This window comes from Anoplolepis gracilipes, chromosome 1 (genome assembly GCF_047496725.1).
Source record: "Anoplolepis gracilipes chromosome 1, ASM4749672v1, whole genome shotgun sequence".
Classification (NCBI taxonomy): domain Eukaryota; kingdom Metazoa; phylum Arthropoda; class Insecta; order Hymenoptera; family Formicidae; genus Anoplolepis; species Anoplolepis gracilipes.
Genome location: NC_132970.1, coordinates 15,408,078 through 15,469,025, shown reverse-complemented (window position 1 = coordinate 15,469,025; position 60,948 = coordinate 15,408,078). Strand labels below are relative to the sequence as shown.

Sequence of the window (60,948 nt, the reverse complement as noted above, 5' to 3'; positions counted from 1 at the left end):
TCAGAACATTTGTGTAAAATTTTCACATATGTTAAGTTGCCATAAATCAATTCAATTCTTAAGTATACAATTTTGGAATGCACTGCAGCTGAGTTCCCCTGCTGGGCGATCAACACAATATGGATGTACATAGATTGTATCATAGTTTGTAAAACTCTGACTAGAATAGACAATATGATATAGGTATAATATATATAAATTATTTAAAAAATTATTATTATACTTGAATATATAATAAAAACATGAAAAAATGTTGTATAGAATTAATTTACTGCAGTTTCACCAATAAGAAATATTTAAAAAAATTTTTAACTAAACAAAGAAGACTTTCTCTTTAAATTTTCTTTACAGTCAGTCATTCTCAAAAGATATTTTCTTTCAAAAGAAAAAGAAAAATGAGTTATTTAAATCATTAATTTAAAAATGTTTGATGTTTAAAAAAAACGCATTTACAGACTTGTTTAAACACTCAATTCCAAATTTTATGACTCTGTCAATCTTAAGAGTTCAATAAAACTTGGAAAACATTTTTCATCTTCCTTTCAAAAACCGTAAAAAATCGATTCTTTTGATTTCTAAAGAATAATTTAAGGCCTTCAAACAAACTTCATGAATATACATATTGTTAAGCTAGTATATTGAAAACACTGAAACAGTGATTACTTTTTCTCCTGTGCAAAATTCTTTGAAAATAATATTACAGTTACAAAAAAAAACGAGAAGATGAATTGGAGAATTGAATGATTATTTTCCCTTTTATAAATCTTTCCATTATTTCTTTCGCTACTAATTATCTTTTGCCGATTTACTTTCTCGAACTGGCGAGAAGAAACTCCTGTGGAAACTATCTCTTCCGGAAGAAATGGCACCGAGCAATTTCGGATCGCGGATAACCAATGCAACACCATCGATAATCGTCATCGAATCACACATGGCGAGTTCAAACGTACGATTTAATACGGTCTACGCCTGCGAAATCGATCGCACCGTTTGTCTGTTTTTTTTTTTTTTTTTTTTTTTTTATATCCGCGTAATCGTTATTAATCTCCCTTTCGCCACGATTCCTCTCTCGAATAATCGTCGGCGAATTTTTACCGCGGGAAATCAATAATCAACGAATCTCCATTGACAGCCGAACGAAATCGAGCTTAGTTCGCAACCAATTACAGACACGGCAAATAAGTTCCGCGCGTAGAGAGGGAAAGAAACTCTCGACCGATGGATCCGGATGATTTACGAGCCTGTACTCCCCGTTGCCCTTGAGACCTCTCGATATCCCGAGATATATGTTTCAACAAGAGGAGGCCCCGTTTCTCTCAAGAGCGACGTCACGCGTGTCACGGTTTCACGGATCGTCCGGGCCGCCTTGAATCCTCGACACACCCGCCACGTTTTGACGGACATGATAATTTCTATCGAATTTAAATGTTAATCGGCTGTCGGTGGTTACAAAGACAAAACGAAATTGTCAGACGGCGTGAAGAAATAAATGCGCTCCGTCGACGAGACCTCGGTTATCGCTTCTCTTCCACGGCAAAATTAAGATATAGCAGTAAGACACACGGCAGTGAAAAGAAATTAATCAAAATTGATTTCAAAGTCACCTCGGTCTGTCTTTTCTAAGTGACATTTGACCGCCAAAACAAAATTTATTATTGAGACTTGAAGCTAGATTGCTCGTTGAAATTGTTTTCGTTGAAGTACCCTATAAACTATAAACTGTCGACTACCATACCGTCATATATTTTCATGTGCGTTGCTCAATCCATGGAAGCAGACAGTAAATATATATATAATAAATATGTATATTTATATATTAGTATATTTATGTACAGAAGAGAATATTCATCACACATCTTAAAATGGTCTACTTTTCTTAAAATATAAAAAATTATATTTTGTGCTTCAAAATTAAAATTATTTCCTTGCTTGTTTATTACGTTATAAACTTCGTTTATAGTTATTGCAGCTAATAAAAAGATCTAAACTAATCAATGAAAATGTACAATTAGGGATTTTTTAAATAATCAATTTTAATAGTTAATTTTATAGAACAATCTTTTAGAATTATTTGCCATTTATTAAATTGAAAAATGTAACTTTAATAACTGAAAAATAAAAGAAGTATTATATGTATAATATAGTTAAATTTTTCCACATTTTTTACATTTTTTCTCCGCACTCTCTATAAAATAAAAGTCACTATTATAATATTCTATATTAACTATAAGTATGTTAAAGTTTTTTATTATTGCTTACTATTGACTCTTTTATAAATGATCTCATTAGTATAAATAGTACTTATAGAATATAAAAATCTCAAACATAATTTTTATGGGATTTAAAATTTACAGACAGCGATGTATTTAAATTGCTGAAATCTTTTATGATAAATATTGCAAATATAATATAATATTTAAATATATTAAGTAGTTTAAATGTCGGTTTAGACGTCATCAAATATTGAACAAGTTTTTATTGTTTAAAAAATTTAATCATATAAATTATTAAGAAAGGAAATATCTTGTTTGCCATATCTTGAAATTTTATGAAAGAACTGCTAAATTGCGATAAAAAAACATTTCTTAAAATTATTCGAAATGTTCTAATAAACAAACTTTTGACAGGTTTAGATATTTAATTTTTTCGTGATGTCATGTATGAATTATTAAAAGATAATTTATTTAGATTTTATATTTTATATTTTATATTTGTCGAGTAATTTGTGGTAAGTATCCATAGTATCCATATTTTCCGCGTTCAAAAATTAAGCTCTTGACCCTTCTTAAATTGTATCTTAAAAACAGATATTCATACGTTAAAATAACATACATAATTGCATATCGAAACCTCGTATTTTACGATTACATCGTACAATATTCATGCTTCATGTGTTCAGAATAATCTCGAGTAATCTCTATAGTGATGTTTCATCATGAAAGTCTGAGATTAAAGTATATCAACGCTTTCTCTGACTAATTGCATTTACCGATTACCGGAAAAAGTTAAATTATCGAACATTTTGCAGAGCTGTAATAAATTTGTTTTCATACGCCGCACGAGAGAGTAAAAGCGTACACATTATACCGCGAGAAGATCAGATCTGGTCGCGATCGGATTAAGGCAAAATTAATGAAGGGGAGCTTCGAATGAAGATTACAAAGGAGGTCAGCGGCATTTCATTCGTGTTCGTCGTTTTAACCGTCATCACAACATGACGTCCACTTTTCGAGAGCGCCTCCTTTAAACTGGTTAAGAGTAAAAACGAGAGAGCAACCGGAGAAGCGAGGAGTATGTTTTGGGAGAGATTTCGGCAACTGTATTCACACGCGCAACGTGTGTGCAACAACAATGACGTGGTCGCAATCATATCTGAACACCTCTGTGTATTCCAAAATATTTTCTTACAACGCCCATTTGCCGACGCAATGATAATTTTTACGCAAACACATGTCGAAGACGCGATACACAATGGCGTGTTACAAAACCCACGGGGACCCATGAGATTCGTGTTTGATTTGCAAACGTTTATCTTCTCGTTGTAGCTCTCTCCTTTAATGCACGCGAAATCGCTCGCAAAAGTTTTTTAAATGCTCGTACCGCGCATTTATTAAGTTTCACGAACCAAGCTGTCAGCGAGGGGCACGCTCCGAGTGATGATTAAGATCCTCGATAAACGATATTGACCCGTATCCGACAGGCATAATTAATAACTGGTCTTCTCCGGTATGATGAACCTCGAGTGATCTCGTAAACTATTCGCTCAAATTTCATTCGTCCGAGATGCATTTATCGTGTCCAGAATTCACGGTCTAGAATCGAGGAATTAATTCCAGAGCGGTCTTTGCCCTAACGATTTTTTTAAGACTAATAGTTATTTTTAGAGTTAAAAAACGAACAATTTTTCAACGAAAAATTGACTTCAAATTTAAAATCTTATATTTAGTAAAAATTAAAAATTTCTAAAAATTGGCTATGACAAAAATTAGATTTATTAATATATTTTAAGAATTTGATTAAGTTTTTGTTTTAGATAAACTATACGAAGATTTTGATAGTTACTACAAAACTATTATAGCAACGAATAAGTTTGATATCAATGTTTAAGCTAGCCCTATTTCTTAATATTTTTAATTAAAAATTTTATGTAACGCTCACTGATTTACGTGTAAGATACTGATTAAAATCCTGTTGGAATAAAGTTAATAATTTCTGCAAAAAAAATTCGTTAAAATTCGCATCTTTTTTACCCTTCTGGATGTATGTTCCCTTAATTTCAGCCGCTGCGAATATGTGCTATAGACGATAATTGACATGATGAAAAAAAGCTGCCGGAGAGAGAGAGAAAGAGAGAGAGAGAGAGAAAGAGAGAGAGAAAGAGAGAGAGAGAGAGAGAGAGAGAGAGAGAGAGAGAGGTCTTCAAGGATGTCCACTCTTCCAGGTGAAGGTGCTTGCAAGAACGCTCTACGAATCAATCGCAACTCTGACGTTTCGGATTCGTTCCGGTTCGCCGAATTGGTTTATAAACGTTACCAATCGGTTGCGTTTTCGTGTCACACAATTTCCTATCTTGCGTTAAAAGCGATTAAAGACAATTAGTTTAATGTGTGTGTCTACTATATTTTAAAATAACACAATTCACAATAAAAAACATATAAAGAAAAAGAATAACAATTTTCTATAGTTTTTTATACTGACTATGATTCTGGCTTTAAATTATTTTATCACAATTTTGAGAAATTTATAATTAAAGTTGCAAAAATAGATTATTTCAATGTATTTATTTATTTATATGTAATTTATTATATTGTATTGTAAGTATGATAAAATATAAGCTTTATTGCAATCAAATTTATTAAGATCTCTCTTTCATTTATTTTTGACATATTTGCATTAAAATTCAAACAAATTCAAAATACATACATACATTTTTCCATGTAGACATAAATTTGTGCAAAAATTTGAATTTCTTAATTTTGACATTCGTTATATCAATATCACTATTTTAAATTTGCCAATTTTGATATCATACAAATTCGTATTAATTCGTTTAACGATTTAAAAGATTTATAATTTTGAATAAATATAATTGAAAATTATTTGAAATATATTAAAACAGTCTTTTTTTGCGACTTTAATCGCATATTTTTCAAAATTGTCACGTGATAAAGCACCTTGTGAAAATCGACGTATTTATTCAGCGTGAAAAAGAAAATTAGAACAAGAAATAATTATTCTCCCTCATGTGTATTCGGAAAAAAAAAAATTACTTTTCCTCGAACTGTGTAATCAGTCATTCGTTCCATATTTCTGTTAAAATTCCCACGAATTCGCTAATCACAACACAAACAATATATACAGCTTCATACAGAAAACAGTTTTCGCGATCTTAATAATTCCTTATATTCAATCTTGTAACTAATTACCGTCACTGAATCGTAAACAACGAGATGGCAAGTAGCTTGTAGGTTTTTGCAAAAGGTCCGAGAATATAAATTGCAGCGTACGCGGTAATTTGCTAAGCGCAACGTCCTGCGAACATTGATTTTCCAGCGTTCTAATTCCTCTCCCCCTCCTCCCCCTCTCCCTCCCCCTCCCGCCCCACGCATGTGTTAATTGCCGACTCGGCGAAAATGGTTTCGTGCGCGCAGATTAAAAGTATATATGAATATGTAATATCGGATCGGGTTTTGTGTCAGGCGCGGGAGCAAAGTCCGCCACATATACATATACATATATACACATGCACGCTTACGCTCCCGACGACGATCTCGCGAATCGGGTATCACTCCGATACTACACATCCAGCATCCAGCATCCAGCGTTCCGCATGCTGGAATTAGCAACGCCTGGATGCGTTTCTCGCCGGGCAAAGCTCGCTAGATTATTCACAAGGCCCGTGTGTGTCCGTTCCACGCTCGCGCGCGGCGCAACCAATATCTCTCGAATTACCCCGCACGCCTATCCATTACTTATCTGAACAGGTATATACCTGTTAATAACTACATTGTATGTACATCGAGCAACGGAGTAATTAAACGTTAAAATACCTTGAGAGTTCATCGTTATCAACGGGAGATTCGACCATCTCTCGAGAATGCAGTGCGAAGATTCGAGACGAGTTCTCCATTCGATAACCGATGATTATTAATGGAAATTAACATTCGACGATTAAAAATTCCAAAGTTAATTATGCGATAAAAGAAAGTCTTGTCCTTAGAATTTTAATTCCATCAAATGGTTCAATTTTCCGCTATGGAACAGGTTTTATCGAATTTCCAAGTGTTTTCCATAAATTTTTTTCAAACAATGAGATAATTAAACGTTAATATACATATCATTGTTCTTCATTATCAAGAATTCAAACGTCTTTGAATACAATACGTTATCACGAATTCAAATGTCTCTGAATACAATATGAAAATTCTATATGAAATATTTATTCTATAATCGATATTTGCAGATAAAAATTAATATTCAATAATAAAATACTCTAAATTAATTATATGATAAAAAAAATTCTGCTTTTATTTTTAATTTGATTAAAGGGTTCAATTTTTTTATCATGAATCATATTTTATTGTTAAAATCAAAAATATTTAAAATAGAACAGAATTTTAATTTAGTTAAACGATTAAACTTTCCGTTGTTAAATCGGTCTTCATCGTTAAATTTATATTAAAAATATTTTCCATAAGTCTTGTTTGAAGAAACAATGTCTTTTTTGTGTTTAAAAAATGGAAGAGAAATTCCAAGATTCTCAAATACAAAGGTGAAAATTAGAAACAAATTTCTTATTTTCGTCAACATTTATAGATAAAAATTAACAATAACAGCGATAAAAATCTCCAAGTTTATGCAATTAATTAATACAATTAATTATGCAATAAAAAATCTCTGTTCTATTTGTTTAAAACTCGATAAAACTGCTTAAATTTTTATCAGATTTTATTGTCGAATTTATGCCAAAAATATATTTCCTATAAATTTTATTTAATTCGGATAATTAAACAATATCTCTTTAATTAATTATATAGTAGAAGAATCCCTTTTTTTATGTGTTTAGAATTTTAACTTGATTAAACGGTTCAAATTTCCGTCGCGAATCAGGCTTCGCGTTTGAATGCACGCTAGAGAGATTCTCTATAAATTACTCGGAGTCGGCATCACATTGATGGATGCCTCTTTCGCGGCTTAGCGTGTAATACAGCCGCGAGGAATCTTAAATTCGCGCAAGTGTCGGCGTTCAACGGCGGCTCCTCGGTCGCGAATTAGCAACGGTTCGCTGCCGGGTAGACCTACCGTGCGCTTCGCTTCACACTTTCCGCGATTAATCCGTCGGGATCGTGCCGCCTACTTAACACGGGGCTCCTCGCTCAAGTAGCGATCTCCTCGTCGTTTCTTCTTCGGCGACCCCTTCGTGTATCGTGAAACGCCAGCCGGGTCAGCGATGTCAAGTCGTGGGCTCGGCAGCCTCGACTTTGCCAACCCGATACAAAGTAATCTCCCTCGCGCTCTATTCGCGCACATCTCTTTTTTTTTCATTTTACCTCGTCGGAGACGTCGAACCGATGGCTTCTCGATGCCTTTCGAAAAGCATCGCGAGGTTGCGTCACACTTGTGAAAAAATTCTGCCGAGTATTACAAAAAGAGACTCAAGGCACGGATGTCTCGGGCTTTTAAAGGAAGGTTGAGATGCTTGTAAATGCTTATAAATTAAACTCGACGAGGTAGATTTATACGAAGTAAGATATCTCTCCCTTTCTTTCTCTCTCGTATGTTATGAGAGAAGATGAATAATATTTTCTTCTTAACGCAAAGATATACGAAACGCTAGTCGTTCTTGCCTGAAGATAAGCCTGATCGTCCGCCAAAATTGTCGCTTCAGACGTTTCAGACGTTTCGACCGACTCTTCGTGACGGCTTCAAGATAAGCGGTAGCAGCTGACGAGAGAAATTCACCACCGAAGAGAGAAACCCATCTTGATTTCTTTGCGTCTTCCTTTTTTTTCCACGCTTAAATATCGCGTGATTATCGTCGCTCTGTAACACACGAAACAGCAATTTCGCGTGAAGGATGAAAGGTCTATCCGAATCCGACATATTTTTGACGTGTTGTTAAAAATCGGTTAAGGTTAATCGCCAATAAAAGTTTCTTATTAGACGATGTATTAATCTAGAATTCTAACCGGAGTTACAAAATCCTAATATTTCTTCCTTGTTTGCTATGAAAATGTACTTGAATAAATAAATGTAAAAAATTCGTAAGTAGACAGAAATATAACAGATGCTTTTTTTCGCGCCATTATTTTTATCAATTAATTTTTAACATTATTTCAACAATTCTAATCAATATTGTTTTATCTCTCGTTCTTCTCGATAATCCCAGCAATCATAAAATCCTCGTAGGTTGATAAAATATATCGATACATTAAAGAAAAAAATAATCGAATTTTGTTTTTTCTTTATCTCCCCTTTCGAGCTATTCGGACGCGATAGACAAATCGCATCCATGAAGTGCATTATATAATAGTATCACTCCGGATGCATCGTGCACGTGAAACCATAAGCACGATTACGACAGTCAGTTGGCAAGATTGCAGTCGAGTGTTCGTCTATAGGCGTGGACTCGCGGGATATCGGGGCCGGCGTCTTCAAAAAACGGTGCTCGAGAAATCGAACTCACGAGAATGACGCGTAATATCGCCGACGATCGATCGATCCCTAGATCGATCGCTTCTTGCCTGCCGCCAAGAGTACGTGATCCATTCCAAAGTAAAGACCGCGACGGAGTGACTGCGCGCGATTTACTCAATCCGTCATTATTCGTCGGAACTTCTATTCAAAGCTGATTCATCTATTAACTATATATTGTTGTTTCTAGTAGCCTTTTATTTATATGATTTTTCTTTTCCAACATTGAAGAAAAATTTCATATAGCTTTGTTAAGATTTATTTTATTAATATTTATAATATTAAAAATATAAAGTGTACATGTATAAGGCTCCTATAAAATTTAACAAAAACAAATAGAGTGATTAGAGGACAAGAAAGAAAATGTCTTATAGGTAACAAAACCGCAAAAAAAATAAAAATAAAATTTTAATGAGGATAAATAATAAAAATACAAAAATTAACAGAAAACCGATAAATATAAAATGTAATAAACGCAAACGATTCAGTCCTGGACTCTCCTCAATGAAAAGTAAGAAGATTTTTAAACAGAACGATAACGAACAATGAAAAACATTAAAAGTGAACGTTGATTAACAATATAACAGTTATATACTGATCTATTTTTTATTAGAACTTTTTAATAGGCCGGAATGTAGGCATTTAAAAATTTGCATTAAAGAATTTTAACGTGCTATCTATAATTTTAAAAAAATTTGTTTATCTTTTCAATATTTACCTAATTGTAAGAAACAAATAAGAAAAAGTTAAGAGTGTCTAGTAATTTTGGTTGTACATAAATGAACGGAATGAATTTTACTTTATAATTTTAAAGAAACAATATTAATAAATGCAAAAGTTTGAAAAAAGAAATTTTCAGCGATTAATAAAGATGCGAAATATGCCGAAAGATTCTTCCTTTGGCGAAAGTTGCAGATGGATTGACACATGAACATTTTAGGCATCGTCGCAATGACGTCATCTCATTTATGTCCTCCCTGGCATCATTCACAGCGAGTATCCTAAATTTTTTTATAGGAAAACGTGAATTGGGTTCATAAGAAGATGAAATGACAAAGTTTAACTGAGGAAAGAGATGAAAGAACATAACATAAAATATGAAAGAGAGATAGATAGATAGGTAGGTAGATAGATAGATAGATAGATAGATAGATAGAGAGAGAGAGAGAGAGAGAGAGAGAGAGAGAGAGAGGTTTTATACAATACACGTACACATATACCCACACACACACATACATACATAAAATTAAGATATGCAGTTTTCAAGAAAAATCATAAAATTATATTTAATAATTATATATAAAAAGGTTTATTTGTTGTATTATTACATTATATTGTACCATTAGGTTATTGAAAAAATTGAAAAAATAAAACATATACCAATTCTCAAAAAATTAATATGTATATGACATGATATATACAATTTTTTAAATACAATTTATATAATTTTATATACAGTTTTTTGCGCAATTTCAATTTTTTTATTATATTATATATTACATATTACAATGTACGATTTTGATGACAGTTTAAGAAACATAGTTAATATACCAGCAAAGATGATTTTTAAGTGTATAAATATATTAATACTAGTTTTTAATATAAACTTCTTTTCTTTTACATTTTCTGTTTGCAACTTTAAAAGTAGCAATTAAATCATATCATAAATTTTATCTATTTGAATGTTACTGTAATTACAATTGAGCAAATTTTATATTACTACTCGAATTATAAATGATTATATTTATTGACAATCTTAATAGTCCTAAATTTTCTATAACATTAACTAGAAATAATTACATATGTTTTCGAGGAACGGAAAGTATATTTTTTTATTTATGTTAACAAAGTAGTATGCAAAAATGTTGATTTATATTATATTATATTTTATATTTTGAAATTCAATTTATTATCTCATAAAAATCCCTTTTTTTTTGCATACTATTTTCTTTCACTCTGGAAACGTTAAAATTATAAATTATAAAATTATATATAATATTTTTATTTTCGATTGTAAAAAGTCTATATATTAATTATTTACAAAATTCATGGATTCTGTGAATGCATGCCTTTTCTTTAAAAATCACTTTTGATCAGTCTACTTTATAGGTTCATTGATTTATTGGGTTACTTCTAAAAGCAGTGAATGTTTTTGAAGATGTTAGTGTTATCGTTTCATTTCAATCAATTGAAAATTTGTGACTAATTCAAGTATTTACACGCAAGTTTTACTTAATATTTCGTAAGCAATGTAATTTTTATCAAATAACAACCAAGATTATTATATGCTTATTAAAGATTGAGATAAATTGTTGTTATCATATCTAAAACATCATTAAAAGTTTAATACCGTGTATCATTTCAAAATCTATCAGCCACTCTTCATCCGCTCGTTTATGTTTATTCCATATTTTAGAATATTGCTTTTGTTTTTCTTGAGCCAACTCATAAGCTAAATATGACAATAATTCCATCCCACAAATTTGACAAACGCAAGATAAAGATTTTTTTCGCTGAGATAAACGCCTTAGTAACAATAACTCTTCGTCAAATGTGAAAATTCCTGTATTCACATTTATAGGTTTATCATATACATACGATTTTTTTCCAAGTTTCTTATATTGCTCAATTTCTTCGTTTAACATCTGAGGGTCAATCTTGCACTCCTTTGCAGCTTCGATAATAGTTTTTGTTCCATTCAAAACGTTTTGTACCGCCACATGGAATGCACTACCTAGTTTAAAATCGTCTATGAATCTTTTCATAATATCGACTTTTCGTTGAAGATGTGCATACGTAAGTTTATAACGCTCTGCCGCGACATGTATATCTATATTTTTAACGCAAACATATCGTGCTACTTTATTCAACTTATTTCTCGATTTAAGATACTGTGTAATGTTTTCGCTGATAGAGCACATGATGATAACCTACTTGAAAGAGCAAAAACGATAATGATATTGTATAATATATTTTTATATTATATGATCATAAAATATTATAAAATTTTCATTATTTTTGTTTAGTGTTTTCATATTCTTGTTCGTAACTGTCATATGTACAAATATACAAGAATATACTTAACAATCTTGGAAAAGATTTTATATAAATACGCTAAGTAATGTCAAAATTTTTTTGTATATTTAAATTTTTTAACAAAACTTCTCTTTAGAAGATTGACAAAAGATATATTTCGTAAAAAATACTTACAAGAGAGATGACGAATTCTTCTGAATACAAACTAAGAAACTGTGCGGAACGTACTTAATCAGCTTATAAACAAGTGAATGTAAATAAGAGAACGTTTGAAGGAATGTCATCGAGGAAACAAGTTCAAGATTCGCGTAAATATTAAATAAATTAAGAACGATACGTTGTTATATGTTTCATACGATACGTATTTCCAGACAGTAAAAATATTTTTCTGTATGTCAATTAATTTTCTATATATAACATACAATATGATTTTCTATTAATTGTCTATGTTTACAGCAAAGATTTTTTATTTAACTTTTAATAAAATATATATCATTTTCACTTTTCGTATTTTCTCGAAAGTTTATAGTTGATGCTTTATTCTATCATATACATATCTCTTCTCAATTTCGACAATTGTTTTTAAGAATTTACATCTATATAATACATCATGTAGCATACGATAGAATTGCTGTCTTGTTTTTGCCTGCTTAATTTAAAAAATCATGAAATAGTTTTAAAATAATTATTTAGAGGAATTATTTTATAAATTGAACTATAGTTATTGGATTATTGTTACGTAAATTGCCAATGGAATTTACTTAATATATATATAATTTTTTTATAGTATAGTAACTAATATATTAACTAATTCATTTTATTTCAAACATTTAAAAAGAAAGAACCCCTTATTACAAGATAAAAAATTCAAGTACAAGATTACAATCAAAGTAAAATCATATAAACATTACAAAAAATATTATAATCAATAATACATTTATAAGAAGTAAATGACAAATTACAAATGCCAAAATTATAACCAAGGTGAGAATTTATATAGACGGCTTTACAAAAAATATAAAAATGTTGATATTTTTAAATACTAATAAGTAAATGACAAATTGCAATCGAATTTCCTATTTCGCGAAATCTGCAAACAGAATATTGCCACAAGATGTACTCTGAAATTTTCGAACGTTCCGATCAAAAAAGACAGGTGTTTCCGGCGTTCTTTAAAGTGATTGACTATCACGATTCATGACATGACGTCAGTGCGCGATATCCGTTGGAATAAAAAGAAAAGATGTGTGGCAGTGAAAGGATTAATCGATGTCTCTTGTAAACGAGTCTGGCGAGGCTATCGCACGTTATTTTTTTTCACGGGCGCTTCCGGTGCGATCGATTCGCTGGGAATAATTTTCTCACCGTGGCACGAATAATTATTTCGTTTCGCTTATGCAAGGAGCGTGAATTCCTCGCGCGCGATCCCCGATAAAGTCTCGTCTAGATATATGTATTTGTATAAATGTATATATATATATATATATATATATATATATATGCATTAGTTTTTAGATGGAATCTCCGTTCCTCTCGACGCGTGAGAATTAGGGCGCCAAAAAAAGAAGACGCGACAGCGTTTATCAGTACCCGTTAAATGAAACGCGCGCGAATATCGCGTGAGTATAATTTATTTCGGGTTCAATCTCTCCATCCAATCGTGCGCGAAGGCAATATATACTTATTAATAGGCACGTAATGTAAATAAATCATTAAAAAAGAAAAAAATAACATATCTTCTTTTTCTAAGAAATATTTTTACAATTTATAAAAATATGTGCGATTTGTTGCCATATAAGATGTATCAGGAATTGTAATACAAACTTGGGAATGGATTTCTCATCTGCAAATGCAAGCTTTATTTTTGAGAAACTCAATTGCGAAGATTCGTTGAGCTTTTGATTTATTTCATATGAGAAATTATCTTCATTTTGTTTGTGCCACGATTTTCTATACATCTTATATATTACATATTTTTATTCAAACCATATTATTACTCTGAATAAGAAAGAGTATATAAAGTATACTAAAATTATATCAGATATTCTTTTAATAACAATCTCTAGTCAATCGTTTGAAAACAATTTTTTCTCAAACATGTCAAGGCATCAATAATTTTGGAGTTATAAATGATTAATTTCTCCCAAATTAAATTTTGTAAAGTTGAAAGGTTAATAAAATTACTGCTTCAGGATAATTTTAGAATTTAATAAAATTGGAGGTTTAGTTATATAAAAATATTATGTGTGGAAAAAATTGGAAATTTACAAAAATGTAAACTTTTCTCCACATTTTTATTAAAAAAACCGACTTTCAATTAAATCTGTTTTTATATTTAACTGTAAAAAAATACATAAATACATATACAAAACATAAAAAATTGATATTTATATTAACATTACATAAATTACACATATATAAGTTACATTTAAAAATCAAAAATAAAAATACAAAAATTGAATATAAAAATTAAAGCAAGTATAACTAGATTTTGGAACTACAACGCGAATAAAAGGCGCAAGTTAATGATTAATAAACTAATTAAATAATAATTAAAACAAATTAAAACATAAATGAGCACAAATACTTTTATATAGATTATCATTTAGAAAGATTATACAATAGAGAAACACTGTGTACGAATAAATTCAATCAAAAAGTTACGTTTTTATTTTAATAACTTTACAAAAATGTAAAAAAATTTTAACAAAACGTCTCATTTTTATAAAATACAGATTAATTTTTTTCCCAACAATATCAGAATCAGTCAGCATTTCAAGCTACCACATGACATAATTTTTATAAAAGCAATTACAACGGATAACGTCAAATATTCAAAGATTAAGAAAACACAATTGGAAAACCTGATAAAAAGAGATTCCCCGACTTTGGCTGATAAAAAATCGAAAGGATGTGCGAGTTTGTACGTGCGAATCATAGAAACATTCTCGATCGGGACATGCCAGGTCGCGAGGTTTGCTGCGCTGCAGCAGTGAATATACATATCAAAAGACACCAGTGCAGTGTATGTGTGCGCTCTTTTATCGTTTACGACAATCGCGATACCGCGAGGTCGACCGTGAAGACGAAGCGTCTCCGAGGATCGGTCATAGGAACGACCGCGGTAGAGAAAAGAGGGTGTGAGAGGAAGACAGACTTGCGTGGCGGGTCTCTCTTTCTCGGCGCGATATTGCCGCCGCTTTTTATTTTAGCGAAATACAGTTACAGAGAGATAGCGAGAGGATGGATGAACCGGGCGGAAAACAGGATTATCTGGAGGTCTGTTATATATCCTTCGTGTTTTTACGAAGACGCTCGTGTGTGACGAGCTCGCGGTGGGAAAATGCACACTTCTCGCGCGATTAAAAAAGCGAGTCTGTCAGATGAATCGATATGTAGACCGGTATTTAAAGGAGGACGGCGCATTTTTTCAAACTATTTTCACGATCAGTATAAATTTGTTGTAGATACAGTTAAATACGATAAAGGATGAACGGATATGTCAGATTTTCTAAAGGAGTTATAGATTCCGGTTGGCAAATCTATAAAAAGTTTCAAGTTACAGAAGTGTTTAATATGTTTAAAAAAACACGATCTTAATCCGAGCGAATCCCAACTGATTTCTCTGTTTTCTCAAAATTCTTTTCTTTTGCGAATTATTTTATATTTAAACAGAATATTTAAAGGATTAAATAGAAATTGGTTCAATTATCCTGAATTGATATTGAATTTTTGCAGAAGTTCTATTATGTATCTATAATAAATATATAAATAGTTTTATTATACATCTATAATAATAAATTAAACAAATAAAGTTAAGAAATTTATTAAATATTCCGTATCCCTTATGAGAGAAATAAAATCAAATTTTTTATATAAAATGATAAAAAGTGAATACTATAATACATTTATTTAAAATTAGTAGTTGTGTTTTGTAGATTTCATATCTAATTTATAACAGAATTTTTTAAGTATGATTAATGGTAAACAAACATATATGTTAATTTTTCATTATATGAAAACAAGTATAGAAATGAGATTGTTGTGTCCGATTTAAAATACGATTAAAATGCATATATATGTATACATACTGACATTATTTAATCTAATTTCTGTTTCAATTTCTGCTTGATAAGCTTCCTCATTTGGAATATAATTGAAATTTTTAATTAATATCATAGTATGACATATCTACTTCCTTAACAGCACACATGTTCAAAAGATGTTTATAAAAGATCCATTAAAACATGTTTTAATATTCTATGGATCTCTTATAAACATCTTTTGAATATGTGTGCTGTTAAGGTTGGAACTAATTCAAACTTATTGGCTAATTTACTCATTTTTTTATACGATATATGTATAAAAGTTTAGAATTGGAAGAAATAACGTTATTAATTTTTTAATAATTTTTTCTTGATATTTATTATTTATATTCCCTATTTTTTATATTCACAGATCAATCGAAATAAAAATACGACTTGTCTGACAATTTTTCCGAATTATTTAAAATCTTCAGTAAATTTTTGTTGTAACAATAAATTACAATATTATAATCCCGAAAGAATATTAAACTCCAAGACAACTTGTTCTAAGACTCGTGAGAAACAAAAATATTTGACCCACATATACACACATATATATATATATATATATATACATATATACCGTTTGCTATTTTCTTGTGACTGTTCTGCTAGAGGAAAAAACGATTTGATATTCCTTATTCTTTCCGTTAATGGATCAATTAAAATAAAAGTACGATTCATGTATAAACCTTTCTAAAATTATAAAGAATTTTTAAAATTCTTTAATAGATTTTTATTGTAACAATAAATTACAATATTATAATCTCAAATAAATATTAAAATTCGAGACGATTCACTTTAAGACTCCAAGAAATATTTGACACACACACACATATATATATATATGTATATGTTTGCTATTCTTTTGTGATTGTTCTGTTGGGAAAAAGACGAGCAATGGTGTCACGCGAAGCAAACGCGGCACAGCTGGTTGCCACTAATCCTGAAAGTGCTTCCGCGGTACCAGGATAGCACGAATGTTCTGTCCGCGATAAGGCCTGAGAGGTTCTCTCGCTACGCTATCACCGCCGACGTATCAGTATGCTTCCTTGGTGCGCAAAGTGCCACGCCTTGCAATGACACGGCATACAATGCAACACTTACACGATTGTAACAACGATGCCTGCCTGCTCTCCCGGCTATCTCTCAGCGAGTTCAATTAACTGATTCGTCTGTGTTGGCAACGTACATACATATACATACATCTTACGTCTATTTTTTTTGTTTTTCGCAAATATATTGTTGCACCGAGATGCTTTATTTTTCTGAGACACATGTCCCGAATCGCTTTTATCATTAAAATATGATAAATGGATTTTTATTAGATATCGTACGCAACCATGCTGATGTAACGCCTATGTAATTCGCAAAATTAAGTTTGTCAGATATAACAATATAATTTCTTGGATATTTTAATTATTGTTTAATTAAGGATCATTATTTATTCTATCTTGCAAAAACATCAAATCTAATTTTATAATTATGAATAAACATCAGATATCATTTTTTATAATGTATATTTTGCATTTTTTTATTATATTTAAAAAACGTTATATTACAATATATTTATATAATTAATAAAATATTTTATATCTTTTTATATTATAATATTTATAATAATTTTAATTATGATAATCGAATAATTATGTCATATGTTTTATAATTAATAATATTTATTTATACGTATATATTACATATTTTTAATAATTATTATTTTTTAATATTTTTTACATTTAAAATTACATATCTTTATCTCTTTCTCATTAATAATAATTAATATCACAATCTTGTTCAAAACAAAACTTGAATCTAAACCTTTTTCGAGAAACGAATATATCATCCCGCACTGCTTTCACGGCCACGATACTCGATTTCAAAGATACCTCAAGTAATATCAAGAAATATGCGGCATTTTTTCCCGGCGTACTCTGCGTCGGGCCGTGCAAGACATCGAATTACTATCTAAGCAGAGAGATGCGGATATATTATTTTCTCCTTTCGCTCGGACAACTTAATAAGTACCATAATGCGAAATGTGTACGCGCATAAATCAGCGGGAACGTTGCTCGTATCGCACAGACACGCGCAACGCCCGTACCTCGAATCTCTCTGGGGCTGAGACAACAATTTAGTAACCGGGCGGACACAAAGGCCGAGTCTCGCCGAATGGCGGCGCCGATTATTGATTTAACCGTCGGCGCGGTCCGTTTTGTTGAGAACAATGCGGAAAGTCGACCGGCCGTAAACTATATATGTGTATCCGCTGTGTATATCCTAAAATCGTAATCGAACGTTTGCGCTGTTTCTATAAGACAATACCCGGTTACTCCGCATAGAGTGCAGGAGTATGCACTATTAATGTCGCGCTCACACGTGATCGTGTATACGTCACGCATAATCGCGCAATGCATTCTATTTTTATGCGCATTATTTTCCTAATCTAATTTTATTTTATTCGCCGTAAATGTTTTGCATTTTTTTTTTCTCCTTAATTATCATACATATAACATGTGTTGACAGAAATATGTAGTTATGTATAAAATCTCGAGATTCTCAACAAAAATATATTTATAATAAAAATTATTATATTATATCAATTTTAGAAAATGAATGTTTCGAAGTCGAAAATCTGCTTTCTTTTTATAGGTTTTATGAAACATGTAAGTTATTTCAATCTTTTACATCTTTTTAAAGAAAATTTGAAAAAATATAAGAGATTAGAAAAAATTAATTAGAGAAGATAAATTTTTTGTTTCAGAATTTTTCTATGCTTTCTCAAAATAAAATATATAATATTTGCATACAATAAATAAAATACTTTTGCAGACTAGGTAGATCGGAACGGCATAACACATTGCATGAAGCTTAATAAAGTTTTTATAAAATATTTCTAATGCGTATAGCAGAATTTTTATATTTGATCTTTGGTTTTATTGATCATTTGCATATTAATCCTATGCAACACGAGATTAATCAATACAAACCGTGCCGTATGTGAATTATCTCAGTATGTAAAGCAATAATAACGCATACAAAAGCGTGCGGGAGTCATGGTGTGAAAACGATTTGCAGTATCACTCGGAGCCGTCTCTTGTGCGTGTGTGTGTGTACGCAAAAATGTTCGACGCGAATTATTAATTATCCATTTGCGTTTACCGCGAGCGCGTCTGACATTTTACGGCGACTCAATTGAGGGACTGAAACTCGAACGAGGTATGTATGTACTTCGTAAATCAACGGCGTGTATCATGCCTCTGTACAACGCACTATAAAACTATTTACTATCGATGTAACGTGAACCACGTGCGCGATCACGTGCTTCCCGCTTTGCGTCTGAGCTGAAGAAACCGTCGTTCGATTTTTAATCTTTTATCTTTTTGTTGCCCTACATGGTAACCGCATTTATTTACTTCGATAGGAATGTGCGGATCGCAAATATGCCGAGCCAAGGCATGAAGAAAATAAATCTAAGAACACACCCTGTGCGAATTAAATTCCGCAAAGATATCTTACAAATGTGTATTAGTAGCATGTATATATATATATATATATATGTATATATAAATGTCTTGATAATTAAGTTTTACAATATCTGATCTCTCTTATCGTACACGTGCGACTTTATCTATTATCTTTGCATTCGATATTCTCAAAAATCCGTATGTTCTTGACTATTTATACCCGAGTGAATTTTTTTTCTATTTTTGATTTCAATTTTTAATTTAACATTTATTTGGAACGATCAAATCACTCTCTTTAAAAACTATTTAACTTATAATTTAGTCAAAAGCATAATTATAAGTAAATAAAATTGTTCGTTTACTGGCTATTTCACAATACAAAGTAAAAACTCGATATTCGAATCGAAATTTTTCTCCTATTTTTAATCTCAATTTTCAAAATAAGACTCTTTGATACTCTAGGTAATCAGAATACTATCTTTTAAAACTATTTAATATAGATTTATGTATATTTAATATAAATTTCCAGAAAGTTCCGTTTATTAAATTAATTTCTAACAATAAGTAGAAAACAGTTTACTTTTTGCCTATTTAAGATACAAAATAAAAATTCAATTTTTATATACAATAAATTAAATATAGTCTAAATTTTAGAATTTATAAATATAAAAAAAATTGAAATTTTTAAAGCAAAAGCAAAATTTTGATTCGGATATCCTATATAAATTAAATCTATTGAAATCTCTAAGAATCCAAAGCGGGAAAAAATTGAGCTTAAAAATGAGAGCAAAATTTCGATGGATCTATCGAGATTGCTTCTGCACGAGATTCGATCAGATTATTGTGAATTACGACCACATAAGATTATTCAAAATGTTTTTCTCCCTAATTTGATATCCTTGTTTTTCTCCGCATTTGCCCATCATAAAACTAATGCATATCGTATGTAATGTATTTCTACACTTTGATAGAGTACCTTTTGCACAAGATCATATTTTTTAAATTTCTTACCTTTCCTAAGATTTCATCGTTGTAACTTCATCAATAATCACATACTTTTAGTAATGGTTATAGTAAGCCGTGGAAAAGATAGATTAAATATTGCATTTCATTATATTTTATATTTTGCGTTAATATATGTCATTTAAAATCTTTGCAAATATCCATTATTGTATCTTCCGTCTTTAAAATGTGATGATAATCAGCAACATAATGATGATTAATACTACTGAAACACTTCAGGAAGAGTTTTCGCGATTAATATTTGAAGATAGAATCAAAAATGAAAAATTCCAACAATTTTTTCAAGTTTCTATTTTTAGTTGAAAATTTATATTTTGAAAGTTCTAGACAGTGCCAGTGTCTCGAAAATTTCATCGATATTCAAATTGATGATATAATTGAAATAAGAAAATTATTATCAATTTTTATATTATATATCAAAAATAAAATCACTCGAATATATTTCAATATATTTATATTCACACATTTTTATAACTCTGCTTTTTACAGTTAATCGCTAAAATGTTGATAGAACCTATCAGGAACTTTCTTGGATGAACTGTGTCCATTATATCAATATTATTGTAAAATTGATGCGATTATTGATGAAGTTACAACGATGAAATCGTAGGAAAGGTAAGAAATTAAAAAAATATGATCTTGTGCAAAAGGTACTCTATCAAGGTGTAGAAATACATTACATATGATATACATTAGTTTTATGATGGGCAAATGCCGAGAAAAGCAAGGATATCAAATCGAAGTCAGGGAGAAAAACATTTTGAATAATCTTATGTGGTCGTAACTCACAATAATCCGATCGAATCTCGTGCAGGAGCAATCTCGATAGATCCATCGAACATAGAGGCTTTTCTGGTTCGATGGCTCGGAATAATTTAAAACATGTGGCAATAAAAGAGAGAAAGAGGGAGAATAAAGTATAGTTCGTATATTGAAAAATTAAACCGCATAAGACACGAGATAAAAAATGTTGATCGAAAAATAATTATTATATAAACAAAGATTACGAAAAATATGTTTACCAAAAATATTAAAGTGTAAATATAAGAGATAAGAAACTTGAATGATCGACGACGTGTTAATTATTTGAAGAAAATGATGCGTAATTATAAACGCGTTTGGGCACGGATTTTTGATTAAAAATCCGCAACGAACAAGTGCATTATGCCTCGATTAAGTTGAGAAATAATTGCATTTTACGAACCTTGCAAGCGCGACGTTTTAATACCGCCACGCATCGCATTAACTTAACCCACATATGGATCTGAAAGACATTTTCGAGGCGCGTTTTACGTGTTAATTGACGGCTTTCGTTGAGGAAATTATTCTTCCAAAATATACAAAATCACCGTGTTATACCCGGAACGAATAAATTTCTATTTTGCACTTGAATACTGTAATTAAAAGAAAATAAATTATTATTTTATACAAACGTTTATGGGATTATTCCGTTTCTTATCTCGACATTCGACTGTTTAAACTATGTTACAATAATTTATTAACAACTCATTGTCCAATCTCAAAGTTTATAAATCAAGCATGTTTTTTATTCGAAACAGAGTTTTAAAATCACCGCACGTTCTTTTAAATAACAGATTCTACGGCTAATTAGGAGATAATTTTTTGAAGCAAAAATATAGCAATGAGACATCCCAGAGTTAAAATTTTGCTCCTATTTTCAATTTCTCAAGTTCATGAATTCTAGAGGAATTCGATAGATTTACTTCACATGTAAGAATTGATTGCAATTTTATAGACAACATATAGATTAAATAGTTTTACATATAAAAAAGAGTAATATGACTCTGTACTTAAAATACAATATCAAAGTAGATGTTAAATTAAAAATTGAAATTCTCGAAAAATTTTTCGACTCGGAAAGTTTTTAATATAAAACTTTTCAAGACAGAGCGTACATAAGCTTTAAATCATTTTGTACAAATAATGTCAACATTTATAAAATCAAGCGAAAAGAGCACAATCTTGTCAAGCTACATGCAAATACAATTATTATCGACACAAAAAACAGTTATCGATATCTCGATATCTTAATTAATGGAAGATTGAGATTCGAAATTAGTGCAACAATCCGTGGACGAAATACGAAGACCCCGGGGCACTCAGTGTAAACCGAGACTTATAATGACGGGTTCGCGGATAATAACCCTCGGGTCGTTATATTTCTCGACGATGAAATACGAAACTCTTGGGTGGCGGGGAGATATATCCTCCTCTCGTGGTATTACTCTCGATAAAGTCGGCGAGTAACAGCCGGGCGTGTTCGTATGTACGTTGCTCATCTTGCGATGCTCTCTCTCTCTCTCTCTCTCTCTCTCTCTCTCTCTCTCTCTCTTTCTGTCTTAGAGGACCGCAATATCCGTATCCATTATCGTTATGAACCGCCGTTCTCGCCCACGTGCGTGCGTCAACTCTTGTCTCGCGCGTGCATCGCGCCCCTGAAAATTTATAGGGAAAACACGGCGAGATAGATCTCGCGTGTATTCAGAGCGATGACTTAACGCGCCTTCGGCCACGTGGGTGTCTCAAAAGTCCCGTCGTTCTTCGTCGGCATCCCGTCGACTTTTGAGACCGGAGAAATTAACCGTTCTCTCATTCTCATGTCTCTCACATTTAAGCGACGAAGGTACTTCTGCGATGGAGTTCTTACGAACTTTCTTTAAAGTAGTCTCGTTTGATAAAGATGAATTTGATGAAAGAAAAATATAGGTGTGTAATATTTGTTCACAAAATATAATGTGCGATGAAAGTGAGCGCGTCTTTGAATGATATATTCTAATTATTGTAATAAATTATTTATATTTATTTATTTACTTGTTTATATTTACATTTATATTTATATGTATATGTGTATAAAATTTGTTGCAAAAGATTACAGATAACAATTTTTTTTTAATTAATTTATACACGATCTCGTGATATTCTCGTCACAATTATATTGCATATATATAGAAATGCGATCATTGATTATGTATCATAGTACTCGACGTTTTAATATCTCGAACTTGTGCGCGATATTCCGACCGGGGCGTACGAGTCATCGTTATTAACGCACATTTTGCCGCGTTCCAGATCGTACAGGAAGAAAAAAAAAAAAAAAAAGAAAAGAAAGAAAAAACACACACATACACACACAATTCGCAACTCGAGGCAAACGCGCTCTCGGATCTGGGTCTCCTCGGTGCGCGTCTCGAAAAAGACGAGGATGGTACCCTTCCTCCCCCCCTTCTCTCTTTCCCTCCTCTCTCCCGCGAGGAAGATACGTGTCTCACGCTTTCGATCCGACAACGTGCGTGCACGTCCACGCCAATTAATGGCTTTCGACTTTTGATTGACGTCCCACCGATCGCCCGTGCGTACACTTGTTGCACGCCGTGTTTCACGGTAATCCGGGCCCGGGCACGTACGGACTCCTCACGGTAATTGCAGGGGATAATGCACGGGCGGCGTCTCCTCCTCGTGGTTGCCACGTTGGTTGCATCGCGATACGACGACGGACACGGTCCTTTTTTTCGCTTTGGCCGCCGCTTTCGTAATCGCGCCGCGCCGAACTTTACGAGCCCCCATCCCCCCCTCCTGAGATCTCGAACAATAACTTATCTCTCTTCTCTCTTCGGTTTTTCTCTCTCTCTCTCTCTCTCTCTCTCTCTGTGTCTTTTCTCTCCGCGTAAACAAAACCTCTCTCCGGTCGTGTAATTAAATCGACGATTACACTTTCGCTAAATCGAAGGCGTGTTATTTGGCCGCGACTTGCGAAATAAATCGATGATAAAAAGCGCAATTAAGTGCATTACATCGATGTGAAGATAAATGTTTTTCAGGGGTGAGGAGGAGCTCTCTAACGAGAATTTTCTTTAATAAAAAATATGTAGATATTGGAAAATATTGTCTTTGTTTCAATGAAATTTGTATGTTTTTACTTGACATGAGAATTTTTCTTTGAATTTATATCTCACATAAATTGTTTTGAATTGTATATTTTATCTTTTATGGATGACGCGTGTAATGTACTCCAGTATAAAACAGCCAGCAACGGCAATTTATTAAGAAAGTCGTATAACTTCTTCGTCGAGCGAGCAGACGCGTAAAAAGCCTGTCTCGAAATAAGGACGCAGAATCCGCCCGATTGTCGTCGTTAATGATTGATGTTTTGCTACCGTACGCGTCATCATCGCGTTCACTTGAAAGTAACTCGCGCGATGCAACAAAAATGCATCACCTTGAAAGACATTGTATACTTACAGTCTCAAGATTCTTTTTCTCCTCCCCATCGCATCGATTCGGCAAACGTCCTTCCCAGGCCCTTGTTGTAGATGAATCCTTGATGAACATGTTGGCAGAGCAATAGAGATCATTAATTGAGAAAGCGTAAGCTTCAATTTATTAGGAAAACAATATTATATAATTTCAATACTTTTATTCGTAAAACAGTGAAAATTTTGCTGGAAAAATATTTTACATTAGATTCTTGTATAAATTATATACAATAAATGTATATAATATTGTATATACAATTATTAAATTATTATTATTATATATAATATTATTATATTATTTATAAATGTAGGTTTCGAAATTTGATTTATATTATGTGTTTGATTTATATATACTATAAGAAATTATGATTATATCATAATTATTTAAAAATCCAGTTTACTTGAAAGTAAATTAAAATTAAATACGAAAAATTGATAATTTTAAGGATTTTTTAAAATAATATTAGAAATTTATGTTTTTCGCGGTTTATGTATATTTTTATTGATGTTTAAACAGTATTTTAAATTCGATAGCTTTTTTTTGCCTAATACAAATCTTTAGGCGTATAGCGTGTTCGAAAATGCATTCAAAGGTGTGACATGTGACTCCTTGTGTAATTATTTAAAATGAATAAAATTGATTTGGTTCTATTAATAGAATACAGAGCTTAATTTTATTAGAAAAAATTGAAAAATTACAAAGTAATATTATTTTAAATATAGATATTTTAATTTTCTGAAATTTATTTATTTCTTAAAGATTAGCAAATATTAATTAATTTTTTTGAATTCTATTTAAGTTTAGTATCTCCCAAAAATGTATTTTTTTTATCTAAAAAATATTGAAGATATTCAGTCCATTAGTTTAAGGTATTTATTACATCAATTTTGAAAAGTGTTTTGATAAAAACGCGTTTAAAATTTTACAGAGTCACTTGAAGACCCGCGCGCTATTTAAAGTCTTAAAATTTCATCAATTTTTCAATAAAATTGGAAAGACATTCTTTAAACATTATACTTTCAGAAAATGTAATAAAAAATCGCTCTTTTGCTCCTCTAAAATGGACTTTAAATTCGTAATTGATTGGTTGTGTACGTCTAAAGAAGCAAATTTCATGCATTTTTCGCTGCCGGCTATTACGCGCATTGATAGTCGATCTCGGTTACTGACAGTTGCAGTTCGAAAACGGACAGCGGAGATTAAGATAAAAGTCTGATGTATCAAAGAAGCTAATGCGGCATCGTGACCTTCCGATAAAGCAACAAAAGAGCCGTCCTGCCCAAGGGCGATGCAGATGCGCCAAACTCGGCTACCATCCGAGAAACAGCTCCGATCACGGTTCATCGAACGAACGAATTCACGGGCGCTTATTAAAGCCTGTCGGGCGATATAAAAGCGGTCGGACTGAAGTAGGCCTCGAGGTAATTATAACGAAATGCCCTCTTTTTTCTTCGGCGACGACTTTATAAATTTTTTTTTCTCTTCTTGTCAAACAATTCGCTTTACGGGAGCAACGCGGCTCGAGGGACGAACACATCGCCTTGAAGGGATTCTCTCCTTTTCGTTTCTCATCTCATTGCGCTCTGCAGTGTGGTCGGCCTTCCATCCGCGATGGAAAAGCCGACTTCAGCATGGCTGGGAAAAAAGACAATTACGTGTCCTTGAGACGTGATCGCTTATTAACTTGTCAACCACCAAAATCTTGGGACGAGCGTCAAGAATTAACCTTGGGGTATTAAGACGCGGAGAAAGCGTCGAACATTACCCTTTCTTCAGTATGTTGCCGCGAGGACGTACATTTTTTTTAAATAAATGTAAATAATACATATGCATATTTAAAAATATTTTAAAAAATGATATTGTATATAAATTATATACAATATAGAGGTGAATTCGCCCACAGATACTAATTGTAAGAAAAATGCACATGTCCATGCTCTCCTTTTATGCCTTTTATGTGTTCCGACCAACAATCTTTAAAAAAAAAGAAACAATAATTCTTTAAAAATACAAATTCTATTATTTTCAAAGTATATTGGACTCTAAGAGATAATAAAACTTTCTAGCTATTGTTTCAAATCGAAGAATGCATTCCAGGTTTTTGAAATAAATGAATGTATAGAATCTTTAATTTTTTCGGCAAAAAATATGCTACGACATACAGGTATTGTTTTCTTACACTGAAAAAAAGGGATTTGTAAAAATAGCGAAATATCTAAGATTAAAGAACCTTAATTTGAATTTATTATACAAAGTGTCCCTGAATTTGCGGACACGGAATGCACAGTGATTGTTCGTGCGAAAAAAGCAATTTTTTCCTCAGCAAAAAATGTCGAGACATCAATAATTTTCCAGTTATAAGCAATTGAAAAAGACAGGTTTTTCACAAACGAAACTTTATAGAATTAAAATATTAACACAATTATATTCTTCAGTTAATTTTAGGTGGAGTTTACTTTACTAAAATTTTTATTTAAGATTTAGTTACAAAGATATATAATTGCAAAATATGGAAACTAGCAAAAAGTGAAAATTTTTCTCGACATTTTCCCTGAGGAAAAAATTGCTTCTTTTGGCACGGACAATCACGCTGTGCATTCCGTGTCCGGCAATTCTGGAAAACTCTGTATAATACACTGGCGATCAAAATTATCGCATATGTAAATTTATGCATGAATTTTACATGATTTCAAATAAGCATAACTCCGTCAAAAATGGTCATATTTGAAAAATGTTTTTTTTTTTATTTTAAAGCTTAAAGTTTCTACTTTGAAAAGCATTTGTCAGATTTTGAATTTCTCCTTTCCCCTTTTCACCGCTCTTTCAAAAGTGAGGACGTGTTTCGTTTCCAAAAAATTACATGGTTTGACGCACTCCACGGGGTAGAATAAATTTTTTTCGCCATCATCATGACAACCATCGTAAAATTTAGACTTTCCTTTGCAAATTAAAAAAAATTGAGGTTGATACGATTTTTTTCGGAGTTATGGCGTTTTTTTAAAGTTACCCATGCATTTTTGGTCAATTACCGTCAGCATTAGCATTACCCGATGCACACCACGACGAAAAATTTGTTCCACCCCGTGGAGTGCGTCAAACTATGTAATTTTTTTGGAAACGAAACACGTCCTCACTTTTGAAAGAGCGGCGGAAAGGAGAGAGGAGAAATTCAAAATCTGACAAATGCTTTTCAAAGTAAAGACTTTAAGCTTTAAAATAAAAAAAAACATTTTTCAAATACGACCATTTTTGACGGAGTTATGCTTATTTGAAATCATACAAAATTTTGCATAAATTTACATATGCGATAATTTTGATCGTCAGTGTATTTAAATATGACATATGTATATATATGTATATATATATATATATATATATATATATATGTGTGTGTGTGTGTGTGTGTGTGTGTGTGTGTGTGTGTGTCCAGGATATCCGATAAAGATTGAATCAACGCCCGTGAGCAGGTAGAGCGCATTAACCTGAACATAAAAGTCCTTTATCATTTTGCGATTTTCGCAATAATTATTGAGAAATTAATTAAAAAATATCGATTAATTCGTGTGAGTATTAGTACATGTCGAGAAAGCTGTCACGCGGTTGCTAGTCGCACTCATAGTAACCGTGTAACAATGGAATAATTTATAATTCTTATCCCTTGTTGAGATTGTAATAATCACATGCACTTGTAGTGCAATCGCGAAATATTTATTATTCCTTAGGGCAAACATAAAACTATAAAGTCTTTATACTGAACATATATTGATAAAAGAAAAGAAAAATATCACGTATTAACGTACTGAATATTGTAATAAATAACGACCATGTAGCAAAAAAGACGAGCAAGGAAGACAGCGCGAAAGAACAACATAATTATGAAAATATTCATATTATACACAAGTAGTTTCCGAAGAATACATGTATTACTTTGCGTATACCATCAGTACCGTTCCTTTAATCAGTGACGTAAACATGATATAAAAATAAAGATCAATAATTATATAGAAGCTCGATAAATTCTTGTATCTCTGTTACTTTGATTTATATTTGCAATAATAACGATCCTTCAATAAATGTGAAATACGCATTTCGAGATCTATTGTTACGATATATATATATATATATATATATATATATATATATATATATAGCGTATTGTAAATATCGTGCATATTATATTTAGGGACATTAATTACTTATTAATCATATTAATATTGTCAAATTATAATGATTCCGATATACCAACAATACGATGTTCGACCTTGGCGGCGTCTAGCTCGTACTGTATTGTGAACGTCCTGTGTCCTCTGATCCCGTTGTCATTCGCACGACGACACTCGAGCAGGAATGTAGCGTTGTGAGACGCGCCGTCGAATTCTTTTGCTAAACGCGATCGCGACAGGTTTCCGATATCTGCGTTTAGCAAAAGAATTCGACGGCGCGTCTCACAACGCTACATTCCTGCTCGAGTGTCGTCGTGCGAATGACAACGGGATCAGAGGACACAGGACGTTCACAATACAGTACGAGCTAGACGCCGCCAAGGTCGAACATCGTATTATTGGTATTTCGCTGCCGAAATATTTTACGTATAATAACGTATATACAAGGTGCTTCGTAAAGGTTGAACTGGCTATACGTAATAGTCATGTTCTTCTTATCAAGATAAAAAGTTCGTATAAAGCATGTTCCCAAACGCTTCGTTAAAAAGTTAATATTAGTTTAAGATTAAAAGAATAAATTTTGATGTTAACATAATATATGATATTTATTTAAAGGAACTTAAAAAAAATTAAGTGGATTTAAGTAATAATCTATACATAGTAGGCACTGCTTTGATTGCAATTTAACACCATGATATATATGGTTTTAATCTTAATCTCTCTTAACCTTAAATTTACATTAATTTATCTTAATCTTAACATTAATTTTTTAAAGCAGCTTATTACGTTAGATTATGTCCACTTGATTTTTTTTTAAATTCGTTTAAATAAATATCAATACCATTCAGGCATGTCAAATTTGTATATTGAAGGCGGTTTACACAGCTTGCAAAATTTTCTTTTAAATTATACATTTCATAAAATTAGCTTTATGAGAACTAGGAAAGATCTAATTCAATTAGGTTCATTAATAGCAGATAATTAATTATTTATTATTAATGCATTGATTTTATATCTATTTTTAAGAAAGTTAATTTTTCCCACAATGTTTATACAATACAATTTTTTACTTATTAAACTTTTATTTATGTTGCATGTATATAGAGAAACTTGCATATCTTTTTACGTACTATATATGTTTTTTTATCTTTTTTTTTTTTAATGTAGAATACATTAGTAATTTGGATAAATGTATAACACGAAAAACGTATTAACTCTTGCATATTGCACATGAAAATACATTTAATCACAAAGAATTCGACATAAAAGTTTACAATATTATGCAAATTCATCACATATCATTTTACACACACTGCCGATAAATCGAGAGCTGTCTCTTTTCGATGTGCTCCTGATAGACATTTTATTTAATAAGCAGTATCTATTATGATCACTCATTTATTGAAACACACTTTTGATATATTGATTTGATAGTAACCACAAAATTCATATACTGCTGTCACATCACAATTATAAAATTTCAAATATTGCGGGTTTAAATGCGGGAAAGCGTGTAATTGTTTGTGCGTAAGATGTAAACCGTAAGAATTTCATTTTTACGAAATTTTTCATCGTTGCGGCTTACAGCTTGCGCTGAAAAATGTAGAAGAGAATAGTCGACTCTAATTGTGGATCATTATCACGGACCTCATCGTATCGACGATGGACCACCGACCGTCTACCGATAACAAACCGATCTCGAATTCACGTCATCTCGGCCATTCGTCATCCGCTCCGCAAAAAATGCCTTTCTTGACGACTCTCTTTCTCATCGATCCCCTTGGCTCTCGTCGATCGCGGGCTTAATCGTCCGATTGATTTATTTAACTGACGGTTTACGTGTTAGGTTACTTATTACGGAGATCCGTGTGAATGCCTTCACTGAAGATTGAAAGCAACACCAGACAAGAACAATTTAGAACGCTTTCGCAGGACGTTGAACGACCTTGGAGAATAAGAATGCAAATTTGGCTGTCGCTCATCAGCTCATCAGCCGTGATCGAGGTCGCAGGACGATCCGCCGCACAGAAGCGCACCCCTGCAGGGTGCCTCGGGGACCCTACAAACGGCGATGGTGGCGGATCGCATACAGCAGAGGATGTCTTCCGAGAAGGTCCCCCCGAGGAGGTCTCATCGCCAAGACTGGAGGCCCCGAGACAAAACGACGTGTCGTAATCGGGGGGCGCGCAAACACCCTTGAGTTCGCGGCTCGGTGGCGCGAGATGATTGGCCGCGTGAGGAGCACCCCGCGCGATCTTCATCGATCGGGTGATCGACCCGCGGCCAGAAATCTGTGTCAATGTAATTACGACAGCCGATCGATACAGCATCCCTGTTTTCGCGGCCTAAGGGCGAGAAAGAGAGAGGAATAGCGAGAGGTCGAGAGAGAGCGAAGGTCCGACCGCTGGCGACGGAGGACTGCAGACACGATGCATCTCCCTCATGGATTTCATTACCGATAAGATTACCCTCGTTCAGACAAGCTACGCTCAAACGACTGGAAGATGGCCAAAAGATTGGCCGAAACGTCCGCACTTACTTAGTTTACGTTCATGTGTTATCTATATGTTACCTATCGATTTTTTAAAAGTAATATTGTATATGCTCAAATGCACTGATTTTTTTAATAATGGCGGTAGAATTGATGACAACAACAATGTACTCTTCTGCTCAACTTAATTAAAGCGTTGTACTAAATAGATTTAGTTTATTAACAGAACCTGGCTCCTATTGCCTTTTCTCCTCTTTCTTTATTATATTAATTTTACTATCGCAGTAGACTCGTTCTGATTATCTACCACTATTATTTCTAATAACTTTTGTCTGCTTCATTTCTGATTTTTCACTTATGATCTTTTTGATTCCAATTGCCTATTAATCACGCCTTCTTACTATATATATAGTAGATAGAAATAATGTATGATATAATATAATATAAATTTTATGTATATTTTTTTATTTAAAAATATACATACATATATTTCTCGCCTACGTCTCTTTAGGGGGATAAAGAGGGGTTTAAAAAATTCTCAGAAATGAGAATTTAAATATGATTAAGTCTTGGTAAATACACCAAGAACAATATGTGCCCTGTACACTTATCAGTTTCGCAGAAAAATTATTTCTACGAAAATCAACGCACTACCATCCACGTTCGACTGTTAATCGCTCAGATTTTAAAGGTTTGTGTTTGTAAAAATTAAAGAGCTTTATTTCTGAAGTAATTTATTAATATATATTTTATATATATTTTTTTATAAAATATATTTATATGTACATATTTTATATATATTTTATTTAAAAAGTATCTAGAACGAGAATACTTACGCCCATAGAATGCGACACGTGGTTGCCGTCAAGTCAAGCTCATGATGATACCCTTAACTAGTAGGACATACACATACACACACACACACACACACACATATATATATATAATATGGAGTGCGAGCAAGGTTATTACTAAACTCACCCTTAACTAGTAGGACAAAGAACTCTTGTCCTAATGAACAGAGACAGGTTTCGAACAAGCATCGGCTTCCTTATTGACTGGTCATGTAGCCTTCAGGACTATTCAACCTATATCTAGCTGAGCAAAAAGAAAAGAAAGGTGACAAATTAAGGATATACTGGGTCTCACCCGCTAATTTTATTATTACTACTACTACCACTTATTTAAAAAATATGTATATATTTTCCAGCATTTCCATAAAAAATAATATTGTATTTGGACTATTGATTAATTAATTTATTATATATATATAGTAGTTTAATTTTGAAGCATCCTCTTTTTAAGAATATCTCACTTTTTGTATTAGCCACTATCTTTCTGAGCGTCGAAATTAAAGTAAAAAATAAAACTACGGAACAAAGAATGTAGCGGGATTCAATGTGCGCTTTCTCAACACAAACGTGTGTAACTGTACAACGGATGCGATCGGATTTAGCCGATTATCCGCAGGTAGCACGACTTCGCTTATGCAGCCGGTCCTACGCTGCTCGTTGGTTAAAGCGCGAGACTGTTAGTTCTCCAATGCACAGTGCAAACACAGGCCCGGCTTTACTCGCTGACAAACAAAGTTAATAAGTAATACATTGGTATGTTCTAAACCGGCCATTACAGATATACTGCTTGTGTAACATAATGGTACGCGTAACCTAACGATCGGTCGACGCTTTAATTGGCTGTACGTATGTCGGTGGCACGAAAGTTTACTAATGTAAGACTTTTGCAAAAATTAACAATAAAAATATAAAATTAAACTATTACGTTTTTTTACCTTATTAATTTAAGGTTCTTGTTACTTCACTGCAGACATATATTATACTACCTTCTGAAGTTAGAATTTAAAAATACAATAACTATATCTATAGAAAAAAAATCTCGAATTACAGAATATATAAATGAGTATGTAGCTAAATTTCGAAGCATTCCTGAAACAAAAATTTCAAATGTGCTAATAATACTCAGACTTACAAAAAACCTTTTATACAATATGTACATGTGTAACATAATTTTACAATAAAAATCTTTTAAACGACAGTGGCGGCAAATAAGAATCAAAACGCGGTTTTTGTTTAGTTAATTGTTAAAGTTGTTTAAATTTTACACAGAATTGAAATATTTTCTATGTATTAATTTTAGCTGTCCTATCTTGAACAAATATAATGAAGAGAAACGGAAGAAATTGTCTCAGAATTTAAATTTTAAAGAACAAGTGGAGAAAAGTATAGAAAGTGTTAGAACATTAAAGTATTTTGTGTTCCTCATGTCCTACAACGCCTTAACGGATTCTAATAAAGACAAATTGGATTCATTTCTCCGTTTTATAGCCAACAATTCCATGTTTTATTATTTTATTACGTTTTATCTACATAGAAACGTTTTTGTGGAATCATCAAGGTAAAATTTAAAAAATTAATATTAACATCACAAATTAATTATTTTACAGTTATTATTGTACAATTATTACGTAATTTTTTTTAGGAAATTCCATAATTTAACTAATATACATTATTTTGAAGAAATTTCGCGATATTTGAGACAATATCGATTAATATATAAGCTAAAAAAATTTAATAATCTCTCAGAAAAAAAACAATCTTTGGAACAACTCCTTACTCTGGTGCTCCAATATTTTCGACCACATGTATCTTACTATTTTATAAATACATGGTTAAATAATGTTGTGGAAAAAGTGCAATCTTCTCTATTAGAAGTATATCCTATTCATGCAATATTCTCAAAGAATTGTTTAAATTCTTCTGACGATGATTTTTCTCATTGGAGAGATGATATAAATACAGGCAAATTCTGGACCAAAAAGAATTTTTGGGATGAAATCGAAGCAAGACAAATTATGGATATATTAAAAGAATGTATATTTTCTAAATCCATCGATTATCTATTTTTTCAACTGTTGGAAGAATTGCGTATCCCATATATACCAACATCTGTAAGTTATTGCAGATTATGTTAAATTATGTTAATTATATTATATATATTTATATTTTGTTAAAACACTACCCGAATATATCTTTTTATGTTATGAAAATGTTTAATATTATTTTTTCTAATGTAATTTATATGTTACAGATTTTATTTCAACATTTACGGAAATATTTACTGATTGTTACATATTACGCTGTAATGAGAAAGTTTGGCATAGCCAGCAGGCTAATACCTTTAGTAGAATGTTCAAATATTATAATTTCTTGGAAATTAGATTGGTAATTATATAATTTTAGTTTCAGAATCACTCTCTAAATATAATTCTCTTATATCTCTTCAATGTTTCTGACTCTTTTATATATATATATATATATATATATATATACATATTATTTTTATTTTTTTATTTATGTATTTTCAGTGAATCACAAAATTTCAAAGAAGAGTGTCTTGAAGTGAGTATCAACGATATGCCATATCCATCGAAGTCGAGTCCGTCCGTTGAGTCTGCAGAAGGAGAAATAGATTTTATGCTGGTAATTTTTATTTATAGGTCTTATTAATTTTAGTAAATAGTTAATAAAGAAAACAATACGTTATTAACCTAATTAATGTATAGTGTATGTAAATTTTTTTAGACATCCTGATTGCAATTTGTCGAATAGATTTTAATTTTACAGAATTTTCCGATTTGAAACAATATCGTCTATGTATAACCAGAACATATATTTAAATTATTCTTACTCTTTGTTCTATTTTCTCTTTCTTCTTCCTTTATACTTTTCTTTCATCTAATAAAAATAATACTGAATAATTCGAATCTATGTTTTCTTCAATCTCTAATCTTTCTACCTCTTTTCTCTCACCTTTCCTAATTTCCTAATATATAATTAATTATTCCCTGTGTACTTTTTTATCTGCCTTTTTAAATGTTTTAATTTAAAATTTATTCTAATTTCTCCTCTCTCCACTCTCTATCTACCAAATGTTCTACTAATTTTTCTATCTTTTTATTAATCTTTCCATATATATATATATATATATATATATAAAGATTAAATTAATCTTTACATAATAATTCGCTTAAAAATAATATGTTATGTGCCATAAAATATATAAAGTATTAGTAGCATTTTTATAAATTATGTATTCTATAATTTTTCATTATCCATACAATATAAAATATACTTTTTCTTTATTTTAACTACTATATCGATATGTCCACCAAAATGAATACGTGACAAAAAATTATTAAGCGATATCAGCGTAATTCTTTCTAGTAGTTATATTTGAATTATATATACATATATATATATATATATATATTATATATATGTTAGTTATGAGACACTCTGTATATGTATATTACAAGCTTCAAAAATTTTAATTATTATTAATTATTATATAAACAAAATTTATATCGAAATTTTTTAGAATCACAAACATGAGAAAATTGAGTTTGAAAATGGAAGAAAAATTTCGATTTAAAATGGCTTTTATTTATTTAAAAATCTTGATTTCTTTTTTAACACATTTAATGTATATATAATGTATATACAATTAAAACATTGCACAAGAAAAACTTGTTGCCTTTCAGATTCTTCACGAAATCCAATTCGCGAGAATAAACATGATCTTCGCGATGTATCAGTAATTTCGATAAAGTGCAAGTCAGCTTCATAATAATAAATCTGTGCCGAGAGGGAGGGGAGAGAGGAATTTACTTGTAATAACATTTGTAAATACGCGGCGCCGTTTGTTCGCGATAATACCGCATGCATAACTGTGAGATCGGCATGTCGATCGTGCCTGATCGGCCCGACCAAGGTCGATCTCGTCGATCTGCACCCGTGAAATATATATTATCCTATTGTGCGGATTATTTTTTCTTTTCCGAGCATCTCCTCTGACCTCCCCGCGTATATGTATACGTGACTTTAAACGCGCGCGCACATAACAGAATATACATATGTATATCGGACTGTAAGAGGCGAAAAGCAAGTATCGTTAAATCGCAAATCGATTGTGCAAAAGCGCGATTACAAAAAACGATACGATTCAGCACCAACGCTTTCAGCAAGTTGCATCGATTCTAAGGCGTGAGATGACTATGCAACAAATAACAGAACAATCTAAGACAGCTTAATGAGATACGCGGTTCAGTTATACTTGATTTTTTTATTACGTCATTATTCTTTATCAGTATGGAAAATATTCTAATACTAAAATTAAAGAAATACTTTACAATTTATATTTAATTAATATATAATATTTATATTTTAATAATTAAATATTATAATAAAATATTATAATAAATATATTTTTATTTGAATAATAATTTATTCGATTAATAATTATTTAAATAATTATTTAAATAATTTTTTATCAAGAATAATTATTTGAATAGTATTTCTATGATATTATTATCTGTTATTTATATTCAAATAATACTTATTTATAAATAAGGATGAGATATAAGTAAAAGTTCTTCTATCATTTCTTTTCTATTGATTAGATAAATTTTTGGTTTATAAAAGAAATATATTACACAAGTATAGGGCAAATAAAACTAAACTAACCAAACAGAATTAGAAGAAAAGTTGAATCGCACATTAATGTTTATTTTTATTATAATATTTTCATATTTAATAAAATCTCCAGTACATTAATATCATATAATAACGAATAATATGATTAATAAATAATCAATAAATAATGCAAATAATTTGAATAGCAAATAACATAAATAATGAGTATAAATAATGAGTGCAAATAACAGATAAAATTTTAATTAAATAAACTAAATGAAGATTTATTTGATTATTACTCAAAGTTGAGTGTCGTCATTTGCGTTTCCTCTCGAACGTCAGTAAGCGTCGTAGTCACGTAAAATGCGATTATAACGTCCACTACGAGCGGTCATTCGCCGTCAATTCGCACCAACACCGAGATGTACCGGTGGTTAGGTCGAGAAAAGGAGAGAGATAGAACCTAGTTTTTACTTCCTGCATGCACATAGATCGACTCTGGTTGCGAGAGGCCACGACCAAACGCGAGTTGTGCACGCGAGTTGTCAACCCGCAGACAGACACGCATGCATGTGCGATGCCGTCGCTCGGCGTGAGCAGGGGTGTGCGATACATGCGCCGGTGGTTTGACATCCGCTATACATTCACTATTGCACAAGCGGTAGATAGGCCTGCTGGTCCCGTGCAGAGCGAATTCTTCGTTGCCGCGGACTCCGCACACGCCTTGGTACACACCCTCGCGAGTAGGTGAACACACCGGCTCTCCTGGTCTCCTTCCATCGTTGTCTTTCTCTCGCTTCCAATCCAAAACTCACTGGGCAAGGGAAAGAGAGAGAAAGAGAAAGAGAGAGAGGAGGGGAGAGAAAGGCCCATTTTTATCCTCGTCCTCGTGCTCGGAGAGGTTCAACTCCGGAGGTGCCAGGATTTGTGTAAGACAGGATTTATTCACGCTATGAAATTCTGCTTTGCTATTATATTAATATTAGCATTTCTACGTTATCACATGCGCAGAAAAAAATGTAAAAATGCGATTTTTGTATTTAAAAAAATATATAAGGTTTTATTTATTTTGCACGTACAAGTAATATTTTTATATTTGCTAGGAAAATACCAATTACAGAATAATTTACACAATGGAAAAGTGAAATGAAAGTATATATATCTAATATTATTTTTATAATATTAATAATATTATTAAAAATTAATAATATATAATAATATTAAACTTAATTTTTAAAAAATAATTAAATTAAACTAAAATAAAAAAAATTAATATTAATAATATATTTATATTATAATATATTACAATATTACAATATTATTTATATTAATAATATCATTTATATTAATAATATTATTTATTATTAATATTAATACTATTAATTATTGTCCGATGGTACAAAAAAAAGAAAAGAAATTCGATTTGTTTTCTCATTCGAAACATATAATGATAAAAAATAATACATAGAGTTTGCGATACTTCTTTCTGTTGAGCTCTGAGATATTTAAGACTTTTGTAACACAAGGATGATCAATGGGATGATATATCGATGCAGCGTGAGGTTTATTAACATATCTCGATTCACATCAATTTCTTCAGCATGTCAAGCTTGCGTTCACCGTACGGTAATTTTCTAATCATCGAAGTCTATTAAAAGAAAAAATAAGAATAAAAGGTGCCATAAAGAACGGAATGAGGACACGCGACGGTACGATAAGTCCATTTAGTCGTCACGCGTCCATCAAATTAAACGCGGCTAATTAATGGTTTCTTTAACACGCTCTTTAAGATCGTTTGTCGCCTGGTGCGACCAGCTGATCGAAATTCATCATCTGTCAATCTAGCTTTGCGGGAAGAAAATAAAGTTGATTTGTAAGACGATGTACGAGATATTTAGCAGTAACGGTCTTATTGTCGGCTAGAATTATTTCATATAGAAAAGAAATAATTAAGCATGTAATGTACGTGTGGTCAAAATAATGTTGCAGGAGTGACAGGTAATACAATAGGCTACTGAAATAAGCTACTGATTTGTTATTAAAATTATTTATTCTACATAATTGATTTTTTGAAAGGGGATTATACTTTTTATATACTTCTAGTCTCTGTGTCTCTCTTTCTTTTAAGATTATTTATTTATTAATATTTTTTTAGATTATTTATTAATATCCTTTTAACGATACAAATTATGTATGAATATAAACATGTAATTTGTATGTATCTTTTAGTTTGCATATACTATAACTCTTTTCTTGTGTATCACAAATGAATTTGAATAACATTGAAGACGCTTACATGCATCATATTCGCATGATTTATAATTCATAATTTTCGCAACGTTTGATCGAATTTTGATATATGAAACAGTTTAAAATAAGAGATAATTTTCTGTGTTTTATTACAAATGAGACAGAATATACCCTGAGGCTTTATTTTGATCAAACGCATAAACCAGTTCCAAAATCAATTTATTTCTAAAATTAATTGGAGGAAAAATCTTAAAAAAAAAAAGAATTCTGACTTCTTAAAAACATATTAAACAGTGATAAATCTATTGTGTATTCAGTCAAATATATTTGTAATTAATATTGGCAGATTTCTCGGGTAAAACGTTGTAATAATCGAGATAAGCGCACGTGTTAAGGTGTGTGTGAGAGAAAAACGAATACGGGTTGAAGATAGCACGCGTCATATGACGATGAGATCGGGAAAGATAATTTGTAATTAGCGATCATGGCACGAAGATCTTCTATAATTGAGATACCGCAAGGCAAATGAATTTATAATTACTAGTTCTTTTCTACGAGCTTCTTAAACGCATTTAAATGAAAACTTTCTTAGAAACGTTTGAACGCACGTCAAAAAGGTGCAATAAAGCGAGCGAAATATGATAACAGAATAAATAATTAATGTTCTTAGCAAGCATTTTTAACTTGTATCTTTGTAGAATTAATTATTTTTATATTATTTCTATATCTTTAATCGCGCACTCTCTTTCTTCTGTCTCTCTCTGTCTCTCTCTCTCTCTCTCTCTCTCTCTCTTTCTTTTTTTCTCTTCTCTTGTATATACATATATTACATACAATGAATTAACATTCTACAGATTTGTTTTTTAGAAAGCAAGGATGTTATCTCTTTAATTATGAAAATTAAATTATTATACAAATTAATTTATAGTTATTTTATATATTATACTTCAGATATATATATATATATATATATATATATATATATATATATATATATAGATGTACAGGATGACCCATTTTAACTTAGCCACTGTAATATTTCAGCAGGAAAGCATTTTCTGAGAAAATGTTTCGAACAAAAGTTTTAGGATTTCGAGGGGGCCATAAGAAGGTACCATTGGTTTGACCTTGAAGAGTTATTTTATTAATTTCATCTATGATTTAAAGAGACTAATAACTATGTTTATCCAATATTAATACATTTTTACAATCCGATGAAAAAATTGAGAATGTAAGCGGAATGTAACTAAGCACAAACAATCTCTTATACTTGAAAGAAATGGAAGGTAGGTATATGTATAAATAGAGAACCGATCTCGACTTCTTGCAGTCGCCAGAAGTGAAAATCTCTTCTGCGATCGAACGAGAGCGATCCTCCCGCTTGTAAAATGTACATATTTTGCCGGCGTATTTTTTTTTTTTTTCTTTTTTTTGCGACGCAGTTTTACTTTGATACAACGTTGCAATTACACGGAACGTGAATCGGAATTTTATTTTCTTCGTCGATGGCTAATTGCATGCGAGAACGACGATCATTTTCCGCGCTCCTCGGGGAGAATGAAGGGGGAGAGGGGAATCTCCTCCGCGTCGCGTTTTACGGCACTTTCTTTTCCTGCACGGAAAGATTTCATGGACTCGGTCGCGATAAACTCAACACCGTATTTTTTTTCTCTTATTGATGATCACTTACTACTAATTAAAAAAGTTGAAAGTGCATGTTTATTATCACGCGAAACAAAATATAAATACATAGTATAAGAAAACTAGATAGATTAAATATCACCAATAAATCAACTCCCGTTTTTAATGCTTAGCGATTGCTATCTAATAAAATGACATATACATTATTTATATTGACAATCAATCAAATATAAGATGTAAATTAGAATAAATTTATTTAGAAACAAATTCACTAAAAATGTAATATGACGATTATAGTCTTACGAAATTTATCGTATAACATAATATTCAATGTGACAAAAAAATAATTTTATGTTAATTATAAATCTTTTACAAACACATTTGGTTTTCTTGCGTAAAAATGTATCAAAAAATCCTTCTATTTTAATTTAATTTTTTTTCCTTATTAATTAATTAATATAATTATTATTATTATTATGTTTATGTATAATATTAATAAATAAAACATTATTAACTTTATATATCCAATTTCGACACTTATTATTATTTGTATTATTTGTTTTTATAAATATTTTCTCATTATCTGCGTCAATTATAATATTTTTAACGAATTGAATGCGACAAACATTAATAAGAATTAAATGGTTGGAAATACTTGATCAAGATGATAACGTCGACCAAGTTTCAATGCCTACAATTTCTCTTGAAAGTTGAAAGAGCCTTTAATTCTTCAGACGAATAATTGTACCGAGTCAATTTTCTCGCGCGTTATATTCGTTTAGCGCTTCGTAGGTACGGCAACAAAATAGCATGTCTTTACGGGAGAGATACGCGAGAGATTACGTTAGACTTTGTGGTCGAGTGAAGTCATTAAGGGACGCCGTATAATTTCCAATGTCGGGGCGAGATGCATGATATTGCACGAAGAAGTCATTTGGCGCGCGCCGGGACGTAAACCGAGTGAATAAATACACCTCGATGAACGCAACACTGTTGTAACGCGATATCCATCGTACATTATACGAGGGAAATCAGATCTCGGACATGAGGAAGGAAAGGATAAGCAGTAGATTTGACATCACGTCTCATTATGCAAAAATTCAAGACATTGCTGGAAGGATGCTGCATCTTTCGTAGAGATCATTTTGATTCGCGTCACTGATTGATTTAAATACGTCTCGTAAAGATTATTTTCTACTAAAAAAGACGTTTTAATTTTTTTTTTTAAGTAAAGAAGGGTGGATAAAATGTGCTGATTTTTGCCCAGAAAGTGTAACGTAAATTACATATATTTTCTTATAGTTTTCGAGTTGCTGAATACGAAAATACCTGTTGTTCTATTGGTCTAAGCCCGTGGAAAAGTGGTCAAAATTCGTCTTAAATGGTCCAAATAAGTCATTTTTAATATTAACTTGGTTAGTGTCAATTTTGTTGCAATTATTTAATTATTTATATTATAATTTAGTTTTTATAATTTCTTTTACTGAAAAATAAAGAAAGACTTTAAAATGAAACACTTTAGAAATGCTAAATCTAACATAGCAAAATCAATATAATGTAAAATTTAAAAAATAAATAGTTAATTTAGTCAAAGAACCTTAAGCCTCATCAGATGTAACTGTATACATCGTATAGTTTTAAATACCTTAAAATGGACTTCCACTACCATAGAGGTTCCACCTAGAGGCGCGTTAAATATAGTAGACCTTTGCCTGGAGCCCTAGTATATTACTTTTCGTATTATACTGTATAGCGTCTTGTTTTATTCGTCATCAGAATCTTAATTTTATCAGTTTCTTGGTTAATCAGGTCCTAATGTTATATAAAGTCAAAATATATTCTATTTCTATATCTCTTTTTGTGTTTTTGAAATTCTTTCCTCAACATTTAATTATTTTTATAAGCTACACATGTGATGAGACTTACGATTCTTGAATAAATTGACTATTTCTAAAGTGTTTCTTTAATTTTCAGTAAAAAAATTATAAATCTAAACTATAATATAAATAATTAAATAATTGCAAATTTGACACTAATTGAATTACTATTAAAAGGGACTTATTCCGCTTTAAGGTGAATTTTAGTTGAACGTTTCGTTTTCAATAATTTATTATTCAAAATTTAAAAACAAAATATATATAATTTAATATCTTGTATTTAACTTTCTCAAGTGTGTTAGATGAAAATATACATAAAATTCTGTTTTGAATTTTATCATTAATTAAGCATGTTTATCGTGCGCAATTAAACGGGTTGATCAACTACTGCAGAAATCTGTTATTAACCAGAAAAATATTAATTTTTATATGCTTGATCTTACATGCTTATGAATTTGTAAATTGTATCGTTTATTAATAAAAATCACGAATATATGATCGATTGTGTTATAATTGAATTTCCAAACGACAGTTTTTTTATTCATCATTAATCTATTTGCGATGTCTATGGCTAAAATCGTGCAAGAGCGTAATGTAATAGAATTTTCTGAAGGTTGCTGTGTAATTCTCTTTTTATTTTATTTTTCTACGGTCCATTATATTGTAGTTATCTCGAGAACCCCATCTCTTCATTACCGATCGTGATTCTGCCATATGTAGTGCCGAACTCGTGATCGTCGTTCTGGATTATTGCCCAATTATCTGTTTATCTTGGCTTGTCTAATGATCCGATACTAATCATTTCTGTTCTTATTTCTCGCCGTGTATTGTGTCGAACTCGCTCGCTCGTGCGAGCTCGATTAAAAATCTCAGGGATGGCACATTTTCTTCGTATTCTGCGGTATCGATGCCCAACCGTAACTTTATTCTTCCGCTTTCTAGTGCTTTCACTGAAGAAATTGCACGCAGTTGGAGGTAATCATTAAAAAACGACATTCGTTAAATATACATGTATTGATATGCGTATATCAAGAAGCTTTAAGTTTGAGAAAATAATGCAGAATAATTTTTTACTCATTTATCCTTGCAGTTAAAGTTGTGTTTCATTTATTCTTTGAAATTTATTCTAATAAATAAACTGACATATGAACAGGGATAACGCGTTAGATAATAAAGGTATTCGATAAACAGAGTAATGTTTTCATTGAAATATTTTTTTGATAAAAGTAAATTTAATAAATCTCTTGAAAAAAAAATACTTTTTCATTATAATGTATTGACATAAGATCTTAATGCATTGTGAAAGAATTGGGAAAATATATATATATATATATATATTGGAGTTGAACTATATATTTATTTAATAATAATAATAAATAATTAATTTTATTAATAATTGTAATTGCTTTAATTATTAAAAGAGACCAAATTTCTTGTTCTATTTGACAGCTGTAGCAGCTCCAACATCCATTTCTATTCTTATCCATTCATCTACATTAGTAACAGCAGAGATTCATTCAACAATTCGATTAAATAAATTTAATATCCATAATATAATAGATGAATTATGATTTCAATTTTTCATCATAAGACTAAATTAATTAATTTAATTAATAATTTAAAACAATTATTACTTTATTATTGAGTCAATTAGGCTTAATAGCAATAATTTTTCCAAATTTTTTAAGGTTTAGTATATTTATTCGAGAAAAAAAGGGAGAGATTCCTTTCTTTTTACATCCTCTTTTTATCTTCTCTCACAACATCGTCACAAAAGATCCCGAAGAACGATGAGAAGAGATTCGCAACTTGCGGACTTGCGTGTCGATGTATAAAGGCGTGTCGGCGATGTATCGCTCGGCGAGGTGAGGCGAACTCTCTCGAGGTCCGAGATCTCGAGGCAAGAACCGCAATGCAAGGGAGTGTAACGGCTCCAAGGACGCGCGCGCGCCGGCTCTCCCAGGAAACTGCTAACCGACATCCCGCGAGGACACGCACACGCGCGTTTGTTGCATCTGGTCGACGGTCGGCGGCAACTCGCCAACAAAAACCAGTCGCCGGCTTCGATCTGAATCGAAGATGCCGCGAAGGGGGTGAGAGAGAGCGGACGGGACGAAAGGTTGAGGGCCTTCGGATTCCGCATCCGGGCACGGGAAAGGGTAAAAATGTTCCTGACCTGAAAAACAAGCGCTCTTCCTCCCATTTCTTCGTCCCCTCTCCCTCCCTCCTTCCTTTACGCGCTCGCGGCGACGCGATTATTGCTCGCGATCCGCAAATAATAATACGATATTATGCATTTACGGGTGATTTATGGGGCGCGCTCATGATACGTTATACGCTATTTTTTCTACTCGCGGTTGCGCGCGATGCTATAATAGAGATATTTCGTTGCGTAAATCTCTCCTTGCGCAATACGTCGTTTCGACGATGTGTATCACTCCTCGGACAGCACACGATATTTATAAAATATATATGCGGATTATTTATAATAATTTTATTTAAATATCTCATAAAAATATTTATTAAAATATTTCATAAAAATTTTTGGAATCTGAGATTCAACGGGTCATGTATAAATTTATCACAAGTATCCCAATAATTTGAGAAATATTTACAAAATATGTATTTTTTTACTTTCCGTATAAAAATATTATTACAAATATTACAAATATAAAATATTTAATTTATATTTTTATAATAATATCTCGAATGAAGTTTTTATGATTTTTTTTTTCTTAATGTATACATATATAAAAAATGTATAAAATATTTGTATTATATTTAAAAAAGTAAATAATAATAATATTTATGAATCTTTAGCATAAATATCGTATGCTATATTGGAGAATCAAAATTCTTAATATTGATAGCAGTCGATGCAAATAATAATTCCGTTATCGCACCATTAACGGTAATTAAATAGAATCATATTAACCGTTATTGCGAGCAATAAAGATGCTTTTTATTCATGTATGTACAATTACGATACACGTAGTTTTTCAAGATGCAAAGGATTCTAAACTTGTCTATGTAACTTTTGTAATTTAAAATAATTTTTTTTAATTTATAATAAGTTGTAATTTATTGAAAGCGGAAGAAGTTACTAACGCGAAATCATTCCCGTAACTTTTTTTTTCGTGCTTTTTATCACTCTAGCTGTGAGCAATAAAGCTGGTCTAATAAAGATGGTCTTTAATATAATTTCGTTTCGCATCAATGATGCGAACGTCCCCGATAATTCCAAAAAATTTTAAAAGTCTCGATAATTGAATAATGTCAAACTTGATGATCATCGAATAAGTTAAATAATGCCATATGCTCCTGTTCGTTGTAGTAACAATATAATTAACAACTAAATGAAGCTTTTAATAGAAATAATCGACGCGGCAACGTCGAAATCAATATATTATTTATTGCATTCATTATTATTCTTCGCGTAAGAACTACATATTATATTTGATAATCGCGTCTTACTATGTTGAAAAACAATTTATTGATGCAACGAGGTCGGCGGCGTTTCATATTCTTCTTCCGCTGAGGCATATTTAAACCAATGGCGTAGCTGCATATTTTCTTTACAAGAAAAATCCGATTTTCTTCGAAAAAGTCATTAAAAAATGCGTTTCAAGATGTTTAATGTACATGTTTAAAATGTGTCTACTAAAAGCAAGAAAGATGAAATAAAAAGTGTGAATAATCGAATAATATTTTTAAAAATAATTACATAATAATTTAATTTAATAAATATTAATTTAAAAATTGCGACTAATGTGATAAAATAATAGTAATACCTGATATTAGTGTAATATCGGCAAAGAATTTCAAATCGCGTAAAAATCTCATATTGTCATTTTCCAGCTCGATCTATTCGACTGATGAAAATTCTGTGTACCAGCGCCATTGCACTTAATAATACGCAACAAAGTCGATGACTGCAGGTAATTTCGTCTTTACGAGCGATCGATTTCACGATCCTTGAATATGCTCGATAGCGACGTAAAAAGGAGAAACGACGTAGGAGGTATTCCTTCTCTCTAAAGAGATCGGAATCATTGAACGATCTTTGGTAACAGCTCTTGTCAACGTCGTGTTTTTACTCTCCTGATATAAACTACATAGTAAATTTAATTAACAATAAACCATACATTTATTGGAATACTTTTAATAAGTTGCCGAAAAGAGAGTCTCGATATGTTTTTTCTCATAAACAGTCAACAATTTATCAGCGAAAAAACTTTTACAGTACATTCGACAATATTGTATAGAAGGAAAGATATAAATTATAATTATAATAATATTATATTATTATTGCTATTATTATTATTATTATTAAATTGTTATTATCTATTATTTATTATTATTATTTTATTATTATGATTATTACTTAGTGTTTATAGTACAAAGTCAGTTTGAATTTTAATTAAACAATTTTATTTCAGAGAAAAAATATTTTTCTTTTTAATAAATATGTTTTTATATAAAATTATTTAACATTAAAAATTTTAGAAATATACAATGTATACAATGTATTAGTATAAAATATTATTGTTGCTGTTATATACAACTGTTTTTCTTCCTACTATGTGCCAACAGTTACACCATCTTAAACAATGATATCGAACATGAAACCTTTTTGCGATTTTAGAAATCGAGCTTAAGGACACTCAATCGAGAATAAAACCTATCTGTATTTATAGAGCGCAGATATGTATTTTCACTATTAAATTAGCGTAGTCTCTCGTTGTGAAAAATACCACAGCGGGATATTTGATAAAAAAAAGTCGGCTATCTTGAATACAAAGTTAAAATATAAAAAATCGATCGTAATAAGATTTACATAAAAGAGTATTTTTCGGTATATTAATTCTGTTCTTTGAGATCTTATGTTATATGCAAAGTACATAATTAAAATTATGATATTGGAATATTTTCTAAAGTAAGAACCAAAATATCTCTCTTTGTTTGCTTTATGAGTCGTAAACATTCATTAATTTCTCGACATTGTGTTTGCATAAAACAATAATCATAAAACAGTATCTTTGTATACTCATAATCAAATATTATTAAATCGAATGCAGAAAGCAACTGTGTGATTTTACCGATTATTGTACTTTATATTAAATATAATGCTGTTTAATATTGACACAGGACATATATCTCTTCCGCGCGATTGCGATTTTATCGCGGAATTATGAATATTTTACAGCAGTCGACCAATATATTGGCCAATTATTAAGCTCGGCAAGTCAGATTGGATTTCATTGCTAATGATAATTGAGCTCATTTTCGCAAACATTCTCATTACTCCCTTTTGCCATTATCAATATTATCGAAATATCTCGGGAACAAGTCTCTTAATATTAATAATAACATAAATCATATAATATGTATAAAATATATTATAAATATATTGTATCGCAGCGATCGACACGAGTCACAATTTCGTTCCCTTAATTTTCTCGTGAATAAATTATCTACGAAATTTTTTCAATATTCCAATATTACAATTTTAATTATGTACTTTGCATATAACATAAGATCTCAAAGAACAGAATTAGTATACCGACAAATATTCTTTTATGTAAATTTTATTACGGTCCATTTTTTATTTTTTAATTTCATATTAATAATAACGTAAATCATATAATATGTATAAAATATATTATAAATATATTATATCGCAGCGATCGACACGAGTCACAATTTCGTTCCCTTAATTTTCTCGTGAATAAATTATCTAGAAAATTTTTTCACAAATTAAATGAATTATTTAAATAAATTATTATTATTATTTAGAAATTGTAAATTTCTATTTTGTGCCTTACAAGTTAAATAGATAGTAAACGAATACTTTCGAGATTAATCGCAACGAATTGAAAGGAAGTCTTTTTACGAAGCATCGAACAAAATACTTCGCAGGATGAAGGACATTGGAAATTTTATGGCGAAGGCATCGCTTCATTATCGTGATTTATCGCGATATTGCGACACGGCGAGGCAGCAAAATCTACGTCGTCTTTTTCTTCAAATGCGTCGATCACGTCGACCCCGTTTTACTTGGCTGAATAAACCAAGTGGAGATATACCGCAAGTTATATATACAACAATCGCGAGAACGATTCACGAGAGTTCGGTGCATAAAAATGCAGTCACGCAGAGGGAACGTTGACAATGGCGTTGGTTCGCGTTGGTCACGGTGATCGACGAACTAGGAAGCGAAGGATACCTTTTTATATCTCCTTCGTCGTCATCGAGAAACGATTTTCGCGCAATTTTTCCGTACAACATGTATATTTTGCAATAAACGCGTGAGAATGTCCTTCGCACCACGGCCGTTGTACCGAAGATCAGGGAAAAATATAAAAATTCTACTTCATTTGTGTACCCATAGAATGTGTTTGATTTAAATAACGTACACTTAGTTTATTTTTTAAAATAATAACATTAAAATTTTCACTTTATTGCATATGATTGAATTTGTCATAAAATTTAACTTTACAAAATTGCAGCAAGATAGCCATATTATTCCATTAAAAAAATTGAATTGTCTTGGACAACATTAAAAAAAAAAAAAAAAAAAAAACTTTTCTTTAAAACATTTTTTATAACTCTATTATTTAAAACAATAAAACAAGTTAATTAAATAATTTCGAAATATCACAGTAGACATTAAACATTGAGATGGAAAGTAGAAGAAAAATTTCGACTCGGGTATACCGAGTGTCCCATAATGTACACCGAAGAATCGATCGTCAATCAAGCGATCCGCCCGCGTATAATGCAGCCTGTTATCGCAGCCGGATTATCGCGTCGTGTACCACAGGGCCGACGAAAGAAAGGGCCTTCCTGGACGATGAATTCGCGCCGACGTGATAAGCGTTGGCGTGTCAACGCCTTAGATAGAGACGGGAAGAGAACGGAAAGGACTCTCGATGTTGAGAACTGCGAGGCGAGTAATATATATCGACGCCAATAAAGGATCGATAACGATATAAATCGAGACGTACGGATGGGCTACACGGACGGTGCTTGTTCGCTGGTGGATTCGACATGAGCGGCCGCTTATTATGCGCCTTGAAGAACGGACAGGGTCGTATCATGGGTGGTCCGTCTGTATGCTAATCCGCATCCTCGGCGCACGCCAGGGAAATCACGCTTTACCAAAAGTTCAACTTTGTTTTAAGCCGACTCTCTTCTCTCTCTCTCTCTCTCTCTCTCTCTCTCTCTCTCTCTCTCTCTCTCTCTCTCTCTCTCTCTCTCTCTCTCTCTCTCTCTCTCTCTCTCTTTCTTCTCTCTTCTGCTTTGCTCGGGGCTGGTTGGTGAGTGAGAGTTGGATTGCTTGTAATTCATATTGAACGTCAACACGTAGCGCATCGCATCGTGACGGATTAGATTGTATCTGCATCTCGCGTATATTATTTTATTCCGAGATGGACACTCCCGCTCTTTCCATTGCGCGATGTGGGAGAAGCTTGTTATTTCTTAATTTCTTGAAACTTGTTGAATCGAAAATTAGCTTACATTTTAAATTAAACTAAAATTTAATTAATTTTAAACTTAATTAAATTAAAAATTAAGTTAGTATAATTATTCGATTATATTGTAAATTGAGTATTATATTTTAAATTAAATTAACAAAACGAAAGTATTTAATAAGAACACAAGTTAATTGTATTTAAATTAAATTTCGAGAGATATTGTGAGTATTTGACGCGATTAAGGCTCTTATTTGGATCAAGCGTCTATTAAACTAATTAGCATTAATCAATAAAAAGTATTTGAAAATTTTTTCAACCGACTGAAACATACTTTTCACTGAAACAATCGATATTCTTACGCCTTATTTTCACAAATGCCGTCGCAATATATCGCTTCTCTTTATATAAACTCGCATCGTGTCGAAGTATCGTCTGATCAATTTCGATGTGACGATAATTTAAGACAGTGTTAGAGCACGCCGTGTCTTTCAGAACAACTTCTAAGAGCGGCGAATCGGCTCTCTCGGCGTTTCCTGAACGCGTTTGCCTCGCACTCTTACGTAAGGTAGGCGTTTAAATGCAAATTCTCCGGCAGGGAATGTGTTTCCAGCTAGAGAAGCGGCGTTCGATCGTTTTACTTTAGAAGCAATGGAAAAGAATGTCGCCCCGCAGCTCGAACGCGCTTTTGAAAGGCGCTCCGTGGACTCACAAAAGGGGGATCGCGAACGCGATCGTTATCTGGCAAGAAAAAAATCCAAATGTCCAGCTTGAGGATATTTCACTACTACTATTAAATAGATCATTTCATTCGTGCTATGAAAGTGTATCATTTAGATTAGACTACAACACTCCGATGAATCGAGAAAAATGTACAAGATGAAATGTAAGAATAATATTATGATAAGAATATAATAACATAAAAGCGACATGCAATGCGATGGAATAAGTGATGTTTTAGCAAGCGCGATGAATGAATAATGAATGTTGTCGTGAAATACTGTATAAAGTACGATATATTTATTTTATACTATACGTATTATATTCTCAATATATTTTATTTCTTATATTATTGCCATTTTATGCAACTTTAATTTTTCAAAGTTTCAATAACTTTAAAAAATTACAACAATATCTGCGCACAATTTTAATCAATTTATTTACAAACTATATATTTTATATATTACTAACTAAAAAGTAAATAAAAATGTAAATGGATCTAATATTTTATTACATACATTATCATACATAATATGTTAATATATTTTAATTCTAATTTTAAAGTCTTAATAATAAAATCTTGTAATTACTAAAATATTGCAATACCTTAAAAAAGTTAAAAAAAAAATTATATATATATTATTTTTTTTAACTATTTTAACAAAACGAAAAAAAAGATGTTTGTGAGTCAAAATATAAAGATTTTCACCTCTCTCACAAGAAACAAATATAAAAAAAAGAAAGAATAAAAAGAAGAATACAAAGAAAGAATATAAGTAAAGAAGTAAGATATTTCTAGGATTCTTACAAAAATAAACAAAAAATAAATTGTAATTATTTTATAATCTCTTGCAGATTTGATATGCGATCAAAGTTAATGCTGCAAAAAAAATATTAGTAATTTACATTTGATTAAATTATTTTAAATATACTTTATTTTATATATAATTTTTGGATTCTTTTACGAATCTACTAATGTTACAAAAATTCTCTTTGTCTAGCAATGGCCAAATCTACACATGTTTTTTAATAGATAAAGAAAAAGAGTCTTAGTTTGTGTTTTGTCCTTTTAGAATTTTCAAAAAACAATTTTTTTATAATTATTAAGGATATCAAAAATAACCATTTGATGAGAAAAAACTCGATTCATAAAGCTAAAAATAATTAGTCTAGGTATACCACTATACTAATCTAACGCTATACGTATATAGTATACATATGTAGTCTAAGATGATATTAATATGATAAAGCAGTATAATTTTTTCTCACTTAATGGTTATTTTGACACCTCTAATAATCTTACAATATAAAAGACATTATTTTTTAAAAATTTTAAGGAAAAAAAGAACACGCTATGACAAAATGCCCTACACATGTGCAATTTTATTTGTAGGGAGATTAGAAGAGAATAAATCAGGTGTTCTCCATATGATATCCAATCTGCAGCGGACTGCTTGTCTGCTTTGCGAATACGTATCAGTAGGGCTCCTACACTTTCCAATACAAAAAATTAGAATTATATTGAGTTTACTGCCACAAAACGAAATGCTGATGTAGAAATGAAAACAAGCATTGGATTAAACAGTGGTTATTACAAAGAAAAAATTTAGTTATGTTAATATTCGTAAAAAATTAGATTGTAAAAACTTCCTACACATAGACTGCGACAATTTCAATGAATTACTCTGTATATAATAAAAAAATATTTTTGCTTGTAATTAAACTAGAAAGTTTTATAACGTCATTATATGTATATACCACATATTAACCTTTTGTAATTATTAAATTTAAAGGCACAGTCAAAATTTAAATCTGAAATTTTGATATGAAAACAGGGCGAAATTTAATTTCACCTTGACATTTGATTTAAAAAGTATTGAATGTAATAGACATTTTGTAAAAAATAGTTGAATTTTATCTGAGTTTTTGAAAGCTTAGAACAAAAGACGTAAAATAACACTTAAAAAAAGTAATAAATCTCAATAAACATATGCTGGTCAGTTTTCTTACAAAAAACAAGGATGGAAGAATCATTGGGAATGCGATTGGGGATGAAGCATATTCTATATACTTGTTCGGACGAGAAAGAGGTAGCCACTGAGGGAGGAGCGGCAAGCAACGACGAATGGCGAATTTACTCGCCCTTCCTTCAATAGCTTTCCTCACAATGATACCCTTCATCTCTATTTTCCTACATTTTTGAAGGTGGGTGGTTTTTGTCCTTTTTGTGTCCTGATTGGTCAATCAAACAACTTACTTGTAGAAAAAATGGATGGGGGAATATTTGTTCTTTTTTGGGTCCTGATAGGTCAGTCAAATCATAAAGCATTTGTACACTCTAAGAAGACTGCACACTTTTAGACAATTTCTTGCGAAACAGTTAGTGTCGATGTTAGCCGTGTGTTAGCTACAAGTATTATCAATAAAAGTGTTAGCTTTCGCGCTTACATTCGTATATAAGATACATACAAATTATTTTGTACTTTTATACACATATATACATATAATATAACAAATTAGTGAAAAACTAGTGAAAAACATTTGCTGTAAGCTGTTTTGTACATTGACTAATTTGTTACAATGGCTTCAATAACAGACTTGCCGGAGGAAGTAATTGCTCATATTTTGAAAATTAAGATCCTCAGCATTGAAGATATAATGAATTTTAGTTCTACGTGTACCAAATTCGACCAATTGATAGAACAAAACAACAAGTTGTGTGAGAAGAAATTTTATGACAGGTATTTTATTTTTAAAAAATTTTTATATTATTTTGTTTATTGATTCTTCTCCCTCAATGGAATATTTGATCGGAAATTAATAGTCAAAAAATTGATGTTATTGTGTTATCATTTTATTAATTTAAATTGCGTCTGTTGCTTTATTATATATTAAACCTGCTCTTGATGTTACAATTTAATACGACTTTACCAAAAGATTTACACCTAAAAATTGTATTCTCAAAATGTATATTTTATAAGGACTTTTAATTGATATTCTTAATTAAATTACGAACATTTCCTTTTTTATACGGTGATTCTTGCAATACTTTATTTATAAATTAAGTAAAAAATAGTATATTTAATTTGTCCAAGTTTTAATAAATAGCAATAAGTGTTTTTTGTAAAATTGTGTTTTATTTATTGGGATTAATAATTCCAAATATTAAACACATATAATGATCACAAAATATTTCAGTCAGTATATATTTTTACATATTTAGAATATCTGACTATAAGTACTCTACTTTTTAGAGAATGTCATTTAAACTAAGAGAATGCTTTTGGTGCTTTTAGAAAAAAATATTATAGAGATAAGTGATATATTCTTAAGGTAAGAATATAATTTTTTTGGTGTAATGAAGTCGAAATCTTAATACGTCTAAAGATTCCACAAGTTGAAATAACGTCGATCAAATAATTGTTGTTGTATAGATGATATTTATTACTTTTGTATATTATAATTTCAAACTTTCTATACCTAGGTTTTATTATTAAATTATAATTATTATTTAATTAAAATAATTTAAATTATATTATTATTAAATTATAATAAAAGTTATCCTGTTTTTTATTATTGTCTCAGGTTATTACGTATTTATTACGAATGTGCCGTTTTTTCTATATAAATTGTTTTAAATGTTTACAATTAAATGATTAAAACTATAGATTTTAAAAACCATCTTTTTAGCTGTATTAATAGTATTTTTTCTTGTAAAATTATTTCAATTTTGTAATTAAAAAAAAGTTTATTTCATAGTGTTAAACATGAAAAATATATTAAAGTCTTTTTTAACAATTTTTTATATTTTAATTTTCAAATTTGCTATTATATGATTATGTATAATGTATAAACTATGTTTATCTACATAATAATATTTAAACATAAGAACACTTTTATTATATTTATTTGCTTCAAAATTTACTTATACATGTATAATATTCTTTTTATCTGTCATAAATAATTATATCTTTTAGGTCTTATAATGTAATTGTATTTTGATAACCAATGTAACCTGTTTTTTTAGTCTTCTGTTTAAACTTTATGGTTTTTCAAATTTTATAAAAAGGGTTATATACAGTCAGTTTTATTTACTTGGAAATTGTAAACTTAAACATTATTTTTATTTTAATAGTATGTACAGAATCAAAATCTACACATTTTTACACATATTGTTTTTACTTGATTTATTATTTTATTGTTTTTCTTACATATTTAGTTAGATATCTCAATTTCTATTCCCAACATCCTAACAACCAAAAAAGAGGCACTGTAATAGGCTTAGTTGACAGAGTATTCTTATTATCACATCCCACGTTCCATGAAAAGAATATCCAATTTATAATAAAGATTTTACTGGACAACTCCTATCCAACCGATTTTATATTCAGAACAATTAACAACCGCATAAAGTTTTTAATTAACAATAGACCATCCAACAGAAAATTACAAACACACAATAACAACTTATATTTCACAATTCCATATTTGCATACAGTAACTGACAAAATAAAAAGTGCTCTAAAAGATGTCGACATCAGATTAGCCTACTATAGTATAAACAAAAACAACAAATTTATTAAGACACACAAAGATCCTATCCCTAGTCCCATGAAAACCAACGTGGTATATAAAATTAATTGTTTAAATTGCGACGCTTCATATGTTGGTCAAACGGGAAGAAAGCTGAATACTAGGATAAAAGAACATAAGACCAACATAATGAAGCCCAATAACAACAAATTAGTGATCACTGACCACCGCCTAACATACAATCATGACTTTGATTGGGACAATACACAAATACTAGACAACGAGCCCTATTACACAAAAAGACTGATATCTGAAATGTTATACATTAAACGACAAAAAAATAGTATAAATCTACAAACAGATATAGAATGTTTGCCAGCTATTTACGATAATATAATAAACAAACTGCCTAAGATCTAATGTCACCTATCTAACTCTTTCCATCTTAAATGTATTTTTCGCCCTTGAGCTCATTACTTTGTCTGTACCATCGGCATAACCACACGTTAAACATCAGTTGTCGCGACATATATACTATAGATTCAACAACACACAAACGGAGTGCATATCCTGTAAGCATTTTCTGAGTCACCACCATTATACATAAACTAACGGTAAAATTACTTTATTACAAACAGGTATTTATTATACTCATTTTATTAACACAGACTTAACCCCTCAATCTAACTGCATATCTCCTTCGGTCTGGAAACCTCGGAGAATTGCCTCGCGGGATTATTATGCAAGCCGTACAAAAAAAAAAAAAAAAAAAAAAAAAAAAAAAGAGCCGGAATAAGTTGGATCGTTTTATATATATGTAATTTTATACAACTAACATGCGATAAATATGTACAGCGGTTCTGAGGCAGTGACCCTTTTAATCATGCGAATACGATCACTGATTTTATGTTCACACATGTCTTACGCCTTTATTACACGATGTTTTATCATTAATTTAGTTTTTTATTTATAATTCATTTATTTAATTCATATATTATGCTGAAGAGGATTCAAAACATGAATCGAAACGTTCAAATTTTTATTGTAATTTCCGTCATTCTATAAAATGTTACTAATGTACTTATTGTCAATACAAGTGCGACATATCATCTATATATAACAAACTTACAATTTTATATTCACATCTCCTCGCTCCTATTGCCTCTTTATTATTTACTTATTTATTAATCGGAGCTCTTTATATAATTTTATTATATTTAGTTTTATTTGATTTTTTATTTAAATATAATTTAAAGTAACAAACTTTAATAATATAGAATAATCGTAACAGATGCAGCACGATAACATTGTTTTTATGTGTACATACATGGACATGCGTTAGTGTGATAGTTACAATTTGATTAAAGAAATTATATATTTTTTTATTAAATAGAGAAATTTATATTATTATGATTTCTTCAATATAATATGATTTCTTTAATTTGTTTTGAATATTTATTATTAATGTATATATGTACATAACAAAATTTATTGCTGATATTGCAGTGTTGTTTAATATAATTCTTGAGATTTTTGTATATTATCTTCAGGTGCCCCACTGCGGACAAGAAATATGACAAACAAAAAAAGAAAAGAATTTTTGACCGATTGAATTTTAAAGAACAAATGAAAAAAGGATTACAGTATATTAACAAACTACATTATTATGTGTCACTAATGACAGAGAATGAATTAACGGATACGACCAAAAAGGAATTAGAAAGTCTTATGGTTTTTATTGCTAAAAATTCTCTAAATTATTATTTTGTTTATGACGAGTTGAATGGAATAATTGTTAAAGAATTATCATGGTAAACTTCATAAACTAAATTGCTATTAACATTAATTAATAATTATATATAATTATTGTGTAATTAATATCTAATTTTTTTTTAGTTCATCCAATGCAAATTTAACATTTACATATAACATCGATCTAATTTTTGATTGTCTTAAGCAATATCGATTCATATACAAGCAAACTGCATTTCTGAACATGCCAAAAAAGAATAAACTGTTTGAACGGCAACTTATTATTGTGGCTCAATATTTTCTACCAAATTTATCTTATTCAATCATAAAAACATGGTTGGATAATATTGCGGAAGAAGTAAAATCGCGCCTAAAAGATAAATATCCTACGCATGAAATATTCTCGACATCTCCTGAGCAATTTTTTATTTGGAAAGAGACCAATATTGACGACCATATTTGGACCGATAAAACAGATGTAACGTCAATTATGAGTATACTGGAAGAATACATATTTTCGGACCTAAATATCAATGACTTTTATAAATTATTATCGCCAGATTTCATCGCATATACCAATTCTGTACGTTATTTTAGATGATATCAAATTATATAATAATAATTTGTTACGCGCTGCATAAGTATAACTATAATTTTTCTGTGTTAAAAATATTCTATTTACAATTTTTTAAATATAATTTATAATGTAAATGTAATTTACAGGTTTCTGAACATTTACGAAAACATATATTAACTAATATATATCGTAGCACTGCTAGAAGGCTTGGTGTACGTTGCGATCTTGCGGCAAATTATGAAACAACTATTTCAATTGCATGGAAACCGGAATAGTAAGTACAATTTTAGCTTAGAACGTTTTCAATCTTTTATTATATATGTGTGTATTTTGTAAATATATTTATGGCATTTTAAAGTACTTGTTTTTGTTAATTTGATAAATCATAATATTTCCTTCTTAAAAATTTAATAAAACTTTTGCGCGCGTGCTACGTACACATACGGTAAGATAATTAAAATCTCTTTTTTTCGGTGAAAGATCAAAGTCATCTTAAGATTTTAAATTGGACAATATAGTGTCTTCCACAAAAATCTGTTTTTTTTTCACACATAATCGCATTTACATATTTAGATAAATTAAAAGATTAAGTAAAAGTAGTAAAAAATTAATAGTTATTAGATATATCTTATAATTTATTTTAACATATGACATAGAATTTTTGATTTATCATATAATATTATATGATTTATACTTTTTAAACAGTTTATCTTAATAGGTTTTAGATACAAAAAAAAAAAAATAAGATGTATTGATTTATATAAAAAAATTACATGCAATTATATGTACATATGTGCATTAAAAGAATTATACAATTTTATATTTTTGATGCAACGTTACGTTTCTTACAAGACCATGATCCTCAGTCGATTTCATTTATTATTTTTTGAAAAAATTTAACAAATATTTTAATAAAAAATTATGTTTAAAAATTATATTTTTTTACATTGATAAAAATTATTAATTTTTTATAACTTTATATTGACATGTATGAAATGATAAAATGAGACCTTATATGCAGAATAATAAATACAATTTATTTATAAAAAATTGCCTAATTTTTAAAAATATGTATTTGGCAACTATTGTTTATTTTACACTGAAAAAATTTACTGTTAACTTTTGGATAATTTAAAAAAATGCAGTTTGTTTCTTAATTGAGAAAGATTTATGCATAATTTTTTTAATCAGTCTATTGCAAATGCTAAAGAAATCGGAGGTTATCAATTACAATGAACACTCTTTCTATACTCTGTATAAACGTATATGTACATATATAAATGTATTTTTATTATTTTCAGTAAAAAAGAAGATTGGGATGATGGAGAGTATTTTTATTTAAATAAAGGACCAAATACATACCCTTCTAACATCACCAAAAAAAGATGTCCCGAGGGATTTTTAATAAAACCATTAAATGATGTATGGGTTAGTAATATTTTATATGTAATTTTTTATACATTAATTTTAGCAGTAGTTTACAAAAATAACAATCAATTATAAATCTTATAAATAATAAGTTAAGCTTTTATTTTCTTGTCTGCAATCGAAATTTTATTTATATGTCTGTTTTTCTTAGATGGTACATCTAATGATGACACTTTTTCACCAAGTATCGCCGAGAAACATACCTTATAAATGGAAGTTTAATATTTTTTCCACTTTGCTACTACCAAGTTTCAATTTAGAACCTATAAATATTGAAATTGAATGTAAAAAAGTTACAGAGTCACTAATGGTAAAATATTACATATCTTATAATATACTTTAATATTTATATATACATAAGAAGAGAGTATGTTAATTGTAATTATTTATAATTTAAGTTATATTATTTTAGAAATCGCTAACGTGTTTGAATTTTTCTATTTTCACAGGTTAAATCTAAACACACAATCACACAATCAAACCAAAGAAAAGAAATGGTTAAATATGCTGTGGGTATGATAGTGAGATTCTCATCTCGTGATTACCGGAATTCTGATTTTCAATATTTTGATGGAGTAATTATCGATTGGCATTATTATCGTAATTGTCCATTCAAAAATATTTTGGACACAAGCCGCCAGATTGAATATATGTACCCATGTGAAAATTGTCTCCCTTTAATGATTCGAGAAAATCGAGATGTCGTCAATGAACCACACTACACAGTTCTCACTGATAATAATACTATAATATATCATGTGATCCAAAGTATGAATATTAATAGCATTAATATAAATTACATATACATTTCTATCTGAATTTTCATCTGTATAATATAAAATGTATATTTTGTTTGTTACAGATGAGATATTCATGTGTCCACCAAGAGAAATCAATAATATAGAAATAGGACGATATTTTTCTAAATTTGAAGGCACTCACTACGTACTAAATAAAAGCTTAGCAGATCGTTATCCGGAGGATTCCGCAGCAATTGTTCAATTTTATTCGCCATATTTTCGAAGGCAGTGGCAATCCAGCGAGGGTATCTTGCCATGAACTTCCTCTAATCTAGGCCATTTGGAACTTGGAACCGGCATTAAAAACTAAAGGTTCCATATAGCTGCAGAAAGGCGCACTCTGCAGGTACATGTTGAGGGATACCACTCTCTAACAACAGCAGAATTAACATCAGACAATAGTGAGGATATCAATAATCCATAAAGCATGGCAGCAAATGCTAAGTTCGAAGTATGGTGTAATAAACAAAAATTGTAATAAACAATTTTATTAATTGTAATAAATAAAAAATAACAGACATTTGTACAATATAATTTTTACAAAATATTATTTTTGACAACTAAATCGAGGCATTTTTTAAAAATAATGTGACTTGACTCGACACTTTGAAATCTCCTAACTTTTTTACTTTTAGAATATGTCCTAGAATTATTTCTAGGACATATTCTAAAAGTTCAGCGATTAAACCACGGAACATCCTGTATAGTTTTTAGACAATTTAAAAAATTTAATTAACTTAATAATATAAAATTTCTATTTGTTATTGATAGCTTTAATCTTTATACCTCGATTACAATAAAACATAATTTCAATTTTCAACACATAATTTTAGTTTTACTTTATTTGAAAGGTTAGTTTAAAAAGATTTACGGCTTTCATTGGTAAGAATCGGCTTTAATGATTTCTCGGTTATAAAATACATAGGTTAAAAATTCGAGATAAAGTGTAGAAACGAAAAATGCTAAAAAGTAATATTTTGCTTACATTACATAGACTGTGTATTTGGCTCAATAAGAAAATCTCGTGAAAAATTCACTCGTCAGTGAAAGCTTTGTCAGAAATCTATTAGTCACGACTGACGATCTCATAATTACACGCTTGCGTGTCGCTAGAACAATGCCCGTGACCTTTCGCGTGTGTAACAAGCCTACTCTCATCTTAATCCCCTCCCTAA

At 30.6% G+C, this 60,948-nt stretch overlaps 2 protein-coding genes across 7 annotated transcripts; one reads left to right on the top strand and one right to left on the bottom strand.

Annotated features, from left to right (window-relative positions):
- Positions 1-10,515: 10,515 nt before the first annotated feature.
- On the bottom strand, positions 10,516-12,043 carry LOC140669738 (uncharacterized). Of its 3 annotated transcripts, XM_072899826.1 has the most exons (3): positions 11,905-12,026; positions 11,045-11,627; positions 10,516-10,827 (listed from the first exon to the last, which is right to left on the bottom strand). In XM_072899826.1, the coding sequence occupies exons 2-3, from the start codon at positions 11,613-11,615 to the stop codon at positions 10,814-10,816; spliced, it is 585 nt and encodes a 194-aa protein (XP_072755927.1). In that variant the 5' UTR covers positions 11,616-11,627; positions 11,905-12,026; the 3' UTR covers positions 10,516-10,813. The 3 variants fall into 3 exon arrangements, with proteins under 3 accessions (XP_072755927.1, XP_072755918.1, XP_072755909.1); XM_072899817.1 differs by having other exon boundaries at positions 10,516-11,624; positions 11,905-12,043; XM_072899808.1 differs by having other exon boundaries at positions 10,516-11,627.
- A 41,127-nt stretch (positions 12,044-53,170) lies between these two features.
- Positions 53,171-60,460, top strand: LOC140669622 (F-box only protein 21-like). Of its 4 annotated transcripts, none has more exons than XM_072899624.1 (8): positions 53,171-53,424; positions 56,767-57,027; positions 57,113-57,551; positions 57,692-57,819; positions 58,847-58,973; positions 59,125-59,283; positions 59,423-59,741; positions 59,836-60,460. In XM_072899624.1, exons 1-8 carry the CDS (start codon positions 53,264-53,266, stop codon positions 60,030-60,032), a joined length of 1,791 nt encoding a protein of 596 aa, XP_072755725.1. In that variant the 5' UTR covers positions 53,171-53,263; the 3' UTR covers positions 60,033-60,460. The 4 variants fall into 4 exon arrangements, with proteins under 4 accessions (XP_072755725.1, XP_072755738.1, XP_072755732.1 ...); XM_072899637.1 differs by lacking the exon at positions 53,171-53,424 and adding an exon at positions 55,700-55,788; XM_072899631.1 differs by lacking the exon at positions 53,171-53,424 and adding an exon at positions 55,706-55,830.
- Positions 60,461-60,948: the final 488 nt, after the last annotated feature.

Excerpts from the sequence above, each read along its gene's own strand:
- LOC140669738 (XM_072899817.1), bottom strand. The coding sequence starts at position 11,615 with ATGTGCTCTATCAGCGAAAACATTACACAGTATCTTAAATCGAGAAAT.
- LOC140669622 (XM_072899624.1), top strand. The coding sequence starts at position 53,264 with ATGGCTTCAATAACAGACTTGCCGGAGGAAGTAATTGCTCATATTTTG. Across the intron at positions 53,425-56,766 it reads GAGAAGAAATTTTATGACAG|GTGCCCCACTGCGGACAAGA; the intron begins GTATTTTATTTT and ends TATTATCTTCAG. Across the intron at positions 57,552-57,691 it reads TCATCGCATATACCAATTCT|GTTTCTGAACATTTACGAAA; the intron begins GTACGTTATTTT and ends TGTAATTTACAG.